Source organism: Nelumbo lutea, chromosome 1, assembly GCF_056320005.1.
Source record: "Nelumbo lutea isolate HS-2025 chromosome 1, American lotus-T2T, whole genome shotgun sequence".
In the NCBI taxonomy this organism is placed as follows: domain Eukaryota; kingdom Viridiplantae; phylum Streptophyta; class Magnoliopsida; order Proteales; family Nelumbonaceae; genus Nelumbo; species Nelumbo lutea.
The window spans coordinates 142,024,442-142,096,530 of NC_142684.1; the positions used below are offsets into that span (position 1 = coordinate 142,024,442).

General features: G+C 41.1%; 2 protein-coding genes and 1 pseudogene across 3 annotated transcripts in view; all 3 read left to right on the plus strand.

Annotated features, from left to right (window-relative positions):
- LOC148878014 (receptor-like serine/threonine-protein kinase SD1-8) overlaps positions 1 to 3,980 on the plus strand; it is a 4,940-nt gene extending 960 nt beyond the window's left edge. The window contains exons 1-7 of one of the 2 annotated variants that reach the window (XM_088947877.1): positions 1 to 496; positions 1,962 to 2,171; positions 2,273 to 2,466; positions 2,602 to 2,812; positions 2,913 to 3,150; positions 3,266 to 3,360; positions 3,500 to 3,980. The exon at positions 1 to 496 is cut by the window's left edge and continues 960 nt beyond it. In XM_088947877.1, coding sequence (XP_088804003.1) covers positions 1 to 496; positions 1,962 to 2,171; positions 2,273 to 2,466; positions 2,602 to 2,812; positions 2,913 to 3,150; positions 3,266 to 3,360; positions 3,500 to 3,633 — 1,578 coding nt within the window. In that variant the 3' untranslated portion in view covers positions 3,634 to 3,980. Of the gene's footprint in view, positions 497 to 1,961; positions 2,172 to 2,272; positions 2,467 to 2,601; positions 2,813 to 2,912; positions 3,151 to 3,265; positions 3,417 to 3,499 lie in introns of both variants that reach the window. The other variant, XM_088947869.1, reaches the window with a different exon arrangement.
- A 21,323-nt stretch (positions 3,981 to 25,303) lies between these two features.
- Positions 25,304 to 29,498, plus strand: LOC148878015 (G-type lectin S-receptor-like serine/threonine-protein kinase At4g27290). Its single transcript, XM_088964772.1, has 7 exons — positions 25,304 to 26,594; positions 27,235 to 27,369; positions 27,767 to 27,894; positions 28,007 to 28,217; positions 28,361 to 28,601; positions 28,720 to 28,870; positions 28,986 to 29,498. Exons 1-7 carry the CDS (start codon positions 25,307 to 25,309, stop codon positions 29,304 to 29,306), a joined length of 2,475 nt encoding a protein of 824 aa, XP_088820898.1. The 5' UTR covers positions 25,304 to 25,306; the 3' UTR covers positions 29,307 to 29,498.
- Positions 29,499 to 32,875: 3,377 nt separating this feature from the next.
- LOC148878016 (G-type lectin S-receptor-like serine/threonine-protein kinase At4g27290) lies at positions 32,876 to 60,534 on the plus strand (annotated as a pseudogene).
- The last annotated feature ends 11,555 nt before the right edge of the window (positions 60,535 to 72,089 follow it).

Here is a 72,089-nt window from a genome sequence, read left to right on the forward strand (position 1 = left end):
ACCGGCTTGCTTCAAAGGTATACATGGGAGCTTGGCGTTAACAGTTTCTGGATCCTTTTCTGGTACGCTCGGAAGGACCAATGTGACGGCTACAAGAATTGTGGCCCTTATGGTATTTGTGACAGCAATACATCGCCGATCTGTGAGTGTATTCAGGGATTCCGGCCCAAAAACCAGAAGACTTGGGATCTAAGAGACGGGTCTGATGGGTGCGTTCGTAAAACCAACTATGTCTGTCAGAAGGATGATGGGTTCTTAACACTGAAGGGGATGAAGCTGCCGGATAGTTCTAAGGCATTTGTAGACGAAAGCATGAGTCTTGAGGAATGCGCAACCCAGTGTCGGATTAACTGTTCTTGTACAGCTTATGCGAATACTAATATCAACGGAGAAGGAAGCGGTTGTGTGTTTTGGGTAGTTGAACTGATCGATCTTCGGGAGTACCTACAGGAAGGTGGTCAAGATCTGTACGTGAGGGTGGCAGCTTCAGAACTAGGTGCGTATAAAACTTCAAACCTTCTTAATCTGATTCACTTCTTAGATGTGGTTCTTCTCAAATTTTGGTCTTTGCCGCTTTTCTAGTTTGCTATAGCCAGTGAGTCGACTCGGCCGGCTTAAGTGACCGGGTCATATGACTCGTGAAATCCCTCTCCAGACTCTAGTCCATTCTATTCCAACTTTCCAAGAGATAGAGAACGAAAGTTGGTTTTCCTTTTCTTTTCGAATTTAATTCAATCAATTAATTCCAGTGACGTTCCTCATCGCTTTGTTCCCTGGGTATGTGTTTGAGATTTGAAAAAGAGACCCATCTGACCAATCACAACCTATCACGTGGATAAAGTTGGTGGTGGCAGGTATGATGATCAAGCAAAGAAACCCAAGAAATTTTCCATCGTACATGTGGCAAATATACACTTGTGTCTCAATCAGATATTAAATTACATGCTTCCCCCCTATTAAGATCAGAAACTGAATATTCTCCCAACAAATCGCCCAACAAGCTCTCCCTTTGCTCTTCGTTTTCCTCTTTTATAATAGGATTGCGATTTTCAACTCAGTAAAATCGACTGCTGGGACAGGTCAATTCGTCATCCAGCCAAACTTTCAAATCCCTTTTAGCCGAGCTCTAAACCATTTATTTGATAAAAAAAAGTGTTGACTCAGTCAATGATTCCATTACCTGATTAATTAAACAATTTAGCCATGGGTAAGATATTAAGGCTGTGTTTGGTTTGAAGGAAAAAGTAGGAAAAAGAAAGATAAGATAGGGAAACCTTTAAAGACCTTGTATGGATTTCCCTACCTTTTCCTTGAAACCAAACATAGCCTAATTGTTTTTGCTATTTTTTTTTCTTTTGCATTTTCATTCATTTCTGCCTTTAATAACAATTAACAATGATTTTCATTTGTCACACTTGCTTTTATAACATAGATCAAACAAAGCACCCTGCTGTTGGTTATAACAGAAGGAGTAAATAAGGGCTAAGAGGCGTTTGGAGCTCTTCAATTGATTGGGTTGTGGTTCCTTACAGAGACGGATGTTTCAAAATGATTCGCCCTTGTAAAGAGGTGGAAAGCAACAGAAAAATATTATATTGATCATCGGGTTAGGTCCCACTATTAGAATCTCTTGACGCCAAAGTCAATTCGTCTGACTTAGGCGGGCTTTCTCTCTTCTTTTCTCTCCACTTAATAAGTGGTGATCTGCGATCTGTTCTCAGCTTGGTAGGAGTTTCAGTTTAGACTAGGCACTGGCGCATGGCAATCGCCATCCATCCATGTTGGGTCTGATAAGGATGCCCTGACCTCTTTATCTACTTTCCATGGATGGGAGCCTCGTCTACTTAGCGTTTGACAGCATTTGAGTTTCTTACAAGTAAAAAATATATATATCTAGTCTCTCAATCGTAAGGTTTGTTAAGGTGTGTACAACTGATGGTAATCTGGGTCATCACTTACAGATGCAGCAGAGGGCACGAAGGCTGACAAAAGAAGACGAATAATTCTCATCACTAGCATCATCGGCGGTCTGGGATTGCTTGCATTGGCATTTAGTATTATTTATCTGATTGTATGGAGATGGAGAAAAACCAGGTCTCAATGGAAGAAAGATACGATGCACCCACTATGGAGGAAGAGGAAGACAGAGGACAGAAGTATCCGAAGAAAAAGTCTGTTGTTCTCTTAGAAACAGAGCACCATTAATGTATACATGATTTTCTTCAAAGCTTGTCCATTTTATTCTACGATATTCTTTCCATATTGAACACAGGTATCAGGGAGAAAAGCCAAGATTTGCAAGCAGTTGATGGGGCAATAGCAAGCACAAGGGAATGTTACTCAGATGAAAGCAACAATGATGACATTGAGTTGCCTGTGTTTGATTTTGATACAATAGAAACTGCCACTGACAATTTCTCAGATGCAAACAAGCTCGGGAAAGGTGGCTTCGGTTCTGTTTATAAGGTAAGTTAGATCCCATGATATCTGTTAATTTTCTTTTAATATATATAACTAGAATCTCTGTTAAATATATGACAAATGCATCCCGGAAGATAAGCTTAAGAGTTGAATTTACAATTATATATATAAATATATTAGGGTGAATTGGATGACGGACAAGAAATTGCAGTGAAGAGGCTCTCGAAGAATTCAGGGCAAGGAGCTGAAGAATTCAAAAATGAGGTTATGTTAATTGCTAGGCTTCAACACCGAAATCTTGTTAGGCTTTTGGGTTGTTGCATCGAGTGCCAAGAAAAGATATTGGTCTACGAGTTTCTGCAAAACAAGAGTCTGGATTCAATAATTTTTAGTAAGTTTTTGCTTGATAATTGACTCAGTCATGTCATAGACAGACCCAGCTCGACTGAACAATCTAATTAAACCGGCTATTTTTATGATTTTTTTCGCAGACAAGACAAAGAGCACTATATTGGATTGGCGAAAGCGGTTCAACATTATTATAGGAATTGCTCGGGGACTTCTTTATCTTCATCAAGACTCTAGATTCAGAATAGTTCATAGGGACCTCAAGGCAAGCAACATTCTACTAGATGGAGATATGAACCCCAAAATCTCAGACTTCGGAATGGCCAGGATTTTTAGAGGAGATCAAACTGAAGCAAATACAAAAAGAGTGGTGGGAACATAGTAAGTACCATAAAACATAGGGACGATCGAGTTCATATTTTAATTTAGAAACAAACTAAATCTCCATCGCCAACGTTATATAACTGTATTTCTTTGATATGGATGTGGTGTGCAGTGGTTATATGTCTCCTGAGTATGCAATGGACGGATTGTTCTCAGTGAAGTCTGATGCGTTTAGCTTCGGTGTTCTGGTGTTGGAAATAATAAGTGGTAAGAAGAACAGAGGATTTTATTATTCCAACAACCAACATAACCTCCTTGGACATGTAAGTAGCATAATGAACACAGCGAGGTCATCTTCTGCTGCTGTTTCACTAACCTGACGGTGAGGAGAAAATTAATGTTGCAGGCGTGGACGTTGTGGAAAGAAGGAAGGGCCCTGGAATTAGTGGACACATCAGTAGGCGATTCATATCACACATACGAAGTGTTGAGATGCATACAGGTGGGTCTTTTGTGTGTGCAGGAACGTGCGGAAGATAGGCCAATAATGTCAACTGTGGTTCTGATGCTCAGTAGTGAAACTGCAACAATGCCACAACCAAAAGAACCGGGTTTTTGTTTGGGAAGGAATTTCATGGAAATGATGTCAACTTCTAATAAACAAGAACAAGACTCTTGCACTATAAACGAAGTAACAGTTACAATGCTTGAAGCTCGGTAGTGGGTGTTATTACTTTATTCCCATCTCAAATACATGTATATCTTACAAATGAAAAGGAAAAGGAAAAAGAAATTGTTAATTTCATTCATTTTGTTGCAAAATTGAATGACAGTATTCACTTTCACGTTGACCGAGGTCAATTTATGTATATTAATATTTTGGATAACTAACTGTCATAAACCCAGCATATTTACGGCTGTGTTAGGAGTGCCAGTGGGATTTATCATCCACGGCAGACCAGCCAATTGCAAATTTGCGACGTACTAATTTGTGTCTCCCTTATCAGGACTTTCTGTGTAAATTTTCTCATCTTCTTTTAGAAAAAGGAGGGACTCAGGCAACAAGTTAATGTCCTGGCAAGAGCTCGGAATTTCAGGTAACTTTATGCCGATTATTCGGTATATAAATGAAAGATGGATTTTAGAGAATCACCACCTTTTTTCTTCTTTTTACCCTCTGCTTTCGACACGGCGAGCAGGTGGTGGTTCGATCGGAGCTCATGGAAAACGAGTGGCGGTGTTCCGCCACCTTCGTCTCCCTCTTTCATCAATTCCTGGTATGCTTCGTCGGCTTTGAAAGGTTTGGGTTTCAGAAATGTCAGTGTCCGTGTCAAAAGTTCATAACAGTTATGTGATGTATATTTGAATGATTTATGACCAAACGTGATGCATATTTATAGGGTTGTAAACCGGTCGAATTTGAATCGGATCAGTTAATATCCGAATTCGAATCCAATTAAAAAATTCAATATTTAATCTGATTAGAAAATCTGATATCCGAATTCGATTCTATATCCGACGGATATTAAAAATTAATATTCGAATTTAAATGTGATTAAATATTTGAATATTTGATTCGATTCGAATTCTATTAATTATTTATTTTAGATAATTAATAAATATATAAAATAAACATTTTATTGATATAAAGTATATAAATATATAAATTAATTATTATATATAAATTATATAAAATGTTTTGTATATTATATATAAGAATTAAATAATCAATCGAATTTGGATATTTATCGAATCGAATCGGGTCATATCCGAATTCGACCGATTAGATATTCAAATTATCCAAATTCGATTTGATTATGCCGAATATCGAATTTGAAATCGGATATTTGAATATCGTTGACACCTTTACGTATTTGAATGGTTTATAACGAATCAAAGAGAAGTATTAATCAATTGTCAAAAATAATAGGTAATGTTAGTCAATTTTCAAACTGTAAGAGTACACTTAATCAATTAGCTAAATCATAAGGGTAGTTTGAAAAATTTACCCTAAACTCTTTTATATTATTGTTCACGTTAGATAAAAAAGGTAAACCCTGAACTTAGGATTTTCTAATCGCCACTAATCCAGAGGAGCTCCTTTCGCACTAGGATGTTTCTTAGTATATGATTTCATGTATTTATAAGATAAAAACCTTCGAAACGTTGCAGAGTTTTCATTGAACTAGTGGGTGTTTGGTTCTGGAATTCAATTAGCTGCCAGTCAAGGTTACATATCCCAAGAGATCATTGATGAGAGTGGTTTAAAAAAGGGAAAATTCTTGATCAATATCCTGTATTTTGGCACGAGTGACAATTTGGTCTCCAAACTTTAAAATGCGAAAATTCAGTACTTAAACTTTCAAAATGTGACAACCCAGTACCTTGTCGTTAACTAGTATGTTAATCAATCATTTAGTGACATTTCTAAAGTCAGAATATCCTAGGAATGTCATCTAATTCTCTTTATCAACCATCCAAATATTAACAATAAAATGAATGGTCCCAAATTCTAGATTCTTCTAAATAGTCACCAACTTTTTTGAATAGAAGAGGCTAGGTTTTGGGACTGTTTAGTTTTTTGTCAACATTTTGATGGTTGATAAAGAGAATTAGACTCATTTGAAGGGATTTTTTGACTTTTCAAATGTCACTTAACGGCTGATTAACGAACTAGTTAACGATAGATATTAGATTGTCACATTTTGAAAATTCGGGTACTGAATTGTCGCATTTTAAAGTTCGGGGACCAAATTGTCACTCGAGCCAAAGTATAGTGTACTGATCGGGAATTTTCCCTTTAAAAAAGAATGGTGAGCTGCCTTATGATATATTCATAAAACATGCATTGGCACAACTTCTAAGTGAAAATATAATTAATAATTATTTAAATATTTATTGTTTATTTCTATAAATTATAAAAATGAATAAACATTATATAATATGATGGACGGTGATTTGGCCCGGCCTCATAGCATAGGGACACGTGTGTGTGACCTGACTCAACGAACAGCTCAGCCTGACAGCACAACCGTGACTAGACGGGAGAGACACGCCGAGTCCAACACTGGCCACTCGGTGGGTTAAGCGACTCTTCGGGGACTAATACCTGGCCAACCTTGACTCCCACCAAGTGTAGGAGATCCCGAGCTCCTCCTAAGGGGCTCCGAGCTCTCCCTTCCTAAGAAGGGAGCACCCAGGTTTTTGGCTAAGTGTCCCGAGGGAGAAGCACCTCGGGGCAGCACCGCCTCCAATGCAAGCACCTAGGCACCTTGGTGTCGAGACAAACCTGCCCCAGGTGGTCCGGTGTATAATATTTTGGTAGGCTGCAAGGATACCTGCCTGACATCCGTATCTACCGGATCTGGTGGTAGGGCTTTGATCCCTTGTCAAGCGGCGTTCTGTTTGTCGTCTCTGAAAAGTGTGACGTGTCTGTCGAGTTCGTATCTAGCAATAGCAGTCTGTAGCCGCAACCTGCACTTGCCACACCTGCCCTGGTAGTAACGGCTAGGGCAGTGGTGGTTATGCCAGGTGTGACCGAGCTCTAACATAAAAGAACCCCAATCCTCACGAAGCAAAGGTATTGAAGCTTAAGCACTTTCAACATTCTTACTCTCTGTTCTTTCTTTGAAATTTCTCCAGTTCTAACTTAGCCATTGGAGTGTTCCCACTGAGAGAACTCCCCGGGAACCCTTCACCTTCTCCTTCTTATCAGGTGCCATCTGTTCCAACCAGAAGCCAAGTCATAGCCAGATAGGAGTGCCCAGATCGTGCAGCATCATAATATATTAAAAAATAGTTATTAAAGAAGAAATTTCAATTGCTTTGTGGATGTGATAGATCATCCATAGAATTATAATATATTCAATCATTGTGATCAAATGATAAAATATAATTAATTAATTAATTAATTATTTTTTTAATTCTAAAAATAAAAAAATAAAAAAATAATTATTAAGGAATAAATTTCAATTGCTCTATAGATATGATAGATAAATCCATAGATTTAAAACATATTTAGTCTTTAAAGGCAGAGAAAAAAATTATATTTTCAAATTTTTTGTTAATTTATATTTTCCCCAAATATCTTCATGAAATTTCCATAAATCTATTGATAACACAAAAAATTGAGATTTTGAATGTAAGAAATGTAGATCAACATAAATTTAAACATTCAAGAAAAAAAAAACACAACACATTATAGAAAATTGAAAAAAAATTCCATATTTTTTCAAAATTTGAAAAATCTTTAAAAAAATTAACGATTCACACTTGTTTCTTGCAAATCTAACACTCTAGAAATGAGGTTTAGAGTTTTAGGGTCATTTGGGGTTGAAAGAATGTTTATTTCAAGGAAAAGAAGCTTGCTTTTCCCCTTTATTTTTTTTTCAGTTTTTTGTCGTATCTTTTTCATCGATACACTACCAATGCACCCTAATACACCTCCAATACGCCCTCGATATGCCTTGATACACCCCCAATATGCCCCAATACATCCCTGATATGCACACAATACACCCCCGATATGGGTCCGACACGCATAAAAAAGATGAAATGATTGATCTTTATTCATATCTTATATCAGTTTTTCAAAGATATGATACGATTGGGGCTCGGATTGGGGCTCGGTGGAGGAGAGGAGAAAATGGGTGGGAGTTCAAAAATCCCAAATGACAGAAAGAATGTGATTTTCTCCTTCCATGTCATGTTCAACCAAATTTCTTTTGCTAACGTGTGAATTCCCGTTAACGTCTGTGATTTTCTATATTGTCAATGTGCTCATTTTTTATTGGTGGTTTCACACTTCCCATGAACCCATGGGTTCACAGGATGTGAAGTCGTTGCCACATTAAAATTTTGGGATGTAAATGACAGAATACGGGCATTAAAAGGTGCTAAAAGTGCTTTGCAATCCGAGATGCATAGTTGTATGAATTCTCTAGGGTCGATCTTTTACTTGAAGAGAAGAGATTCACTAGGATATTTTAGGCTGCATTTGGCATTTCTTATTTTAAGGATTTATCTCATTTTTTTTATTAAATTCTTTGTGCTATTAAGAGCATTTTAACTGTGAAAAAGGAGAGAAATCCTTAAAATAAGAAATGCCAAATGTAGCTTTAGTTACTTTATTTTCCAACTAGATAGGATCAGGACCAGAGCACGGGAAAAATGAAAACCTTCAAGGATTACCAGAGCCTCTGCTTCAAGAGGGTTAGCCCTCCCAGTTACAAACTGACCTCTATGATTCCTTATGCTCAGTTTGAAATGATTATAAATATATATATATATAGTATAAATACATATAAAATAATACAAAATATAAAGTTTTGCACTTTACATATTTATATTTGTACTCCTTTCAAAATGAGCCTTATGATCACCCCAGTTGGACCGGACCAAGCTCCATCAACATTGATCTTTTAAGGCAAGGGTCCAAAGGCTGACTGAACTGGGACAGAGGAGGTCAAAAACTGAGAGGGGTGGGGGTACAAATAGCAAAGGTTACACCTGAGATATAACGCTTGAACTGCCATGGTAACTTGATCAGTAGGGGAGATAAGACCTTGCCTTCGAAAATGATTTCGTGTGCCAACAGTATGGTAGATATGATATACTATAAGAAAATGATTAACGTGAAAAATAATTTTTTTTTAGACGTAATGCCAACTGATAAATTTTAAAATTAGGCTCTGTTTGGTTTAAAGGAAAGAAAGGTAGGGAAACTCATATAAGGATTGTAAAGGTTTCACTACCTTTTCCTTCCTTGCCTTACTTTTTCCTCTAAACCAAACATGCCCTTCCAATGTAAGAGCTTAAAAAGAAGAAAATATTTAAAAATTAATGAAAATACACACCCAAAGCTGCAATATTTTCCCTTTCTCCTCTGTAAAATTGTAGTCCTAATGTCTTCTTTCTCAAAATCTTATTTTTGAAATCCTTATTTTTTTCCTCAAATTTCACTCTCAGGTTTTATTATCACGTTGGATTGCTCTTAGATATTCTCAAGTAAGGGAAACATGCCATTTAACCAAGGTTGTTTTGGTCTTTTTTTTTTGTTTTTCAATAATTCATATATATGGGCATTTCATAATTTTACCAACATTGGTTAACAGTATTGGACCATGGTAACTATTTCTAAGAGTTTAGGATACTCAAGTGCTGCATTTGAAAGTTCAGGGTACCTATTTGTAATTACTCCCAAAATACATGGTACCTATCTATAATTTAAACTTTTTAATGACAAAGTTATAGTATTTGAGATATGCCATTTTATATAAATTTTCTATATTTTTGTTTTTATAATTCTATATTTTTTATTTTTTGTTATTTAATTATGAGATCATTAATTTATTCGTTTTACCCAAATAATTGGACCATTAGGGTGCAAATTGTGCAGGTTAGACAGAGTTTGTGCTCGAAAGTAGAGGTGTTTTAATATATATTAAATATAGAATTTAATGAGAGGAGATAGTAGTTAATACCTTAAATATAGTACCCAATAAGAGGAAATGAAATGAATCTATGTTATATATAAAAGTGCGGATATAGAGTGAAAGTTTTTTTGGACTAAAATTACCCTTTATTTTTTTTGTTTGAGAAAGGGTATAAAAGTCATTTTATTGTAGCTTTAATGCTAGCTTTAATGGCTACTAAAATTCCCATATTTGTGTATTTAGTCCATCTCTAATGCTAAGGGTTGAAAATGTAGCTTCAATTATTACTTCCTACCTCATTTAATCCGCTTTCATTAAGTCTTATAATTATATGGATGTTTATTTGTTTCTCTCTCTCTCTCTCTCTCTCCCTCTCTCTCTCTCTGATAAGTGTAGGCAGGATTTGATCCCATGTCTCCATTACAACCAGCTGGAGACCTTACCAAGTGGCTAGTTGGCACCTCGTGATTGCATTGTGGTTGTTGTGGAGGCCCTACCATAACCATCCTATTCCTCCACATTCTAAGCTTGCTCCTTTGTAGGGGTTATACATGGATATGACCATTTTGATTTACTTGAATCCAAATCTGAATTTGATTATTCAAAATTCAATTATAGTAATTAAGTTGTGTTTGGTTCCATTGCCATTTCAAGCCTAAATGTTTAAAGAGGCAATGACATTTTATATCAAAATTCCACACAAGCATTTTGACATGAAACTTGTTTAGTTGGTATTTTTACTAATTAGCATTGAACGTGTTTTTGAGTAGTATTCTCTTAGGTATTGGCATTGATACCTAAGAGATTAAGGTGTTTAAATAAAACTAGTATGTGTACACGTGCGTGTATGTGCTTTGCATGCAACAAATTTTGTGATGATGATGATAGTATATAATATGTTTCCAAAATTTTCTACTTTTTTTTAAATTTCTATCTCTATAAAAAATGAATCTTATTTGTCAAAATTATTATGTATCATTAATATAGAGATATGCCCATATGTTTTCTACCTAAAATGTTGAATTGATCTACCACCAAACAAGAAAACAATTTCACTTTTGTGTTAGTTTTGAATTTTGAATTTTATTTATATCATTAAAAAGTTAAAAATAATTATTGTTTTTGTGTCTAATTTTTAATATGATTAATGTAAAATATTAGGGATGTGTCGAAACGTTTTCTATAGAGTTTCTATCTTTTTCATATTTTTAGTATTTTTATCTTTTTTAATTTATATTATTTAATTATGAACTCAATGGTTAGCACATATGAGCCAAAAGGTTGAACTATTGCCTGTCACCAGGAAAACAATTTTAATTTTGGGTTGGTTTTAAATTTTATATTTTATTTCCAATATCAATAAAATAATTATTGTTTACCATACTTATTTTTCTTTAATATGATTAATATAAAATATTAGATAGGTGCCTAAATGTTATTTACAAAATTTTGTATTATTTTATATGTTTTTGTGTTTTTATATTTTCTATTTTTTATTTAATTATGATATCAAGGGTTAAAACATTTAACACAAAAGGTTGAATTGTTGACCTGCCGCCACCAAAAATAATTTTTATTTTTGGATTGATTTTAAATTTATATTTCATTCCAGCATCAATAAGAATAATAGTAATTATTTATCACACTTATTTTTCTTTAATATTGATTAATATATGCCAATTTTTCTATGTTTGTTATTTATTTATACTTTATAATTATGATATCATGGATTAGCCCACTTAACCCAGATGGTTGAATTACTTACTTGCCACCATGTACTCTAAATTTAAGATTCCTTGGATTGCTGAAACAAAATCATATTCAACACAATCTAAAAAAGGCTCACAACCCCTTTTTGCAATTCCCAAAACCAGCAAATTAGATTGGAAAATCCTTTGCAAGAAAGAAAAATAACTAATTAAAATGTACATGAAGAGAATGTTAAATCAGTTTCAGCGAAAACCATGAACTTACAATTTTTGTTTTTAGGAGATCCCATCTTTTCCATTGTGCATTAAGATCTAATTGCCGATGAATGTGACCTGGTTGGATGGACCACCACTAGTGGAAATTGGTAGTTGGAGTATGGTCACAACAAGAAGCTAGGGCTTGAAGGGTGGAACTTTGTTCCAACAGGAATGAAGAAAGCCCTCGTCACCTCGATAAGGAAGCTTCGGCCTTACTTCTAGGTGCACAACATCTGTGTTTGACTGACCAGCCCCTAAAGCAGATATTACAACATCCGCGTCAGAGTGGCTAATAAAATAGAGTGTGGAACTCAGTGTGTTCAAATTCGACTATGCTCCTCTACCTGCAATAAAAGCACAAGCCTTGGCCAACTTTTTGGCCGAGTGCACATTTTCGGTTCCAAACCTAGTCAAGTCACCTCCAGCTTGGATGCTGCATGTGAATGGATCGTTCAACCAACAAGGGAATGGTGCTATTCTCAATATCCTTGGGTCGAATGATATCAATCTCGAGCATGCCCTTCCATTCGAGTTCAAAGCCTCCAACAATGAGGTAGAGTACGAAGTCCTCATAGCCAGACTCCACCTTGCTCTATAAGCTAGAGCAAAGTTGGTTGAAGTCTTTAGCGACTCCCAACTAGTGGTGGACTAGGTAATCAGGTGGTTTGAAGCATGAGAACCCTCCATGGAAAGTTACCTACAAAAGGTATAGGAGCTCATCGGAAGGTTCAAGAACTTTGCCATACAGCAAATACCGAGAGCCAAGAACCTCTTAATAGATGCCTATCAAACTCACGAACTCGTCGCGAATTGGCCTTGAAGACATAATTCGGATGAACACCCTAGCTTACCCTAGCATCTCCAAAGCAGCCTTGATAATCTTCCCGGTGCAATAGGAGCCGTCTTGGATAGACCCCATCGTGTAGTATCTCTATAATGACACCTTACCCGAAGACCGAACAGAAACCAAAAGAATCGGCCAAGGGAAGCTCGATACTGCATCATCAGGGTCAGATCTACCGTAGATTGCACAACCTACTGTGCTTGAAGCATCTCCCTCCAACCGAAGCCAATTACATCCTTAGGGAAATACACGAAGGCATCTGCAGTGACCACCCTGGTGCTAGAACCTTAGCATACAAAGCCCTCTAACAAGGCTACTTTTGGCTAACCATGAAGCAGGACACACCACAACTTGCGTAGAGGTGTGACTGTTGCCAAAGACACTCTAACTTGCTCCATCAACTAATGATCCCATTAACACCGATTCCTAGTTTGTGGCCCATCACCTGATGGAGAATGTACATCCTTGGTGCCTTCCCTACCGCCTTTGGATAGAAAAAATTCCTCATCATTAGCATAGACTACTTCATCAAGTGGGTCAAGGCCAAGCCACTAGCCCAAATCACCACTCAAAATACTTAAGGCTTCCTATAGAGGAACATCATCTATCGGTTTGAATTTCCTTGGGTGCTCATCACTAACAATAGATCGTAGTTCATAGACAAGAATTTTGAGGCATACTACGCTGAGCTTGGGATAGATCACTACACAACGGAAGTGGATTGACCACAGAGCAAAGAGATCGAAGTCACGAACAAATAGACCAAAGTCATGAACCGCACCTAACTGCATGGCTTGAAGACGAGGCTTGACAAGGTAAAGGGAAAAGAAACCCCATTCAGTCAGGCATTCGGGGCTGAGGTGATGATCCCCATAGAGATCGGATCCCCAATGCTCCAAACCGAGCTCTACAACAAAGAGATCAACAATGAAGACCTTCGGGCTGAATTGGATCTCCTAAAAGAAGCCCGAGATTGAGCATAGGTCAGGATAGATGGCCAAGTAATATGACACCAAGTTCTCCGAAGAGAGTTCAATACAATTAACCTCATCCTCCATAAGGTGATCATACTCAAAGCCAGTGAAGGCAATCTTAGACCCAAATGTAAAGGGCCATACAGAGTCACCAGAGTGTTTGAACCAAGCTCGTATAAGCTGGAAGACCTCAATGATAGGCCAATACCTAGGAATTGTAATATGAGTAATTTGAGAATGTACTATTAGTATCCGACACCGAGCCCAATGGTGGGCAAGCCCTCTGTACTTTACATTCAAAATAATAAAAATCCAGTTTCTCCTCATTGAGTTGAGTAAGCACCACACATTTCACACAACACACTAAGGCCCAACTAAATTGTAATGACTAAGGACCACACACGCATGAGGACCTGTCCGAACGATAATGGTCGAGGTCCAATGTTAGCTCAGACAAACATTTTAGTGGGAATGGTGCTCCTGCCACACATGATCAGAGGGTAGCAATTGAACTCCTCTTCCTAATGTTAACTGAAGGGATAGGATATCCATCACATGGACGCCCAAAGATTATGGAATAAGGGGGCGAATTTCAAAAATTTTTCTCTCCCTTCAACTGGGAATCGCATTCCCTATTTAAAAAATCATATTTTCAAAGATCATTCTTGAACCATAAACTGAACCAGATCTGAACCAGATCTGAACCAAAAGGAATAGGAATGGATTATACCTGATATGGAGAAACAATATCTCCCAATGGAGGTGTTCACGCCCAAGGAAGGATCCAAAATCTGCTCTCACTGAATATGGTGTAGTGCAGGATGGAGCAGAATCAACAATGTTCTTCCAAAAGAACTTGACCCTTCACAAGAATCAACAGAATGACTTGTGAATACAACTCCAATCAATCTTTTCCCAAAAAGATTGGTATCAAGATCAAATCTTGAATACTCCTATAGAGAGTAGGAGATCGAACTACTGGAGGTGGCGGCTGCAGGAAGGAGGCGGCAAGAGAGTATTCGCAGGGTGCAAAATTCTCTCTTCTTGTGATTTCAGATTTTAAGACAAGAGTATGGTGGTTGCATGTCAAAAGGCTACCGCCTCCTCCTCCCTTTATAATCTTAAAGGGATCAGCTCCTAATCCCATTAGGAGTTGGTGATCCAAATCATATTTGGATTAGAAGTCCCTTTAAGTGATAAGGGATAACCCTTATTTTATCTACAGATTAGATCAACCATCTCCTAATCTAATTAGGAGGCTTCCAAATCTAAATCTTATTTAGATCTTGGACTCTCTAAGTGGATAGGGTCTGGGCCCAATCCTATCAGCTGATCCATCTCAGAATTCGCTCCTTTAAGTGACTAATCAAATCAACCTAATTCGAAATGGGCTTAAGGCCCATTTAAGGTTATGTATTCACTTAGCCTTCCAAATTGCTACCCAGTTGGGCTTCCTTGTATAGCATGGGACCCAAACATTGATCTACACATCAGCCACATGGGTTCAGCCCAACCTTTGCTACAAGGCCTGGCCGAATATACTATTATGGACAGTGCACCCCCTGAAACTCATCTCATGGACTCTATGGGCCCAACACTTACCCTAAGTGGTCCCTGGGCCAAGCCACCTTATAACACCTAGGGACTGTGGGCAGATGCAAGATTAGCCCATTAGGTATTATTCTTAATGGTCTTACACTTAACCTCTCAATCCATAATGATCATACATTGCCCGACAAGAGAGGACCTCTCCCTCGGCTGCAAGAAACAGTGTTGCACTCTCTACTTATATGGATCTTGGTTATTAAAACCTTTTGCAAATCATTTCGAAACCATATATATATATATACTTTTATATCTCATATAAAATATATTTTGCAAAACAAATCTCAACGATTGAAATCGGCTACCGGTAGTCTTAGTTTCCATCAGTGTGAGTGCATTCCCGATCATTACCTTTGTCCGACAAAGGGCTGATCTTGTCACTATGATCACCCACTCAGATGAATTCTCAGACTGTCCCAACATACCCAGGTTTTGACCCTCGCTAAGGATCTCACTGATTGGTATATCAAAGACAGCCCAATCCGACACCTAGTGCAGTATCATAATCGAGTCTAGGGGTCAGGTGTAACTTTCCAGTTTTGCCCATCAATCTCCAAGGTTCAGGGCAATACTGAAAATCTGGTCAAGTTCAAAGATTCAATTAATCCTATACTATATGTGCCTAGGGTCTCACCCTGGCAACTGAGACAGGCCACCCCAACCGACTTGGTGGAACCACAGTGTCAGCAATGTCAGGATAGGTCTCCCCAGACCAACCCACTGGCTGTGAACATTCTAAACTAACACGAATCTCATTAAGTGTCCAGTTTAAGGATATTACTGTTAGACAGTTTTGTATGCCCTTAGCTTCAATCTAATTTGATGTACTTTTGTTATTTAGTGGAAATAAATAAAGTGCATGTTTGATTCATGTTGTTTGGTTTAATTCTGTGTGAAACCCTAAAACTGGACATTTATAGAGACTCATGTCAGTTTTTAAATGTTCACAGCCGTTGGATAAGTCTGGGGAGATTTATCCTGCCAAGGTTGATACTGGTGTGCCATCAAGTGTTGGGATGGCCTGTCTCAGCCATCAGGGTAAGACCCGAGGCACATGCAGTATGGGATTACTTGAATCCTTGAACCGGAGCAGATTTCCAGTATTGCCCTGGACCTTGGAGATAGATGGGCAAAACTGGAAAGTTACACCTGACCCCTAGAATCGATTATGACATTTCACTAGGTGTTGGATCAGGCTGCCTTTGATATGCCAATCAGTGAGATCCTTAGCGGGGATCAAAACCTGGGTATGTTGGGGCAGTTTGAGAATTCATCTGAGTGGGTGATCATAGTGACAGAATCAGCCACTTTGTCGGACAAAGGGTAATGATCGGGAATGCACTCTCTCTGATGGAAACCAAACTGCCGGCAGTTGATTTCAATCGTTGGAATTTTGTTTTGCAAAATTAATATATTTATATATATATATGTACGGTTTCGAATTGTTTGCAAATGGTTTTAATTCCCGGGATCCATGTGAGAGGAGAGTGCGGCACTGTTCCTTGCAGCCGAGGGAGAGGTCCTCTCTTTTCGGGCAGTGCTTGATCATTAAGGGCTGAGAGGTTAAGTGTAAGACCATTGAGGATAATATCTGATGGGATAATCTTGCACCTGCCCACAGTCCCTGGGTTTTTATAAGATGGCTTGGCCCAGAGACCACTTAATGTAAGTGTTGGGCCCATAGGGTCCATATGATGGACTCAAGGGGTTCATTGAGTTTTTCAGTGAATTCGGCTGGGCCTTGTATTAAAGGCTGGGCCGAACCCATGTGGCTGGTGTGTAGATCAATGCTTGGGTCCCACGCCATACAAAGAAGCCCAACTGGGCAGCAGATTGGAAAGTAATTAGACACTGAACACTTAATGGGCCAAAAGCCCATTTCGAGGTGGGCTGATATGATCACCCATCCATGGGGCGAATTTGAGATTAAAGTTAGTAAAAGGATTGGGCCTTTTAGCCTTATCCACTCTAAGAGACCAAATTCAAATTAGATTTGAATCTGGTAACCTCCTGATAAGATCAAGAGTAAGCTAACTCTATCTGCAGAAAGGATTAAGATTATCCCCTATCCAAATACTGATTTGGATTGGGATAACTCCTAAAAAGGAGGTTTCTTAATCAAGAAGAAAGGAGGAGATTTCGAACCACCTTGAAGAGGTATAGGATACCTCCTGCGAATTTAGATCTGATCTAATTCATACTCTCCAGAAAAACAGAAAAACAGTTCAGCCTTTTTGTTTTGGAAATCTCCTCCTGCCGCCGCCATCTGCCATTGCAAGATTAGATCTTTGCAGAGAAGAAAGTCAAGAAATCTGTTCTTGACATTAGTCTTGCAAGAAAGACTGAAAAGGATTCAGTGTTTAGTACTTCCAGAGGATTCTTTTGAAGGATCCAGTGTGTAGGACGCACCCTGCTGGTTCTGTTCCATTCACAGCTGTGTCATCTTCAGCAGGAACGGATCTTGGAGCATTCTTTGGGCGTGAACACCAACTTTGGGAGATACTGCTTCTCCGGATCAGGTATATTCCTCCCAATTTATCTTTTGGTACAGATATGGTTTGATTATGGTTCAAGTAGGATCCTTGAATACTGTATTCTAAATTTAGGGAATATGATTCGCAGTTGAGAGAAGGTAGGAAATTTTTGAAATTCGCCCACCCATTCCACAACCTTTATGGCGTCCATTAGATGGATCCTACCATTCTTTCAGTGGTATCAGAGCCACTGGTTCAAATCTTGAACCAAAAGAAAATCAGATCTGACCTTGCGCAGATGGATAGAAGGTGTTCTTTCAGAATTTGCGCAGATTGTTTTTTTTTATTTCAAGAAACTGTTTCTTGTTAAGGGTGATTGATCTGAAATTAATTTTATTAAATCCAAAATTTATTTAGAATTGTTCTTTATTTATTTTTTATTTAATGGACTGTTCGAACCTGGAGATCACAGTGCAGATTTGGCGCAGATAGTCTGCGCACCCTTTTACTTTCCTTTTATTTATATTCGGTTTGTAAATAATTTTTTTTTATTTTAGGCTGAATGTATAGGATTTGATCAAGAATGTAATTAATAGAAATAGGATTTCTATTATTTTTGTTGATTAAAGAAGAAGGAAGAAGAAGGCGGCGCTGGAGATTTGCAGTTGGAGAAATCGCTTTCTGCGATTTGCAGTTTGTGAAACTGCAACCCTTGTGATTAACCTCTATTTTGCAGGTGGTGCGAACAGTCTATAGTTTGATTTGTGATTGTTTGAAATCAAAATTATTAATTTCAGATCTTTCATGAATTAATTCTTGAATTGAAAATCAGTTTTGGATCCTCTCGGACTAGATTGGACCAAAATTGTTTGGACCGAATCTGGGGTTCGATAGGGACTGTTTTTCAGTATGTATTTCTCACACTTGCTGTTCCAAATCTGATGTTCAATTACAAGAATTAATTCGGCCCACCTGTAAAGCCCAGTTTTAAAGGGTTAAAACTGCAAAAGGCCCATTACTGTGAAATAAGCTGTATGGGCCAAACTGCTATCTGTGATTCAGCCTGATTCTGCAGTCAAAACATTTGACTTTGAGCAGAATCCGGATGAGCCCTGTGTTTATAGGAAGTCCAGTGGGGATAAGATCACCTTTTTGGTGTTGTACGTGGACGATATCCTACTCATTGGGAATGATGTAGGAATGTTGACTTCGGTCAAGGTATGGCTATCACAGCAGTTCTCCATGAAACATCTTGGAGAAGCTTCATACATACTGGGTCTTCGACTCTATAGAGATAGATCGAAGCAGATAATTGGATTATCCCAGGCTGCTTACATTGACAAAATTGTCAAGAGGTACAGCATGGAGAACTCCAAGAAAGGAAATGTTCCTTTCAGGCACGGAGTCACTCTCTCCAAGAAGATGTCTCCCAAGACTTCTGAGGAGATTGAGAGCATGAGAGACGTTCCCTATGCCTCAGCCGTAGGGAGCATCATGTATGCCATGCTGTGCACTCGCCCTGACATTGCTCAGGCGGTGAGTGTAGTGAGCAGATTCCAGGCAAACCCAGGGCAGGAGCATTGGACTACTGTGAAGAACATACTCAAATACCTTCAAAGGACAAAAGAGTTTTGTCTGGTATTCGATGGTAGTTCACTGCAAGTTCTAGGGTATACCGATGCCAATTTCCAGTCGGATCCAGATGATAGAAAGTCTACATCTGGGTATGTTTTCACGATAGGATCGTGTGCTGTTTGCTGTTCCAGCAAACAGGGGTCCACTGCAGACTCCACAACCGAGGCCGAGTACATTGCCACAAGTGAAGCTGCCAAGGAAGCCGTGTGGATGAAGAAGTTCATACACGAATTGGGAGCGATTCCATCCAGCACATCTCCCATCCCGTTATTGTGTGACAACAATGGAGCGATCGCCCAGGCTAAAGAGCCTCGGGCTCACTCGAAGTCAAAGCACATCGAGAGAAAGTACCATGTACTGCGGGAGATCGTTGGTAGAGGGGATGTCCTGATTCAGAAGGTAGCATCAGCGGATAATGTGGCGGACCCATTGACTAAGCCACTGACACAGAAGGTGTTTGAGAAATACTTGGAAAGTATGGGACTCCGACTTGTACCAGATTGGACCTAAGTGCAAGTGGGAGCTGTTAGACAGTTTTGTATGCCCTTAGCTTCAATATGATTTGATGTACTTTTGTTATTTAGTGTAAATAAATAAAGTGCATATTTGATTCATGTTGTTTGGTTTAATTCTGTGTGAAACCCTAAAACTAGACATTTATAGAGACTCATGTTAGTTTTTAAATGTTCACAGCCGTTGGATAAGTCTGGGGAGATTTATCCTACCAAGGCTGATACTGGTGTGCCACCAAGTGTTGGGATGGCCTATCTCAGCCATCAGGGTAAGACCCGAGGCACATGCAGTATGGGATTACTTGAATCCTTGAACCGGAGCAGATTTTCAGTATTGCCCTGGACCTTGGAGATAGATGAGCAAAACTGGAAAGTTACACCTGACCCCTAGACTCAATTATGACATTTCACTAGGTGTTGGATCAGGCTGCCTTTGATATGCCAATCAGTGAGATCCTTAGCGGGGATCAAAACCTGGGTATGTTGGGGCAGTTTGAGAATTCATCTGAGTGGGTGATCATAGTGACAGAATCAGCCACTTTGTCGGACAAAGGGTAATGATCGGGAATGCACTCTCTCTGATGGAAACCAAACTGCCGGCAGTTGATTTCAATCGTTGAAATTTTGTTTTGCAAAATTAATATATTTATATATATATATGTACGGTTTCAAATTGTTTGCAAATGGTTTTAATTCCCGGGATCCATGTGAGAGGAGAGTGCGGCACTGTTCCTTGCAGCCGAGGGAGAGGTCCTCTCTTGTCGGGCAGTGCTTAATCATTAAGGGCTGAGAGGTTAAGTGTAAGACCATTGAGGATAATATCTGATGGGATAATCTTGCACCTGCTCACAGTCCCTGGGTTTTTATAAGATGGCTTGGCCCATGGACCACTTAATGTAAGTGTTGGGCCCATAGGGTCCATATGATGGACTCAAGGGGTTCATTGAGTTTTTCAGTGAATTCGGTTGGGCCTTGTATTAAAGGCTGGGCCGAACCCATGTGGCTGGTGTGTAGATCAATGCTTGGGTCCCACGCCATACAAAGAAGCCCAACTGGGCAGCAGATTGGAAAGTAATTAGACACTGAACACTTAATGGGCCAAAAGCCCATTTCGAGGTGGGCTGATATGATCACCTATCCATGGGGCGAATTTGAGATTAAAGTTAGTAAAAGGATTGGGCCTTTTAGCCTTATCCACTCTAAGAGACCAAATTCAAATTAGATTTGAATCTGGTAACCTCCTGATAAGATCAGGAGTAAGCTAACTCTATCTGCAGAAAGGATTAAGATTATCCCCTATCCAAATACTGATTTGGATTGGGATAACTCCTAAAAAGGAGGTTTCTTAATCAAGAAGAAAGGAGGAGATTTCGAACCACCTTGAAGAGGTATAGGATACCTCCTGCGAATTTAGATCTGATCTGATTCATACTCTCTAGAAAAACAGAAAAACAGTTCAGCCTTTTTGTTTTGGAAATCTCCTCTTGCCGCCGCCATCTGCCATTGCAAGATTAGATCTTTGCAGAGAAGAAAGCCAAGAAATCTGTTCTTGACATCAGTCTTGCAAGAAAGACTGAAAAGGATTCAGTGTTTAGTACTTCCAGAGGATTCTTGTGAAGGATCCAGTGTGTAGGACGCACCCTGCTGGTTCTGTTCCATTCACAGCTGTGTCATCTTCAGCAGGAACGGATCTTGGAGCATTCTTTGGGCGTGAACACCAACTTTGGGAGATACTGCTTCTCCAGATCAGGTATATTACTCCCAATTTATCTTTTGGTACAGATCTGGTTTGATTATGGTTCAAGTAGGATCCTTGAATACTGTATTCTAAATTTAGGGAATATGATTCGCAGTTGAGAGAAGGTAGGAAATTTTTGAAATTCGCCCTCCCATTCCGCAACCTTTATGACGTCCATTAGATGGATCCTATCATTATTTCAATTACATAGAAACAGACCAAGGGAACATCAATCAAATATGCATTTTTTTTCATTTACAATAAACTCATAAAGTACATCATCTTGATTGAAGCTAAGGGCATACAAAACTATCTAATAGCAACAATGGCCCATTGAGCTGAAGATGCCTGAGCACCCATCTGACCTTATGTCAGAGCAAAGTCAATTGAGGACCATTGCCGACCTGCCACCGAGCTCCCAGTTGTGACCTCTAAGACCTTGGAAGCACCTCAACCAACACAAACTAAAGTGGTCTAACGATAAAATTTTTGGCCTAGTATGCACACACATGTTCTCGGTCTCAGCCAACCAAAGACTAAGAACATCCCTGGCCAGTTACAAACAATAAAAAAGGAGGGAAGTAATAGAATATAAGAAGGATGCACAAAGCTGAAGCAAAAAAAAAAAGTCAACTTCCATTCATTTCAACAAAAATTATTTACAAAGGAAATAACTTGGCATCCCGAGTTGTACATCAGAGAGACAAAGAAAAGGAAGCAGCTTAGTCATCACTCATCAGTAGTGGCGATGTTAATATGGGCCTGCTCCTTAGACATGGTCGTGGTGTCGGTAAGTCGGGTGGATTTCTCCCCGGTTGCCTCCAAGGTTTCCCAAGGATCGAATCCTTCCACCATAGGGCCACCTCAGGGCATAGACGTAGGACCCTTGTTTTGCACTAAGCAAACCCGGTTTGCTAAGAGTTCGTAGTGTAGTTGTCAAACTTGATTTGGAACTCCTTAGAATCCATGTACTCAGTGACCACCTCATCCTTTGCTTGAGCTAGCTTCGCCTCAGCCTCCTAGGCCACCTTCCTAGCCTTGTCCTGAGCGTCCTTCAAGTCATGCAAACAACTCTTCATCTTTTTCAAGCCATCATCCTTGTCCGCCATGACCTTCTTCAGCTCAGCCACCTCAACCTTCAGGTGGGAGTTCTCTATTTCCATGGCCTTGGCTAACTTCCAGAGGCTACGCATTTGATTAACCAAAGTCGCCATGGCACAGATAGCTTGCACCGTGCTGAAGAGTTCAATAAGCAGAACAGAAGCAAATGGAAAAGAAGGGTAGATAAGATAAGAGTTATACCATCACTATGTTGCAGATGGTCGTGCTCTATAGGACCTTGCTTTTATGGTTACAAGCTTCCCTCTAGACCTCCAATAGTAGAATACCTTGGGCCAACTACTTGGGGAAGCCCCCAGTCTCCAAAGTGTCGCTCGAGCAGACACTCCAGTTCGGCCGGTAGGTCCAAACCTCCTCCTCTTCAGCTGATGGGACTGACCTTCGAGACTTCCCCAGGTAGGCAATTGTAGTTGGACGTGCTGTGAAGGCACCTCCTCCGAGTCAACCTCCATGACTTTCCCTTCCTCTAACTTTGACTTCTTTGATTGTTGAGGAGTTGTCTCGCCAAGACGTCCTTGCTACAAGGCCGTACCCAATGATTGAGATGTCGTCCTCATTTGCATTGCAACCTACATGCGCCTCACCCACCCGCGATTAGATCTTCAAGACCAAAGGGCATGTCAATCATTTGAAGCCGAAGAGAAAAAAAGGACTTAAACTAAGAACAAACCAATCAAGGGCTTCATCAGTCGAGCTCAGACCAACATCACAAATGAGGTGTATTCCTAGATGTGCACTCTTATTATCTACCTTATTGCCATGAGCTCTGCATTTGGTTGGGTTTCACCTTGGTGTTCAAGACTGAAATTCGGTAGGGAACGACCAATGCCCTTGATGACGCACGAAGAAAAACTCTTCCTTCCAATGCTTGACTGAAGAAGGGGCTCTGACGAGCACCTCGATGTTCGATTGAGCCTAGAAATAGTAGTAGTCCTGCTAGTACTTCTTCATGTGCAAAAAGCACATGAACATGGGCAAGGTGATATCTACATCATAGATGGGACAATAGTAGAGAAGTTTGACGAGGTACCTAAAAGAGTTTGGCCTTAATTGATCAAGCTAGACGTGGTGCCATCTCAGCATGGCCATAGTGCCTATATCAAGGGGAAACATCCGCAACCTCGGCTCCCTTCTCACCTTCAAGCCCCTCAACCTTAGCCGTGTTGGCATCGGTCTCAAGGACTGTGAGTGCAACAACCTCTAGTTAAGGCTCCCGACTCAAATCACTACTACAAGAACTACTAGAATGGGAAGAAAAAGAATAGGATGAAGAGGTTTTTGGAACCGAAACTTACACTATGAAGGACGATTTTGACCTTGGCGGTCTTGGGGTCAGCTCCAAGGTCTACATGTGGAACTTGTTCTTTCTTTACCATCTCCCTTCAAAAAAAAAATGAAGCATATTCTTTTTTAAAAACTTGACTTTCAATAAATATAATATATAGTTTAAAACTTACATTATCTTTATTAATAAAATGAAATAGTAAAATGAAAACAAATGATCAAATCACTTAACTCAATGGTCAAGTGACACCATGGCCTTTGTAACCATGAGTGTTTAGATTTAAATCTTTACATCCTTAAAAGTATTTTGGGGTTTTTTTCAAGGCAAATTCGAGTGTAAGGTCGGTTCATCGGGTTGGTTTGGGTAGGCTAAACCCTTAGACCCTAGAACCAGCTTGGTGGGGGTGGGTTTTGAGAATTTGGAACCATCCCTAGCTCGTACCCCTATTCTTGGGCATGCGATACCAATGCTTAGAAAAACTTGATGACCGACCGGTTGAACTGGAAAACCGGTGAACCGGTCCTAGTTTCATAAAAATACTTAGGTCCATAAATAAGTGAAATTTTAAAATGTTATTAACAAGATTTGAACTCGTACCCCTGTTCTTGGACATGCGACACCAATGTTTAGAAAAACCTGATGACCAGCCGGTTGAACTGGAACACCGGTGAACCGGTCCCGGTTTCATGAAAATACTTAGGTCCATACATAAGTGAAATTTTAAAATGTTATTAACAAGATTTGAACTCGTACCCCTATTCTTGGACATGCGACACCAATGTTTAGAAAAACCTGATGACAAGCCGGTTGAACTGGAAAACCGGTGAACCGGTCCCGGTTTCATGAAAATACTTAGGTTTATACATAAGTGAAATTTTAAAATGTTATTAACAAGATTTAAACTCATAACCTCTTGCTTTTACAAATTACTTGATTACCACTAATCCACCTCTTTATTTATTCTAATTAATGAATATTTATTTTATATATTACATTATGGTGAAAATATAAGTTAAAAGGATTGAACCATAGTCATTTATTTTAAAAATTAAGAAGCTTACCATCCATATACCACATTTAAGCATATTAAAAATTGTAAAATATATTATATATATTATTTATATGACCCACAGTATATATTATTTTTAAAAATTCTGATTCGACCCAATCGAATCTCTGATCCCTGAACCCCTGCATATCCAAACACTACAAACGTGCATTGGAAATATTTTCCTTATCATTCATGAAATCATGAGATAGGAGATCGGAGCTCCGAATCAAAGCCTTGATGTATTATTGTGATCCACATTGAATTAGATGAAATGTCGTCGTGGTGGGGCCAGACCACCGGAGCATTACATAAAAAGTCATGGTTTACGGCTTTAGCCATATGCGTCAAAAGTGAATTCATCATACTTAGGTTACGAATTACTACTTGTTTTATAGTCAACTAATACTTGCTAATTTAGCATTCTAATCTAAGACACCATCTCTCTCTTCTTTGACTGTGTTGCATCCAAACGGGTCAATTCCTCTGTGGATTTCTATGTATTAAGTTGTATATTTCTATCTTAAAAGATGGATTATCTCTCTGAGCAAGTTGGATCCAGAAACAGAAATTAACCAATGGAGGTTTCGTGGCTCTTCGTTGTCTGTTGCACTGTGATCTTATTATTATTCTCATGGATCTCCATTGCAACTGATACTATAAGTTTAACGCAATCCATCGGTGATGGCGAGACCTTAGTTTCCTCTGGTCAAAGATTCGAATTAGGCTTTTTCAGTCCTGGGAGTTCCAAGAACAGGTACCTGGGCATTTGGTACAAGAACATATCGCTTCCGCTTACAGTCGTATGGGTCGCCAACCGAAACAGCCCAATTCCCGATACATCCGGAGTTTTGAAGATCGATGAAAATGGGAATCTCGTTCTTGTTAACAAAACATCAAGCCTCATCTGGTCTTCAAATTCGTCAATAGTAGCAAAGAAGTCATCAGTTGCGCAGCTTCTAGATTCTGGAAATCTTGTTCTAAGAGAGGGTGACTCAGAAAGCTATCTGTGGCAGAGCTTCGATTTCCCGTCTGACACGCTGTTACCGGGCATGAAGGTGGGTTGGACTTTTAAGACCAATTTGAATCGTTATCTGACGTCGTGGAAGAGGACGGATGATCCTGCGATAGGGGACTTCTCTTACAGAATAGATAATATTGGATTACCACAATTAGTTCTTCGGGAGGGATCAATCAAGATGTTCCGAACTGGGACATGGAATGGGCTTCGGTTCAGTGGCGTTTTCAGGAACTCGAGTGCAATCTTCAGACCTATTTTCGTCTCTAATGCTGACGAGCTATATTACACGTACGAAAGCAACGATGACTCCAATTCCATTATTACAAGGTTCGTGCTGAACCAATCAGGGGCTCTACAACGCTATGTATGGAATAGACAGAGGCAAAAATGGGTTCTGATGTTTGATCTTCTGAAGGATATGTGCAACGCTTATAACCAGTGTGGCGCTAATGGGATATGTAGACCTGATCATTTTCCCATCTGCAAGTGTTTGAATGGATTTACGCCCAAATCACCGAAAGACTGGGTCATGCTGGATTGGTCCGGTGGATGTACGCGGCCGAGGCCGTCGGACTGTAAAAAAGGAGGGGATTTTGTGAAGATCCAAGGGGTGAAACTGCCAGACTTAATGAAATTTGAGGTGAACAACAGCATGAGCCTGGAGGAATGCAAGCAACAGTGTTTGCACAACTGTTCTTGCGTGGCTTATGCTAACCCATTTGTTAATAGGAGCGGTAGTGGGTGCATCATCTGGTTTGGGGATTTGATCGACGTCAGAGAGTTCAAGGATGGCAACGTTGAGCAAGACCTTTACATACGGACAGCAATGGTATCGCCAGAAATAGGTACTTACAGCATCACTTAATTTTTTTCTTTGGAAGCCCGGCCTATGGCAAAATTCATTCAATATTCACAGGTTAATTATCTATCTCATAGAGCACCAAAGTCAAGGCTTTTGTAGGCAAAGTGCTTAATTTATTCAAATTAAGTTACAGAGATATGTATACCAATTCCAATTTTTTCTTGACTTTGACAAAGGGAAATTATATAAAATCTCCTTTCGAAATTCATCAAAAATCGCCCGGGAGGGGGGATTTGATTGGTTAAAGCTTCTTCTGAAATTATACTTTCCTGCTGGCATCATAGAAATTGACCATACCATTCTTTAACTGGCAACTGTGATCAATTTTTGAGAAAAACAGACTGGGCCTAGCTAATTCCTAACTGGATCAGTTTGTTGAGAAAGGAAAACGGATTCTTGTTCTGGTCGAGTAGAAGTTCACTCAACAAAATTAATCATCCAATAATAGAGAGTGCTGAAAAAATGAGTGTTACATCAGTCTAGGCAGGCGATTTTGTGCATGGGAATAGTTTTTATGCAACAGCTGGATAGGATTGGATCCACGGTCATATCGGATTTCTGGAATGAAGTGGTTATCGAAGAAAAATATTACCTTCTGATCTCTAATATTTGGTGTTTGTCAGATCAAACTGGTGCTGCTTCAAATGAGACAAATCGACGGGTTTTGGTAATCGTAGTGATATCCATTACTTCATCCATTCTACTACTTGGTTGGATCAGCTGGTTTATGATTCGGAACAAGAGGAGAAGCACAAAAGGTAAATGTAAATATGTAATCCAACCTTGGAAATCCTCCTGTACCAGCTGGACAATTAATTATTCTCCTACTCACCATGTTATTTAAGAATGTTTCGGACCTGCCAAATTTATTGGCTACTAATTATCTTAATTAAATTAGTGTAAAAGCACATGACATGTGTAATTAGCAAGTAATTTGAATTTAACTTTTATCATATATATATGCATAAAATCGAAGCAAGCATGCATCTTATATAGAATAAATGTTGCAATATAGGACATAGCTAGGAAGAATGTGTTCTCTTTGCATTATAATTTAAAGGAATAAATTTGTCCAAGGGGCTGCGTCTTTTGGAAGCTCTTCAATCTTCGTCTAATTCATTTCCTAATAACCTTTTTCAGTTTTTTATTCAACAGATCAACAAATAAGCAAGAAGGAAGAGCTAGATTTACCATTGTTTGATTGGGTTACTGTAGTATCAACTGCCAATAACTTTTCATATGCAAATAAGATTGGACAAGGTGGTTTTGGTCCTGTGTACAAGGTAATGCCTCTTCTTTAATTTTAGCATTATATATAAAGAAATATGTAAATGATGTACAATTAACGTTCGTTTTCAAAATTCTATTCTATTCTATATATACAACCATGCATAGGGTGTATTGCCAACTGGACAAGAAGTAGCAATGAAGAGACTCTCAACGAATTCTGGGCAAGGCCTTGAGGAGTTCAAAAATGAGGTTGCTTTGATTGCCAAACTTCAGCACCGGAATCTTGTTAAGCTTTTAGGCTGTTGCATTCAAGGGGACGAAAGGATATTACTGTACGAGTATATGGCCAACAAAAGTCTGGACTATTTTATTTTTGGTATACATGGTCCCTTAGCTTAATTTCCATGCATATATTTTAATTTGTTTTTGATATTGGAATTCCTTAAAAAATTTTTAGTTTAATTTGGTTGAAGATATTAAGGCATAATCTATTTATATATATATAAATTGATTGAGCAGACCATGATAGGAGAGCTCCACTGATGATTTGGCAAAAGCGCTTCAACATTATCATAGGGATTGCACGAGGACTTCTTTATCTTCATCAAGACTCCAGATTGAGAATCATACATAGGGACCTCAAAGCAAGCAATATTCTGCTAGACAATGAGATGAATGCTAAAATTTCAGACTTTGGCATTGCAAGAATCATCAAAGGAGATCAAATTGAGGCAAAAACAAAGAGAGTGATTGGAACATAGTAAGTATTACTAGCAAGAAAAGTTGTATATTCATCATTACCAATAGAATAGAATCAAATATTTCCCCCACTTACAACTTACCTATATATGCATATGCATCTTTCTTGTGGCTTGCAGTGGTTATATGTCTCCAGAGTATGCAATAGATGGTCATTTTTCTTTTAAATCCGATGTATTTAGCTTTGGGGTTCTGTTGTTAGAGATAGTGACCGGAAAGAAGAATAGAGGGTTTCATCATCCCTATCACCACCATAACCTTTTAGGACATGTAAGTAAGAGATTTTTTTTTTCTGTACTAATTAATATTGATCTGTTTACCCAGTCTTTGTATTGTGATTTATTAATGAAAGCTCAAAAAAATAAACTTGGGCTATTTCTTTTAGGCGTGGATAGCATGGAAGGAAGGCAAGGGTTTAGAACTAGTGGATGCAAATATAATGGAGTCGTGTGTGGTGTCTGAAGTATCAAGATGTATTCAAGTGGGTTTATTATGCGTGCAACAAATTCCAGAAGATAGACCAGACATGGCTTCTGTGCTTTTCATGCTGATCAATAATGGGAGTGCATGTGCAGCATTACCCCAACCCAAACAGCCTGGGTTCTTCATAGAAAGGAGTTCCATTGGTTGCGGTTTTTTATTTGTAAACAAGGAGGACTGCCAAACTGAGAATGTAGTAACTATTACATCATTGGAAGCTAGATAATGAATATTTGCATTTTACGCTTGTGGGCTAAATTTTGTGTATTGGGGATGGAGAAACCACATGTGGGCTAGAGCCCATAAATTATCACATGTTCAATGTTTCGAGCCTCTGTACTTATCACTGGATCGATGGTCTACTCATAGAATGTAGTGTGATCATAACCTTCTTAGTTTTCTTAATTTAATTGCAATGTGGAGAAAGACTTCTCTTAATCTATCTACTATATAAAAAAGTGAGTTTCACTTCCCCTCATTTTGTCAATATTGTAATTTTTGGATTCCAATAATACCCCTACCTTTTGTTTTATACTATATATGCCAATTGACCCACTTAACCGACATTTGGGTCCTCCTATGTTTGGCCAAAACACGTGTGTATGGTTCTGTTGCCTCCATCTGATCTGACTATTCCAATAATGGGTGTTGAAGCAATCTAAATCCAGAAAAACAAACTTAGGCAATGTTTGGTTTGAAGGAAAATGTACGAAAACCTATACAAAGTTTGTAAATGTTTCATTGCCTTTCCCTTTTGTGATGTGCAATCCGGTCAGTCCTAGCTGTCGGTCATCTTGCCTTTGACAGAGCTGAAGATGCTTGAAACAAGGAAGAAATTGGAGACTATCAGGGAGGAACCCGGTTGGAACACTCTAAAGCTCAAGTTAGTGCTCCTGAGAAGGCAAGGGAAATGAGGGACTTCAAGATCAGAAAGCACAAGAATCACATACCTCCTTCTTTGGGAGATGGGGGCCTTTTATAATCACCCTATACACTCACTCCCATACCTCTGCCAGATCGGGCATCATCACCTCCGCCAGATCAGGTGTCATCATCTCTGCCAGACGCCAGTTCGGGTATCATAACCTCTATTAGTTGCCAATTTGAGTGACATAACCTCTGCCAGTTGCCAGTTCGGGTGTCATAACCTATGCCAATTGCCAGTTCGAGTGTCATAATCGCCACTGTCCTTGTCAGGGTCGTCTCTGCCACGTCTGAGATGGCGGTGGTAGGTGGCCATTGGAGGGCGGCTGTCATGTGTCGGACCCCTAATTAGTCAGGTGCGCCGCCTCCGTGTATGGGCTTCCTAGGTGTCAGGTATGGTTGTTCAGTTAGGCGACTTGGAGCCGAAGTGGTGTGCGAGGTGAAGTCTTGAGTTCGGATAGAAGTGTGGCCCGAACTGTCCCGGGGTGGGTTAGCTTGGGTTTATGCCCCTTGCACTCCTTGTAAGGCTCAGGACCTCCAAGGGAAAGCTTGGGTTCTTCCTTGGGGAGCTCGGGTCGTGGGTTCCTTCTTTAGGGGAGCTCGGGACTCCTTTCCTTGGAACTTGGGTTGTGGGCCCGCTGTCGTGCCGAACTGGTGCTTCTGCCAGGTCACTCTTGGTTGCTTCCACATGTCGCATGGCCAAGGGGTCAGGCCAAATCTCCCTCCATCAATTGCCCCCACTCCCTGTGCTCGAGGTCCTGACCCGGCATGGGGAGTTCACGGGATGACGGGTGGATTTGCCTCGTGACGCTTTGGCCTTAGTTTGAAGCTTCTTTGGTTTTACCTGCTTGTGTTTTTGGCCCGATCAGGGCCGGCTTGGTTCGACCAGGGGTCAATCTCGAGTTGTGTGCAGCTCACGTGCGGACGCAAACGATTTTAAATTTTCAAACATCGAAAATGCGTACTAAACTAACTTCTCCTCGGGGGGCGCATAGCCGGTTTTGCGGGGAGCCGTTGGATGGTTTTGATCTTGGCCGTTGGTGTGCGAGTACAGTGGCTATAAATAGTGGGGGGCCCCTAGTCACTTTCCTTCGCCATTCTTTAGCATTCATTTCTTGAGCTCGCGTCCAAGGCTGTTAGCTCGCATCATTTTTCGTAGTCCGGTAGCTTTTCCCGGTGAGTCCTCGGCCCTCTTTTTGATTCAATGTCTAGCTTGGGTAGCATAGATAGTCTTCTTGGGGGTCAGATGTTGGTTCTACAAACCGAGCTGCTGCCCCAGACAGCCTTAGTGAGTCCAAGGCGGGGCCCGAAGTAGAGCTCGAGTCCGAGTCCGTAGGTCGAGTCACCTCGGGTAGCTTGGCATCCACCTCCCGTCGAGGTTGGGTGCCAGATAAGTTCGGGCGTTCCACTATGACGCTCGAGAGGCTTTGGTCCCTTGTCGCTCAGTACAACCTGCCCGGGGAGTATACTTACATTTTACCCTAGGGCGACTTCCCTTGAGAGCACGGTCCGAACGAGATCATGATATTCCGGGAGCAACTTGTTGCTGGGCTGCACCTGCCTTTCCACCCTCTCATCGTCGTGGTCATGAATCACTTCGGCGTTACTGTTGGTCAGCTCCACCCGAACTCCATTCATAACCTTGTTGGGACCATCTCCCTTTGTTGCAAACACTGCCTTTCCTTGGACCTGAAAATCTTTTCCTCCATCCTTATGCTCAAGAAACAAGCGGGTCCCCTACCCAGGTGTAGGGGGGCCTACTATTTGTCACCTCGTCCGAGGTTCAAGCTCCTGCATGATCTTCCAAATAAGGTCCTGGCATGGAGGCGGGACTATTTTGTGGTTCGAAGTGCCATGGGATGGCCATTTCCTACCGAGTGGGGATTGGCTGTTCCTAACCCCGATGCCACGTTAGATGAAGAAACGGTGAAGGGCATCCAGGACCGGGCCCGGCTTGGACTCAAATGCAAAGTCTACCTGACGGAGGCCAAGCTTATTTAGGCGATCTGATTTCGGGTAGGTTTCTTGCTCAGAGGCTTGCTTTTTCTTTGTTTTTATTCCCATCTTTCGATGCCGAGCTCCTTTTTGCAAGTGTTATGGAGGCAGAGAAGACTCGAGGTGCGAACTTGTTTGATGGTATGAGGAGGAGGAAGCGAGCTGCTAAGCGGGTCCGTGCCAATCCTTCCCGGGTTGTGGAGCCCGAGGCACCTAGAATGGAGCCTCTTGGGGAGCCCGAGGTGGCCTCTCCATTTCAGGAAGTGGCAGGGGTCCCCTATGACAAAACAGCTTATACCCGAGCTGTGCCTTCAGGCTTGGGAAGTCAGGATGAGGTTGGGAGCGTGAGAACGCCGAGCTACGCTCTCCGAAAAAGTAAGAAAGCTACTTGCCCTGAGGAGGTCACGGCGTGGGCCGATCTTCCTACGAATCTCATAGGCGCTCGTGCTGCATCTCACGCCATGGTGGTAAGTTGGAGTAGTGTTTTTTTTCTTTTACCGAGCTTATTTGTTCTTGTTCTGGCAGGTGAACTCCTCTATCCACGCTTTGGCAATCCAGGCGGAAAGGGGCTTGAAGCGAGCACAAGCTGCCGAAGTAGCTTCCCGTGTTGTGCGAGTCGAGCTGACGAGGTCTCAGAGGGACAAAGAGGCCTTAGGAATGGTGGTGAGACACATGGCAAACCTGAAGTTGGACCTGAAGCATCAGGTTGAGTTCCTTTAGGATGATATCAGGGAGAAGACTGAGATCTTCTCTCAGGCCGTCGAGGAGGCAAAGGTGAAAGCCATCAAGGATTACATCGCTTCGCCGCGTTTTGATGACATGATGGTGGGCTCGTACAGAAGGGGTTTCAAGTTGAGCTGATGGATGATAAGGAACATGTACCCTGAGCTCGACATTAGTGCCATAATCACTTCGCACATCACTCTGGAAATGGCTGCTGCAGCTGATGATTACACGGATTCCGAAGACGAAGTGGGACCTTTGGGCATTGTTGAAGTCCCTTCTAAAGGCGAGGAAGATGTACCTTCGGGCTGAGCTCGTTTGTGTTTTTTTTTTTGGATGAAATGTAAACAAGATTATTTTGCAATGAATAGTTCCCCTTTTTTGGCAAAGTGTTGGGCAATTATTTTCTTTTCTTTTTTGCCAAGCTGACTATGTTGCCGAACTGCTAGACTTAGGCACCGAGGTGAGTTAACATAGTGGACTCTGGGCTATGCACCTCGGGATCCATACTCGTGTAGCTTGCTTCGTTGATGAGGGGCCGAGGTCATCTTTAGCTCAACATTCTGGCTCTTGCGCTGCCGAGGTCTTTGTTAGCTTGACATTCTGGCCCTTACAGTGCCAAGGTCCTTGTTAGCTCGGCATTCTGGCCCTTAGGCTCTAATAGTGGCTCATGGCCTGCTTAGTTTGATAATTTATAGGTAAAATCATCTTAAGTTGACGATGTTCCATGCCTGGGGTATCTGTTTACCCTCTAGGGTCTCGAGCTAGTATGCTCCCCCGAGTACTCTCTTTACTCGGTAGGGTCCTTCCTAGTTCGGCCCGAGTTTGTCAACACCGGGCTCAGGTACCATGACCTTGCGGAGAACCAGGTTGCCAACGTTATAGTACCGAGCTACCCTTTGCTGGTACGCCGCAGTCCTGATGTATGTGAGGTCCCTCACCTCGTTAAGTAGGTCGAGGTTGGTACGTAGCTCGTCGTTATTAGTATTGTCATTGTATGCTTCCAACCAAAGTGAGGGGATTTCGATTTCGGCTGGGATGACTGCCTTCGTGCCATAGGTGAGGTTGAAGGGAGTTTCTACGGTGGCGGTCTTTTCTGTAGTTTGGTATGCCCATAGGGCACTAGGCAGCTCGTCTGCCCATAACCCCTTAGCTCGGTCTAGCCTGGCTTTCAGTCTGTGGAGGATAGCTCTATTCGTGACTTCTACCTGCCCGTTTGCTTGTGGGTGCGCAACCGACGTGAAGTTTTGCCAGATCCCCATGTCTTGGCACCACTCTTGGAATTTGATGTCCTCAAACTGCTTGCCATTGTCGGAGATCAGCACCCGATGTAGCCTAAAGCAACACACAATGTTCTTCTAGAAAAAGTTCTGGACGTTTCGAGATGTGATGGTTACGAGAGTTTCAACTTCAACCCACTTGGTGAAGTAGTCTACTGCCACTACTAGGAACTTCCTTCCTCCTGTTGCTGGCAGGAATGATCCGAGTAGGTAGATACCCCATTGTGCAAAGGGCTACGGGCTGGTGAGGTACTTGTGGTCGGCAACGGGCTGGTGGTGAATATTGGCGTGCTTTTGACACTTCTCGCACTTCCTGACTAGCCCGACAGCGTCTTCTTTCATTGTTGGCCAATAGTACCCCTGTCATAGTGCTTTCTGGGCGACGGCCCTGCCCTCCAGGTGTTTGCCACATAGGCCTTCATGAATGTCGTGGAGTACGAGCTCGGCTTTGGGAGGTCGCAAGCAACACAGGTAGGGGAGCATATAGGATCTTCGGTACAGCCGTCCGTCTATCATGACGTACTTAGCTGCCTGGCACTCTACCCTCTTGGTGGCATTGCGGTCTGCGGGGAGGGTTCCATGTAGCAGGAAGCTCGCGAGTGGATCAATCTAGCTCGGTTCTGCTTGGGCGATAGGAGCGACCTCCTCTGCCCCCCGGAGAATGCTAGGCCGAGGTAAGTCCTTTATGTACACAGTTCTCATGGTGTTGTCACTAGTGCTGGCTAGGCAGGACAGGGTGTCGGCCTCAGCGTTCTTTGACCATGAGATTTGCTTGATGAAGTGTGACTGGAAGCTAAGCAGAGCCTCTTCCCCTGTAACTTGGTTTACCACGAGCTGGGAATCGCTGTAGATAACTATGTGTTTTGCCTTTACCTCTTGCGCCAGGGCTAGCCTGGCTATTAATGTCTCGTATTCTGCCTCATTGTTGGATGCCACGAACTTGAAGTGTAGCGCGTACTCTAGTTTCGTGCCACTCGGACCGTGGAGAACTACACTGGCTCCGCTGCCCTATTGATTTGAGGAGCCATCTACGTGAAGGATCCAAGGCTCTTCATCCTAGTTCACGCTCGGCCTAACCAGGAGAGATGCCGAACTGGGTGCGACCTTACGGGGCTCAGACTCAACTGGCCTGGGAGCACCGAGCTCACCCGAACTGGGAGCCTCATGCTCAACCGGGCTGAGGACCTCGGAGCTGAACATGCATTCTGCAACAAAATCTGCCAAGTCTTGAGCTTTGATAGCGGTTTGTGGCTTGTACTGGAGGTCGTACTCACTGAGTTCGATGGCCCACTTCGTCAATCGACTACAGACCTCGGGCCTAAGTAATACTTGCATCAAGGGTTTGTCAGTGAGGACGATGATGGTATGGGCTTGGAAATACGGACGGAGTTTGCAGGCCGCAATGACCAGCGCATAGGCTAGCTTTTCTATCTCTGGATATCTTGTTTCTGCTCCCTGCAATATTTTACTAACATAGTAGATAGGTCGTTGGACCTAATCTGCTTCCTTTATCAGTACCGAACTGACCACTTCGTTGCTTGCCGAGAGGTACAGTTCTAAAACATCGCCCTCTTCGGGCCAGGTCAACACTGGGATACTGGCGAGGTATTTCTTGAGCTCGTCAAATGTGAGCTGGCATTTTGGGTTCCACTCGAACCCTTTGCCTTTTATTGCCTTGAAGAAGGGCAGGCAACGGTTTGCCGACTTAGACATGAAACGACTCAGAGCGGCTATTCTACCATTTAACCTCTGAATCTCTTTCACTTTTCAAGGTGGTCTCATACGTAGGATGGCTTTTATCTTGCCCGGGTTGGCCTCAATACCGTGTCGGTTGATGATATACCCTATGAACTTACCTGAGGTGACACCAAAGATACACTTATTTGGGTTTAGTTTCATGTTAAATTGACGCAGAATTTGAAAGACAGAACGCAAATCTTATATCAATTTATGCGAAAACTGTGTCTTGACGACCATGTCGTCTACATAACATTCTATCTTGGTGCCAATTAAGGGTTGAAACAGCTTATTCACAAGCCTTTGAAAGGTTGCCCCAGCGTTTTTCAGTCCGAAGGGCATAACCTTGAGCATTACAGGCCGAACTCAGTTACGAAGGCGGTTTTTTCCTCGTCGACTGGGTCCATCCTGATTTGGTTGTAGCCTGAGTAGGCATCCAGGAAGCTTAGCAACTCGTATCTCGAGGTCGCATCTACTAGGCGGTCAATCCTGGGGAGGGGGAAGCAATCTTTCGGGCAAGCTCGGTTTAGGTCGGTGTAGTCGAATCATATGCACCACTTGCTGTTTGCCTTTTTTACCAGAACGGGGTTGGCTACCCAGATTGGGTAATGAACTTCCCTTATGAAGTTTGCTGCGAAGAGCTTCTCGACCTCCTCATCGACCACCCTCCAACGTTCTAGGACTAAGTTGCATTTCTTCTATCTAATGGGTCTAATTACAGGGTTAGTATTGAGCTTATGAGTTATGAGCTTAGGGTCTATGCCAGGCATTTCTGCCAAGGACCAAGCAAAAACATCTAAGTTACTGAGTAAGAAGCGTACTAGTTTGGATCTTAAGGGCTCCTCTAGGGAAGCACCGACCTGAAGCGATCTGACTGGATGCTCTGCCGAGACAGGGATGGGAACAGTTTCCTCCGTGGGTGCAGCTCACTCCTCGTTCTGTTCCACTGGTCGCTCCAGTTCGGGGTCGCTGGTTACCTTGGCCTTTCCCTTGAGGGCGGCGACGTAGCACTTGCGGGACCCGAGCTGGTCACCCCGCACTACCCCAATGCCGAAGTCCATGGGGAATTTCATAGCTAAATAGTAAGTGGACACCACGGCCTTTAAAGCATGGGTGATCGGCCGACCTACTATGGCATTGTAGGGGGAGGGGGTTGCAACCACTAAGAAGTCGCGCCTGAGTCTTACCGTGCTAGGCCACATGCCGGCTTCCACAGGTACAGTGACCTTTCCCAGGGGTTTGACCTCCTCTCCACTGAAGCCAACAAACGGGGTGTTCGCGGGCTTCAAATCACTCTCTCGGAACTGGAGTTTGTCGAAGGCCGCTTTAAAAAGGATGTCTGCCGAACTGCCAAAGTCAACGAGTACACACCAAACTTCAAAGTCATTGATCTTCACCTTTATGACAAGTGTGTCGTCGTGGGGTAGTGGACCCTGTGCGCATCTTCTTCGGTGAAGAATATGGGGTCTTCCATCCTAGGCTGCTTTGGGGGATTTTGTTCTTCTCTAGCGGCTTCCCGGGTTGATGCCCGAGCTGCTGCCGAGGTGCATCCCGCTACAATCAATCCTCCAACAATCACGTGGATTGTTCCCCGAACTGGTCTTTCCTCCGAGGGCTGTTTCTGCGGTTCGGCTGGCCGGCTACTGGACTCAGGAGCATCTTTGCTATGATCTCCCTGCCGACCTGTCTTATTACTATTATTGTTATTATTATTATGCTATACAAAATTTCTTATGTACCCACGACAGATAAGTTCATCTATCTCGTCGCGGAGATTATTACAATGTTCGGTGCTATGACCGTGCTCTCTATGGAAACTGCAGTACAAGTTTTTATTCCTCTCGTTCGGGTTTCCCTTCAGACGAGGTGGCCATTTCACATACGGGGCGTCTTTGCTTGTCATTAAGATCTCGGCCCGCTTCGCGTTTAAGGGCGTGTAGTCCGTCCGACTTGCTATGGGAGCTCAAAACGGCAGGTTTGGCTTCGTCCCCTGAGTTGGGTCTTTCTTCCTCCTGTCATCTGGGTTGGAAGGTTCGCCTTCCCTCTTCCTTTTTTCGATCCCGCTTTCAGTCCGTTGGTTGATCTCCTCCTCTGTTCTTATGATTTTTCCTGTGAGCTTGAGGAATTCAGCTATAGTTGCGGGCTGGTTAACTACCATGTGCCACCTGAGCTCCTTGTGTGTCACACCCCTCTTGACTGCCGTGAACTATACCATGGGGTCTAGGCACGGTATCTGCAAGCACACGTCATTGAACCATGATATAGCCCCGGATGGAATCTCCTTCCCTCTGGACTACTCCGAGGAGGCTCTCTTCGGTTCGGGGGCACCGCTTGCTAATAGCGAAGTGCGCAGTGAAGACTTGCATGAAATGGGTCCAGCTTCTTATTGACCTGGGGGCCAGGTTTCTGTACTAGGTGTGGGCCACTCCCCTGAAGGTGGTAGTGAAGGCCACACACATGCAGGACTCGCTAACCCTCGCCAGGTGCATTTGGGACTGGAAAGCATCGACGTGGTCATTGGGGTCAAATGACCCATCATACTTGTCTAAGGGAGGGAGTTTGAAATCTTTGGGCATGGGAACCGCAAGGAGTTCTGATGATAGGGGGGAAGGAACTGAAAGAATAGGGGCAACTTTTACGTCGTTCGAGCTTGTTTCTTCTTTACCTCGGAGCTCGAGCAGGATGCAGGTGGTAGTTCGGCGACTTCGTCGGCGTCTTCGCTGCTCCTTAGAAGGCCTAGTATTGGCGCTACTTGTCTTGGTGTTGCCGAGTTCAATCGGTCCAGATTGTTGATAGTCTGCGGTCAGGACGCCGAATTGGTTCTCTGTGAGTGGGAGCTCAAACTTAGAGTGCCGAGGTGCTAACTTGATCGGTAGGGAGGTTCCTGATCCACGGCAAGCTGCGAGGTGGGGGTAGTTAGTCTTCCCCTCCTGCCTAGGGATTAGGCCTGGCTCCTGGAGGGATTCTAAAGTTAGGAGGCTTCCCCTCAGTGAAGGCACTCACCTTGTGGGGAGGGCTTGACCGGCTTTAGAGTGGGGTGCCGAGGTGGGAGCTATGGTTGGTTCAGAGGCAGTTGGGGGAACTGCTGTTGGTAGCGATGCTGGGAAATGTGGTGTAGTACTTGCTGCTGATGGAGCTGATGTTGCTAGAACTGCTGCATTTGGGCTTGCGTTGCCCGCATGCACTGTAGAAAGTCATCAAGTTGGTTCTGGCTGGTCGCTAGAGGGGCAACAGTTGGTTTGGCGAAAGTTGTCTCAATGGGGGGGAAGGGGAACATTCACAGGTGCCACCACACTCGGTGCATTAAGGCTAGGGATTCCGTCCGTCGAGAGGGGGACGATGAACTGTCCGATACATACAGTGGCGGGCTGAGGGTGTTCCCCTACAACATTCAAGTTGGCGTTGTGCCTGTTGCTGCTGGAGGAAGCCATGGAAGCTAAGGTTTCTTTGAGAGAGAGAGAGATAGTTAAATGTTAGGGGAGGCTTTTTGAAGTATTCCCACAGACAGTGCCAAATGATGATACGCAATCCGGTCGGTCCTAGCTGCCGGTCACCTTGCCTTTGACAGAGCTGAAGATGCCTGAAACAAGGAAGAAATTGGAGACTTTCGGGGAGAAACCCGATTGGAACACTCCGAAGCTCAAGTTAGTGCTCTTGAGAAGGCAAGGGAAATGAGGGACTTCAAGACCAGAAAGCATAAAAATCACATACCTCATTCTTTGGGAGATGGGTGCCTTTTATAATCACCCTGTACACTCACTCCCATACCTCTGCCAGATCGGGCATCATCACCTCCGCCAGATTGGGTATCATCATCCCTGCTAGACGCTAGTTCGGGTATCATAACCTCTGTCAGTTGCCAGTTCGGGTGACATAACCTTTGCCAGTTGCCAATTTAGGTGTCATAACCTCTGCTAGTTGCCAGTTCGGGTGACATAACCTTTGCCAGTTGCCAGTTTAGGTGTCATAACCTCTGCTAGTTGCCAGTTCGGGTGTCATAATCGCCACTGTCCTTGTCAGGGTCGTCACTACCACGTCTGAGATGGCGGTGGCAGGTGGCCGTTGGAGGGCGGCTGTCATGTGTTGGACGCCTAATTAGTCAAGCGCGCCGCCTCCGTGTACGGGCTTCCTGGGCGTCAGGTACGGTTGTTCAGTCAGGCGACTTGGAGTCGAAGTGGTGTGCGAGGTGAAGTCTTGAGTTCGGATAGAAGTGCGGCCCGAACTGCCCCGGGGTGGGTCAGCTCGGGTTTTTGCCCCTTTCGCTCCTTATAAGGCTCAGGACCTCTAAGGGAGAGCTCGGGTTCTTCCTTGGGGAGCTTGGGTCGTGGGTTCCTTCTTTGGGGGAGCTCGGGACCCCTTTCCTCGGAGCACAGGTTGTAGGCCCGCTGCCGTGCCGAGCTGACGCTTCTGTCAGGTCACTCTCGATTGCTTCCACATATCGCATGGCCAAGGGGTCGGGCCAAATCTCTCTCCATCACCTTCCTTTCCCTACCTTTTCCTTCAAACCAAACATAGCCTTATCGAAAGTACCAACATACAAACCAGTCAGATATAATGCAAAAGGCACCCAAATAAATTTGGATATCACAAAATATTTTCAACTAAGATATGCACGTGCAAATGCAAGTGCTCCTCTACTAGTAAACGTAAAAAAATAAAAGAAAATTTATTAAATAATGAACAATGCCATTTCTATGGACCTTAAGTAAATGGGCCAGATAGCACCCGTGGTAGTATACCTTTCAGGTTTTCAACCTTGTTTCATCCAAATGAGGCACTAAAATTCCCAAAATGAGGATTTTTCCTTGCCACTTTAGTCCTTTAACTTTAAGACATGACAATTCAATATAGGATACTAATAAAAAATTTTCCCTTATTCTTATTGTATGAAAAAAGTTTTTGAGTTCTATTCACTACTTCTCTGATTAAATGAGGTGTTGTATTGTCTGTCTAGGATCAATGCTTTGATCAATGCTTTTATTGAGAACTACCAAGGAGGCGATTGATCATTCAGCTTAATCTTTAATATAGGAAACCTAATCGTATTGGGAAGTGAATTAGGTAACTGGGTCATATCGATATAGAAAGAAAACTAAAACTGGCATGTGTAATCCAAGAGAGCTCTGCCCTTCCATTTCAACAGTCATTGTGCAAGTTGAGAAAATAAAAATATAAAAGAAAAGAAGAAAATTGAGATGGTTCTTATAGTTGATTTTTATTTTTATTTGTATGTCTTATGGTATTAGACATTGTTCATACATTTTATTTTATTTTATTTTTTATGCTTTACGGTATTAGACACGGTTCCTACAGTTGATTTTGCACATGGATTCTGTTTTATAATTGGCTTACAAGCTTCCAAGGCAATGGGACTTTCTGGCTTAACATCAAACTTACCCATCTTGTAATTTAAAAGACGGACGAAGTTGACAAGTGAGCTATGAACTCAGAGACAAGATAAGCAACAAATTCAACTATCGAATATACCATTCTATTGAAAATTGAGAGGAATTGCAGGAAGCAATAGGAGCACCTCTACAAGCACCCTTCTAAAAGACCAGTATTACTACCACTTGCATCATTTATTATTGGAGACACCTGGACGTGTCGGACTTGGTCATGGGTTTGTTGGTCTAGATTTCTGTTATCCTTAGTTACTTTTATCTCTTGTTTTCCTTATGACATTGCATCATTTCGAATGGACCCAACCACCGAACAGTTTTGTTATTCTCTTTACTGCCATCCCATTTGTTTGACTTTTATAAACATTGACTGTGGGTATAGAAGACATCGTCATACAATGTAGTTGAAGACTTCTGGCCTTTTGGGGCAGAATTATCTCTCATTTTTTATAAATATGGTGTTTGGAAGTGTGGGCGTTTTTTGGACTGATTTTTAAGAAAAAATGTCGATGTTTCCAAAACCCATTTTTTACAAAAAAATGCTTCTGTCATATAAGCAGTGAACAACACTATGCTGTTTGGTAAGGTGATTTTCATCACCGTTTTTTATGTATGTGCTGACAGGTAAACATCACATAGGATACACATCAGTCAACCATTGGGGAAACAGTTCACCGATGCATGAAACGCCAAATTTGGTATTTCATGCATCAATGGGGTCCTGGTTTTCAAGGCATACCCAATTTTTTAATAATCGGTTGAACCAAACAATGAGATACATGGGAATTTATTGAAACACCTATGTGGATCCGACGTTGTACCATTTTTTTGAAAAACGACCATGGTTCCAAACATCCCCTAGTATGTGATCAAATTTACGTACCAAATTGAAAAAAGAATGTAATTTTGTCAAAAAAAAAAGCCTTGTCGTTCACACTGACCATAGCTTCTTTTTGCTTCATGGATGATGGTGCTACACAACCGGGGTAGTTATTCCTCCTCCCTAAACCCATCCAAACCCTGGTAGCACAGGATTCGATCCAGGTCTCTATTCTATCAAGTCAAATATCCTACCAACTGAGTCACCATATATCAGTCGAAAATTCTCTTTAAATTCCAACAATATCAAAATTTCAACTTGACTGACTTGAGAGCTGCGAGGGGTAGGAGATGGAGAAGGCTCAAAAAAGACCAGTGGATAGATTTTACTCATTGATTTTCTACTTCATAATTTCAGTATTTATTGATGTCTCCATTGCAGCTGATGCCATTACTCAAACTCAATCTATCTGTGAGGGCAGACGCAAGTTTCCTCTAGACAAATCTTTGAACTAGTATTCTTCAGTCCTGATAAATCTAAGGGCAGATATGTGGGGATATGGTACAAGAATATCTCAGTGCGAACATATGTTTGGGTTGCAAACAGAGAGAATCCTCTTACAGATTCATCCAGAGTTCTAATGATCACCGACAATGAGAATCTTATCCTCATCAATCAAACAAGGAGCATTTTCTGGTCTTCGAATTCTTCCACACGAGCCAAGAATCTAGTTACAAAGCTATTGGATTCTGGAAATCTCGTTATCAGGGATGGAACTTGGAAGCGATTTTAGTCCACATGGCTACCTATGGCAGAACTTTGATCATTTATCTGATACTTTGTTACCGGGAATGAAGTTGTGATGGAACATGAAAACCGGTCTCTATCGGTGTTTGACATATTGGAAGAATGATGATGACCCTTCTCTAGGAAATTTCATTTACACCATAGAGCCTCGAGGACTTCCTCAAGGGGTACTTCTGAAAGGATTGGTTAAACAATACCGAATTGGGGCATGGTTTGGGGATAAATTTAGTGTCAGCATGGCCCTCAAGGATAGTGTAGCTTACAAACCCAGATTTATATCAAATTCAGATGAAGTGTCCTTTACATATGAAAGTATGTTGTAAAAATAGTAAATAGAGAGGTAGAATGTAATTTATTGGTAATCGCTTTCCAAACCAAAGTTGTAGTGGTGTGAAGTTGTTGTAGGAACTTGAAACTAGGAATTGCAAGAAGATGAAAGGCTGAGTCATGCCACTTGGTCACTCTCCTTAAAACCGTATTTCCCCTCTAAGGTGCAACCAGGTGATCGAAAACTGGTCTCCAAGATAAAACAGCTCACAGGCCATTGGTAGGCATGCACTCTTTTACCAGACCTCCACGAACCACTGAATATTGATGCTCAGATTTCTCAGAAAAAAGCTTGTTGAAAAATGGTGTGTGTGCGTAAAGATTGGGTCGGCCAACACTCTTTTTATAGAGTGCTTTCAAACCCGAATGGACACAGATGTGTCCTTTCAGACAGGAGCCTCTTTAGAATAGTGCATTTGTTCAAAGAGGCACAAAGATGAAGAAGAGACACGAAAAAGAAAACAATTTTTTTTTGAAAATTAAATTTGAATTTGAAGAGACACATTTTAAAATTAAAAATGTGTAATTTGGATAAAACAAAATGATTCACTACATCCCGTGTTGACGTACACATACCCGTGCCCACGACTCGGTCCGGCTTGGCGCGCACTTGTGAAAAGCACCCCCAACCCCCCCCCCCCTCACATGCATGGAATATCTATAGTCCTCTCCTCCTATGGGTTCCTACCCATAAAGGGAGCAAAACTACAAATATACTCCACTCCCATTCCTTTCCCAAGCAATATGGGACAAGGAGTCATTCAAGGGAGGAAAGAACAAAAACAAGAGAGGGAGGAGAGAGATTCTTATAAATTTAAATCTCCCTCCAACAATCTCCCACAAGATTCAAAATTACAAGAAGGTCGAACAATCTGAGCATCATAGTGAGAAAATTATTCATGGTAATGTCTTTTGAACTTCAATCTACACTTAGGTATAACAGGCTATGTTATAAAGTACGGGTGAAGTCAGACTCCTTCAACCTTTCCTCTTTATCGTAACTAGCTAACCGGCCAACCAACTCAACTCACTAGTTCTTTAGTGGTTCTTTTGTTTTAGAACATTTCGGCCTTGTTCCCCTCTTGGAATCATGAGTGTTTTCGAGAGTCAGCCCTAGATCTCTCTTAGAAGCGGTCACACTTCACACTCACTTAGGTCAGTTATTAGTGTGCATTGTTCACATGATTCCTAACTGATTAAGAGACTTATGCTCAACCTCCTCAATTTGCAGTGAGCACTATCTTACCTCGGCATCTAAAAAGGGACACAAATGATAGTGCTTTCCCAAGTCATCTAACGACTCGTTTTTACCCATTCAACCTAATTCTAGTGATCTCCTTTTACATAGATTGGGTGTCCATCACTAATGACTTTGTAATGGGCTTCAACCCCATTCCTACTGATGCCTCATAAACCACCTTAGAAGTTGGTGGTTTGGTTAACGAATTTGCAAAGTTCTTTTTAGACCTTACAAAATCTAGAGCCATTGTACCTTCACTGAGGTATTGTCTTACCAAATTATGCTGTAAGTGGATGTGCCTTCTTTTATCGTTGTACGTCTAGTTCTTGGCTCTAGCTATTGCTACTTGTCTATCACAATGGAGAGATATGCACGGAACCAGCCGCGGCCAAAGTGGTATATCTGCCAGCAAGTTCCTTATCTACTCTACCTTAGACCCCACCAATCCTTAGCCACTCTGCCTCAATGAATCCTTCTAAAACAAGAGGAAAACCTGAGTAATATAAACCAAAGTTTATAGTTCCTTTTTAATATTTTAATAATCTTAATAAAGCTTACCAATGTTCATTTTTGGGATTATGAGTATGCTGACTTAATTTTCCCATAACTATAGCTATGCTTGGTCTTATACAATTCATTAAATAAGATACAACTCCAATTATACTTGTATACTCTTTTTGTGAAACAAGTTCTCCTACATGTTTTTTAAGTGAATACTACATTCAATAGGTGTTTTAACCGATTTACAATCATAATGTCCAAATTTCCTAAGAATACTCTCTACATAATGTGATTGGAAGAGAATAAAGTTCCCTTGTTCTTTATGAATTTTAATCCCCAAGATTACATCAGTCTCACCCAAGTTCTCGGTATCAAATTTGGACATTAGAAATCGTTTTGTTTCTTTTACTAACTCTAGACTAGTTCCCATTATTAGCATATCATCAACATATAGACAAATCATGACCCCTGTATTATTTTCAAATTAGTTATAGACACATCTATCAGAATCATTTCTGCTATATCCATTAGTTACTAACACATTATCAAATTTTTCATGCCATTGTTTGGGAACTTGTTTTAAGTCATACAAAGACTTAATTAGTTTACATACTTTATTTTCTTATCCTTGCATTATGAAGCCGGCAGGTTGCTTAATGTAAATTTCTTCCTCTACTTTCCCATTTAAGAAAGTCGTTTTCATATCCATTTGGTGAACTACCAGTTTGTAAATGGGTGTTATAGCAAACAAAACCCTAATTGTTGTTAATCTTGAAGGAGTAGGTGTCAAAGAAGTCTACATCTTTCTTTTGTTTAAACCCCTTAGCTACTAACCCAACCTTTAATTTATCTATTGTGCCATCTAGTATTAGTTTTTTTCTTAAAAATCTACTTACAATCTAGTGCCTTAGTTTTATGTGGGAGATCTACAAGTTTCCAAGTGTGATTAGTGACTAAGGAGTCTATTTCACTTTTTAGGGCTTCTTTCCAAACTACTACATCGGGTGAAGTTATAGCTTCCTAATAGATTATTGGGTCCTTGTCCACCAAAAATGTGAACATTCCGTCACCCAAGTTTGTTTCTCTTCTTTGTCTTTTACTTCTCCTTAAGTCTGGGTCTTGCCTAAGTGAAGTACTAGTTTCTTGAGCATTCACTAGTTCTTGGTGTTTAACTTGGTTTTGGGAAGGTTTCCTATTTGATGTTTCTTTTTTCCAAGGGAAGATGTGATCAAAGAACTTCGCATCTCGGTACTCGATTATTGTGTTATTTTTTACAACATTTTCGATTGTTTTAATTACAAGGAACTAATAAACTGCACTATTATGTGCATAGCCAATGAACATATAATCACAGGTTTTCGGTCCTAATTTTTTTCTTTTAGGTTTAGGTATTCCAACATTTGCTAGGCAGCCCCAAACTTTTAGAAAGTTCAAACTAGGTTTTCTATTATACTAAAGTTCAAAGGGAATCCACCCTTTCTTCTTAGGTGGTATTCTATTATATAAGTGACAAGCCATTAGGATTGCTTCTCCCCACAAATTCAGAGGTTCACCTGAACTCATTATCATTGCATTCATCATTTCCTTTAATGTTTTTTTAAGTCTTTCTGCAACTCCATTAGATTCAGGTTGATAAGGAGCTATTGTTTCATGTACAATTCCATTTTCTTCAAAGAATTTTCTAATGGTTTGTCTATCATACTCAGTTTGTAGTTTATGAAAACTTGATCAGTCTCATTTTTTTATGTAAGTAGAACTACCTTTGCTATATCTAGAGAAGTCATCTGTAAAGGTTATATAGTATCTTTTTCCTCCTCTAGCTTCATGACATTTAAGTCTCCTAGATCACTGTGTATAAGTTGTAACAATTTAGTTTCTCTTTATACACTTTTATGAGGTTTTTAGTAAATTTTGCTCCTATACATACTTGGCATTTTTCATTTGTAAAGTTAATAGGAACATTCAAAACTCCTAATTTACATAAACATTAAGGAGCACTACGATGTCCAGTCTAGCATGCCAAATATCAAAAGATTCAATAATATAAGCAGAAGAAGAAGCAATTTTATTCATAATAATATCAGGGGTATTTATTACAAATAATCCACCAACATTGTACCATTTTCCAATAAATACATTATTTTTAGTCAACACAGCCTTGTCTACTTCAAATGTGAGTTTCAGTCTTACTTTGTTGAGGAGTGCTCCCGATACCAAGTTCCGTTGGATCTCTGGCACATGCAGTACATCATTCAACTTAAGGATTTTTTCTGAAGTCAAATTCAGGAGCACCTTTCCTTTGTCGATGACTTTCGAAGTTTGTGAGTTTCCCATGAAGACTTGCTCTCCTTTAGACAAAGTTGTATACTCATAGAAGGAATTGCGGTCTCCACAGATGTGCTTGGTATTACCAATGTCGAATGCCCACTCCTTCATCTTATCAACTAAGTTTACCTCAGTTACCACTACTGCGATAACATCCTTAGTCAAATTGACTTTTGGTTTCTCAGAGTCCTTTTGGTACTGGCAATCCTTCTTGCAATGTTTGGGTTTCCCACATACATATTAGTTTCCTTTTGTTGTTTTTTGAATTTCTGATCATTTTTCACATTCAAGTTCTTTTTGAATTTTGTAGTTTTTTCCTCCACCAGATTGGTTTTAGAAAGTTGGTCCTCATTTTTCTTTCTGTTCTTTTCTTCTATCTTAGCTCGGATCACTACTTGGTCCAAAGTAGTGCCCTTTTGTGTTTCATATTGGTCTTGAAATCATTTCATTTATGTGGCAGTTTCTCTATGAGAGAACTGACAATGAATTCGTCTGGCAGTACCATGCTTTCCTTTGCTAGTTCCCCCACAAGAACCTGGAACTCATCTATTTGAGTAGATACATCTATGTCTTCTTTCATAGTGAAGTGCAAGAAGTTGGCAATTACATATTTCTTATTTCCGGCATTTTTAGAGCATACTTAGTGTCTAATGCATTCCAAATTTCATAGGCATAATTATAGGAAGAATAAACATTGTATAGTTCATTGGACAAGCAGTTTAAAATATGGTTGGTGTAAAGGTGATCGGCTATAGTCCAATGTTTTGCAACAACAGAACAGGTTGGTTCCTCTATATTTAATGGGTTCGGTTCAATCAAAGCGAAAGTTACCCCTAACTGTTCTAAGGCAAACAATAAGCGTTGTCTCCAATGCTTGTAATTGGTTCTATTGAAGGGTTCAAGCTTAGAGAAATCATGAACTATTGACAGTATCCGGTTCCTCATGAAGGGGTTAGCAGAGATAGGTTCCATACATACGGTTTTAAGAATATTGTAAAAATAGTAAATAGAGAGGCAGAATAGAACTTATTGGTAATCGCTTTCCAAACCGAAGTTGTGGTGGTGTGAAGTTGTTGCAGGAACTCAAAACTGGGAATTGCAGGAAGATGAAGTGTTGAGTCATGCCACTTGGTCACTCTCATTAAATATTTGCCCCTTACGGTGTAGACGAGTGATTGCAAACCGGTCGCCAAGATAAAACAGCCCACAAGCCACTGAAGATTGATGCTCAGATTTCTCAGAGAAAAGCCTGTCGAAAAATGGTGTATGTGTAAAGATTGGGTCGGCCAACACTCTTCTTATAGAGTGCTCTCAGACCCGAGTGGATACAGATGTGTCCTTTCAGACAGGAGCCTCTTCAGAACAATGCAAAAAGAGGAAGAAGAGACGAAAAAGAAAACGATTTTTTTTTTTAAAATTAAATTTGAATTTGAAGAGACACGTTTTAAAATTGAAAGGTGTAATTCGAATAAAACAAAATGATTCAGTGCATCGCACATACACATACACACACCCACACCCTGACCCAACCCGGCTTGGCTTGGCTCGGTTTGATAGATATGATATAAGGAAAAGGAGATGGTGAGCAAGAACTCTATGTGCGAGTGGCAGCTTCTCTGATGTAGGTATGTATGAATATCTTGTGCTTTATTACTATACATCTACTGTTTTAACTCCTCGTCCGGCCTTGTTCTGCTTACCATTCTCTCCCTATAGTCCCTACATAGAATGAGTCTGCGGCTGCTCCATTACTTGGGGTATGTTATGGTCCTTCAATGGTTTGGATCACTTAGCCACTGGATGAACTCTTCACTGCAACACTTGATAGCTACTAGCTTCTTATATTGGGTATAGCTGTAAACTTTCTCCGAGAAGGAATACAAATCATTTAGGATGTGTTCTGTTCGAAAGAAAAGGTAGGGAAAAAGAAGGGAAATTCCTACATTTCTTTCAAACCAAAAACAGCCTTAGTCAATCACATTCTCTTGGATGAACAGAAAAAGGAAAAAGAAAAAAGAAATTATTGCCTGACATGTTCTTTTTGTTATATATAGAATTGACTAATTCAATGTTATGGATGTGAAGAGCCAACTAAGAAGAAAAACAGAGTTCTTGTGATTTCCATAGTATCTGTGGTTTCTGGGATGCTTCTCTTGGCTTCTATCAGCTGCATTATTATAATGAAGAGGAGAAAAAGAGAAGGTAAAATCAACGATTCGTTCGTTCCGCGACCACTATTGACATTATCCCGTGCTACTTTGCTAATTCCTTCTGTCCTGCTCAACGGCAACGGGGCCGAAACGTGGAATTCATATCTGCACCCTACACAGCGCGCCCCACAGGTGCCCCACATGCACATCTGGATGTGTTGTGTGGCGAACTCTGTGGGACGACAATGTAATCTCTGAAAGACTGAAACAGGATAGGATATGAGTTCATAACCGGCCAAATCCTATTCTCTGCATTTTTAGGGTAATGTCAGGCCCCGTTGCCCCATCATCGTTGTGAACACTCACATCCCCGGCTCATAGCCCGAACCCAATACAGTGCAAAGCCAGGCCCAAAACCTGGCCCGTGAATAAGTCTACAGACCATAACAATCTGCCATGCCAGCCTGTTGGTTGGTTCTACAATTAGAACCGGCTTCTTTTCTTGGGAGGCCTAATTATTGAATTTCGATATCATATCTTTTCCATATCATAATCGAACCTTATTGACAAAGGATAGATGGGTCAAAGAATATAACCTTTATTTACCTGTTTGTATAATGCTTTGTTTGTCAGGCCAAGCAAACAAAAGAGAAAGACCTGGAATTACCTTTGTTTGATTTGGTTACCATTGTATCAGCTACCAACAACATTTCTTTTGCAAATAAGATTGGAGAGGGTGGGTTTCGTCCAGTTTACAAGGTAAAATTGGTTTAACAAACTCTCAACTTTAATTATCAACATAAGAAAAGAAACGACTCATAACGTTACTGAGAATGTACGTATTATTTTACATGTTATACGTTCACTAGGGCCAGCTATCATCAGGACAAGAAATAGCAGTAAAGAGGCTTTCGAAGAATTCAGGGTGCTCAAAAATGAGGTTATTTTGATTTCCAAGCTTCAGCACAGGAATCTTGTTAGGCTTTTGGTTGCTGCATTCATGATGATGAAAGAATGTTGGTCCATGAGTACATGTCCAACAAAAGCTTGGATAGATTTATTTTTGGTATGATGTTAATGAGATGAATCCCAAAATTTCTGACTTTGGCGTAGCAAGGACTTTCATGGGAGATCAAACTCAGGAAAAAACAAAGAGAGTAGTGGGAACTACCAAATAACAGAGGGTTTTACCATCTAGATCATTGCCATAGCCTTCTAGGCCATGTAAGTACATCATTTGGGTTTGATTGAAATTTGTTTTTGGTACCAATATATTGTTGTTGTTTCTGTCTCAAACATCAATTTGTTGTCTTTACAATTAAGCACTCCACACATACGAGATTTATAATTCAATTATAAACAGCCTCAAATAATTTGAGTTGTATGCCAATTAATTGTATTGATATCAGCCAAAAGGTTTGAGGTAGAAACAAAAATGGTACCAAATACAACTGATGAATTAATGATAAACCAAATGAATTGGGCATTATTGTCCCATGCATGGATACTCTGGAAAGAGGGCAAGGTGTTAGAAATAATGGATCCATGTTTGAAGGATTTGTGTGTTGAATCTCAAGTGTCAAGATGTATTCAAGTGGGTCTCTTATGTGTACAGCACCATGTTTGTGTTAGACAGTTTTGTATGTCCTTAGCTTCAATCCGATTTGATGTACTTTTGTTATTTAGTGTAAATAAATAAAGTGCATGTTTGATTCATGTTGTTTGGTATAATTCTGTGTAAGACCCTAAAACTGGACACTTATAGAGACTCGTGTTATTTTTAAATGTTTACAGCCAATTGGTGTGCCACCAAGTGTTGGGATGGCCTGTCTCAGCCACTAGGGTAAGACCCAAGGCACATTCAGTATGGGATTACTCGAATCCTTGAACTGGACCAGATTTTCAGTATTGCCCTGGACCTTAGAGACAGATGGGAAAAATTTGAAAGTTACACCTGACCCTTAGACTCGATTATGACACTTCACTAGGTGTCGGATCGGACTGTCTTTGATATGCCAATCAGTGAGGTCCTTAGTGGGGATCAAAACTTGGGTATGTTGGGACAGTCTAAGAATTTATCTGAGTAGGTGATCATAGTGACAGGATCAACCCCTTTGTTGGACAAAGGTAATGATCGGGAATGCACTCTCTCTGATGGAAACCAAACAGCCGGCAGTTGATTTCAATCGTTGGAATTTTGTTTTGCAAAATTAATATATACATATACATAAATATATATATATATATATATATATATATATATATATATATATATATGTTGTATGGTTTCAAAATGTTTGCAAATGGTTTTAATTCCCAGGATCCATGTGAGTGGAGAGTGCGGCATTGTTCCTTGCAGCCGAGGGAGAGGTCCTCTCTTGTCGGGCAATGCTTGATCATTAAGGGCTGAGAGGTTAAGTGTAAGACCATTTAGGATAGTACCTGATGGGTTAATCTTGCACCTGCCCACAGTCCCTAGGTTTTTATAAGATGGCTTGGCCCAGGCTTGGCCTAGGGACCACTTAATGTAAGTGTTGGGCCTATAGGGTCCATGTGATGGGCCCAGGGGTTCACTGAGCTTTTCAGTGAATTCGGTTGGGCCTTGTAATAAAGGCTGCACCGAACCCATGTGGCTGGTGTGTAGATCAATGCTTGGGTCCCACACCATACAAAGAATCCCAACTGAGCAGTAGATTGGAAACTAGTTAAGCACTGAACACTTAATGGGCCAAAAGCCCATTTCGAGCTGGGCTGATATGATCACCCATCTATGTGGCAGATCTGAGATTAATGTTAGCAAAAGGATTGGGCCTTTAACCTTATCCACTTTGGGAGACCAAATTCAAATCATATTTGAATCTGGTAAATTCCTGATAAGATTAGGAGTAAGCTAACTTAATCTGCAGATAGGATTAAGATCATCCCCTATCCAAATACTGATTTGGATTGAGATAACTCCTAATTAGGAGGTTTCTTAATCAAGAAGAAAAAGAGGAGAAACCCTAAGAGAAAGAAATCAAATTTCGAACCTAGGGTGAAAAAGAAAAAAAAAAATCCTTTGAGTTAGGATTTGGATCTCATTCACACTCCAGAGAGAAGAGAAGCAATTCAGCCATCTTCATCCCAGGAGTTCTCCTCCAACCGCCGCCATTCTTCCTTACAAGATTCGATCTTTGAAGAAGAAAGAGATCAAGAAATTGTTTCTTGACATCAGTCTTGAAAAAGGACTGTAAAAGATTTGGCGCTCAGAGTTTCCAGAGGGTTCTTGAAAAGGATCCAGTGTGTGGGACGCACTCTACTGGTTTCGTTCCACCTACAACTGTGTCATCTTCAGCAGGAGTGGATCTTGGTGTCTTCTTTGGGCGTGAACACCAACTTTGGGAGATACTACTTCTCCGGATCAGGTATAATCCTCCATTTTCCTTTTGGTTCAGATCTGGTTCAATTATGGTTCAAGTAGGATCATTGAATATTGTATTCTGAATTTAGGGAATACGATTCCCAGTTGGGAAAAGGTAGGAAAATTTTTGAAATTCGCCCACCCATTCCGCAACCTTTATGGCGTCCATTAGATGGATCCTACCATTCTTTAAGTTTGAAGGATTTGTGGGGACGCGCTGTTAAATAGTTTTGTATGCCCTTAGCTTCAATCAAGATGATGTACTTTATGAGTTTATTGTAAATGAATAAAAGTGCATATTTGATTCATGTTCCCTTGGTATGTTTCTATATAATACCCTTAAACTGGATACTTAATGAGACTCGTGTTCGTTTTGAATGTTCACAGCCAGTGGGTCGTTCTAGGGAGACCTATCCTGACAAGGCTGACACTGTGGTGCCACCAAGTCGGTTGGAGTGGCCTGTCTCAGCTGCCGGGGTGATACCTTAGGCACTTACAGTGTTGGATTAATTGAATCTTTGAACTGGACCAAATTTCCAGTACTGCCCTGGACCTTGGAGATTGATGGGCAAAACTATAAAGTTACACTCGACCCCTAGACTCGATTATGATACTGCACTAGGTGTCGGATTAGGCTTCTTTGATATACCAATCAGTGAGATCCTTAGCGGGAGTCAAAACCTGAGTATGTTTGGACAGTCTGAGAATTCATCTGAGTGGGTGATCATAATGACAGGATCAGCCCCTTTGTCGGACAAAGGTAATGATCGGGGATGCACTCTCACTAATGGAAACCAAGACTGTCGGTAGCCGATTTCAATCGTTGAGATTTAGTTTGCAAAATATATTTTATATGAGATATAAAAGTATATATATTTTAAATGATTTGAAAAAAGGTTTTAATTCCCGGGATCCATAGAAGAGAGAGTGCAACACTGTTCCTTGCAGCCGAGGGAGAGGTCCTCCCTTGTCGGGCAATGTACGATCATTATGGGCTGAGAGGTTAAGTGTAAGACAATTGAGGATAATACCTGATGGGCTAATCTTGAATCTGCCCACAGTCCCTGGGTGTTACAAAGTGGCTTGGTCCAGGGACCACTTAGGGTAAGTGTTGGGCCCATAGAGACCATGAGATGGTTTTTAGGGGGTGCACTGTTCATAACAGTGTATTCGACCAGGCCTTGTAACAAAGGTTGCGCCGAACCCATGTGGCTGATGTGTAGATCAATGTTTGGGTCCCACGCCATACAAGGAAGCCCAATTGGGCAGCAGTTTAGAAGGCTAAGTGAATACATAACCTTAAATGGGCCTTAAGCCCATTTCGAACTGGGTTAATTTGATTAGTTACTTAAAGGGGCGAATTCTGAGATGGATTAGTTGATAGGATTGGGCCCAGATCCTATCCACTTAGAGAGTCCAAGATATAAATAAAATTTAGATCTGGAAGCCTCCTAATTAGATTAGGAGATGGTTGATCTAATCTGCAGATAAGATAAGGGTTATCCCTTATCACTTAAAGGGACTTCTAATCCAAATATGATTTGGGTTAGCAACTCGTAATGGGATTAGGAGTTGATCCCTTTGAGATTATAAAAGGAGGAGGGGGGGCGGCAACCTTTAGACATGCAAGCTGCACACTCTTGTCTTCAGAGCTAAGATTACAACAAGAGAGAATTCTGCCCCCTACAAATACTCTCTTGCCGCGTCCTTCCTGTAGCCGCCGCCTCCAGTAGTTCGATCTCCAGTTCTTGGGAGAAATCAATATTTGATCTTGGTACCAATCTTTTGGAGAAAAAGATTGGTTGGAGTTGTATTCACAAGCCATCCAGTTGATTCTTGCGAAGGGTCAAGTTCTTTTGGAAAAACACTGTTGATTCTGCTCCACCCTGCACTACGCCATCTTCAGTGGGATCATATTTTGGATCCTTCCTTGGGCGTGAACACCTCCATTGGGAGATATTACTTCTTCGTATCAGGTATAATCCTCCCTACTCCTTTTGGTTCAGATCTGGTTCAGTTTATGGTTCAAGAATGATCCTTGAAAATATGATTTTCTAAATAGGAAATTTGATTCCTAATTGAAGGGAAAGAAACATTTTTGAAATTCGCCCCCTTATTTCACAATCTTTGGGCGTCCATGTGATGGATATCCTATCCCTTCACGCGCTACCCCCATCTTGTGTAGCCTCTCTCGGTATCTAAACAAGAGAGTAGCGATTCCAAAGGTGAAAATACAATAGACTATTGTATTTGGTAGGATATTAATTAGAAGGGAGCTCTCCTTAGAATCATGAAGTTGGGCTGGAGATGTCCTACCAAAGGTGCAACTTTGATTCCATGTTCCATTCAAATGAGTAGACACTTGAATGCCTTTATTTCGGTATCCATTCCATATATCAAATGTGTTGGGTTTGGAGTTTGGATCCATGCTGATGCTACCAAGCATCCACAACTGATGCCGAAAATGTAAATTTTGAGGATTAACACTACAAGTCTACAACATCAAAACTCTCACCTTACCGAGCCTAGGAAACCACAGAAATTGTGGTAATGTTTTGAATACATTGAACCAGACCACGTCATGGCTATTCAATCTGCAAGAGCAGGACTACATCACATGCATGTTTTTGCGTTGGAAAGCCACAGACCTAGAACACAAGCAGTTCCGGGACCATCCTCCTCCAACATCCCAATCCCCGTCAAAGCGTCAGTCCACTCACCACCCGAGACCTGACTACTCTGTTACAAAGTAACTGTGTATGGAGCCACCTCCTCAGTCCTCAACCCATCCAGGGTTTTACTTTTACATACTCTGGCCATTGACCAAGCATACTTGATGCTAAAGAAGGGGAATTACTTTACTCCATTTCATATATTAAGGAGAGATTGATGTTTAATTGAACAGACTATTTGAGGTGCTTAGTTAGAATGAATTCCTTTTCTGTTTTAACTTAGCTTTTTTTAAAAAAAACTTTGCTTACTTTTCCTTTATTAGAGGAGTTTAACAGCCCAAAGTCTTAAGATGAAAACTTAGTAACTATCTGCGCTTATACCTACATGAATGTTAATAACAGCAATTAGAGACTCCTTTACCACCCAACTACAGTGGAATAATGAACTGCGTTCAAATCAGAAAGGAAATAGAAACAATAAATGAGAAACTAACTAGTGGAGAAAACTCTATTAAAAGTTAATAGTTTCTGCTTATTCTACCACAAAATTCACAACCATCTAGTTTGTAAGCTTTGATCCATTTTTGTTTTTCATCTAATAAAGTAATAAACATTAGGATAATTGCATAAATCCATTTAAAAACTAATCATGTTCAGTGTCAGAACGTGTGAAAAATAGCAAGCAAATGTTCATTCTCCCTAGTGCCATATCATACATAATAGTGAAGCCATTTTATGCATCCAACAAATTAACGAGGACCAGATATAAAAGCTAAAACAAAAATACCACAATAAATAATAAGAAAAATATGGGAAAGCTGAAAAGATAGCAGTCTCTGTGGAAAAAATCTAATTACCTTTTTCTTTTTGAGGAAAGGTAACAGATTTTTTAGTAAAAGTGAAAGTACATTAGATACAAAGGGGAAATTACAGGGACTTACAATCAAACCATTTCTATATAAGACATCCAAATAGGCACCCATTTTAGCTAAACCATCTGCAACAAAGTTTAAACCCCTTGGAATCTCAAGTCATATTTGCATTTAGCAGTAATTTCAATGAGCTTCTAGCTCTTTGTCAAAAAATGACTCAATCTCCACCGACCACCCACTTTGTCTCTTAGCCATTTCATGGTATTTGTGGAATCCCCTGCAATGGCTAAATTTTGCAGCCCAAGGTTCTAACTATTCTGGTACCCATGAGAGCCACCAACACTTCCGCTTTGGTGGAGTCTGCGACAACTATTGGACCACTAAAAGTCCAAATAGAAATACACCTTCTGTCCCTTACTATACCTCCTATACCAGCTGCTCCTGGATTGCTAACACACTCCCATTAAAATTTAGAGTTATCCCTCCTTTCCTTCTTATTACTTTCATTCAATTTAAGGATCACACTACCATTTTGGCTAAAAGTAGGGGTATACTCATCCTCTTCATGCACCACCCTAAGAATGATTTTCATTCAGTACTTCAAGGGTTATGTTACTGATTTGGCTAAACATCGGTAAGTCCACTCACTCCCCATGTACCTGTGTCTATCTTTACCAAAGTCAGGGTAACTACTTCCCCCCCACCCCACCCCACCATTGTTTACAATTCAGAAAGCACACAAGACAAAAGTCACCCAATCCATAACATGCACAATACAAATTCAAGAAAACTGCATGAGTTGAACAAGGAAGCCATGATTTAATTTTTATCATAAGGAAGATATGACCTTTTGTAATTCAATAAGAAAGATAAGAAAAAGCCCCACACTGTGGAATGAAAGACAATTTGCCAGGCTGCATTGGCATTCTTATAGTAGTCAAATTATAAGAGTTCAAAACAGCCATAGGGACCCCCTTATCAATGACTCAAAGACTTCTGAAAAAGTTCATATTGAATAAGAGGACACATGATTCTTTTTTGATAATAAACAAAATAAATTTGATTGAAAGCAGAAAAGATGTATTACACATAGCACATAGAGACAGAGACAACAGGAATTTTGCCAAAATTTAGTTTGGGATGGGCTTAGATTGTCTAGCATTGCCTCAGGCATGAGCTGGGCAATGGTGGGGTTACTAACATTGAGTTAGCCTTAAACTTGGACCGGTCCACCCAATTTGCACCATATCTGTTTATAACTACAAAATTAAACTCCCTACCAAGCTAAAAGATGAGAAAGAAATTCTCTTACAGAGACCCAACAATCCATCTTTCCCAAACCTGACCCAACCCCTTTTTATATGTCATCTACTGAAAAACTCTAGTTTATCTTCTGGAACTTAGGAGGCTCAAAGGTCAAAGGATTTTATATGTTAAATTCCCTGTACAGAGACACCAAAAAATCTCCAGGAAAAACTACAAAGAAAAACAAATAGGGATTCTATTTCAGGGCATCGTAGAGAACAAATGGTCTCCCCCCCGCCCCCCTCCTCAAGAGAATTAAAACTATGTTGCAATTCTGTAGACATGGATTGTAGGTTCTCTTTATAATAACAGCAATAGAAAAATAGGGAACAACTTAGGCTGCAAAAGTAAGAACTTATTTTATCAGTACCTGCTGAGTTCCTCTCCCTAAGAATAACAACAATAAACTACAATTACCAAGAAAAATTTTTCAATATTCCCAGGCAAAGGACTAATGAATAACAACATGGACATGCTCTACATGGAAAGAAATCACGCAAATAGTGCTGTCTTCACGAAGATCTGAGAATCCATTCTATCGGTCCATAAAAGACATAGGATATCAATATGAAAATACTCTAAATGATACACACTACAATGACTGTAATCTTACCACAACTATTTTTGTTTGTTTCTCAAGAAAGAGAAACCGTGTAGAATTGTTGACAAGTATATTCTTTCTCCAGGTACAGGGTTCTTGTGCAAGTAAAAGATAGAGAGAGAAGTGGCATAGAATGAAACCACGAGATAGAGAGAGATGTGGGGTTTTTTGATAGATTGAAGATGGGAAATGATAATGAGCGATCTGGATGCTCCAAGCTATAAGATGATCTGGTCCTTATTTGTGTGGCGAGTTGGACCTAATTGCAAGATAAAGGATCAGAAAACCTAGGGTGGCTAACCCGGCGAGATCGCTCTGATGCTTAAGTCAATACTGTATTATGGATGTGAGCTGAATACTAGAGTACTAGAGTGCCAGTGAGCAAATAATTGTGCGTACCTTCTGCTAGGGGGTGAGTGCTCTTATATAGTCAAGTTGTCGTAGGCCTCACGGAGCCTTTCTAAGATCTTCGGGCTGGATAAGTGGGAGTTTGTTCCGCTCCGATAGGGGGATAACGTGCCAACTAATAGCACTTATCGTGTCCATCCTATTTGGATAGGATGTAGATAAGGCCTATAGCTCCGTGTCATGATCCCGAAAAGCTCGGAGACAATTAGCAACTTTCTAGAACTTGCTGCATATTGCATTTAACAGTTTCAACCATCCGATGTCCCCGGAGCTCAATGCTTTCCGAGGTGGCTGGGACTTTGAAGTGATTTTCCTTACTGAGGTGGGCATATCGTTGAGTCATCGTCCAGTTGGTAGTCTACACCCACGTGTCCTCTATTTATCAGGTCGAGCCAAATCACCCTTCATCAATTGCCCCCCACTCCTCATGTGTGGGTCACAACTCGGTGTGAGGAGTTTACGTCGGGCTGAGGTGGATTTGGCTTCAGCCGGTCCAGCAGTTTGTTCTCATCATCCACTCTGATTCGACCAAGAAACCAGATCATAGATCATGTATCAAGGACATATGGGCGTCACGTGGATTTATCAACCCCGCGCAAAACACGTACTCAACTGATTTTTGCCTCGATAGGAGTGCGACCGATTTTCATGGGAGCCATCAGATTACATTGATCTTGTTTGTCAAAAACCGACTACAGTGACTATAAATAGGGGCCATGGGGTCCCCATTTTCTTTGTCGTGATCTGTGCGTTCGTGTTTTGAGCTCGTGTGTCTGCTTCTAGGTCGGTGTCATGTATTCTCATTCTTTGAAGCCATCTGCTCCTTTCTTCGATTTAGGTAAGCCTCCTTCATTTCAACTTGTTTCCCTTTTATTGCGATGTCAAGTGTTAGCATTGGTACCTGTTGGATGCCAGTGGTGAGTCGAGTGAAACTGAGGTGGACTCCTCGGGCCAAGTAGTAGAATCTAGTCCTGCCGAAGTGGGCACCTTGGCACGAGGTTTTGAGCCCAGCGAGGTGGATTCCCAAGCCGAGGTGCGAGGAGACTCTGGAAAAGAAGCCTCAAGTTCCCGTAGATCTTGGAGGTCGAGGCCGGACTACTTCAGTCCTTCCGTGATGACTGTGGAGAGATTGCAAACACTAGCCAAATACTACAAGTTCCCCGATGACCATGGCTAGTGTATATCTTTGGAGGGATACCCTTGGGACCACGATCCTGACGAGGTCGTGGTGTTTGAGGAGCAGTTGATAGCTGGGCTGCTCTTCCCGCTCCACCCATTTTTTGAGGAAATCCTTCTGTTCTTCAACATAACCATAGGTCAGCTTCACCCGAACTCAGTTCATTCCATAGTAGGTACCATTTCCTTATTCCATCACTACAATAAACCCTTGACCATGAACACCTTTAGCTCAATCTATTCTATTAAGAAAAACTCTGCCAGCCTTCCTTCTTCCGAACACCATAGCTACTACCTCAGCCCCCGATCTGGGTACAAGATCCCGCATGGCCTCCCCAATAAAGTCTCAGCCTGGAAGAGACATTACTTTATTGTCACTATGGCTGGGGGTGGCCATTTCCGACACACTGGAGGACAGCCATTAGTGACCCCAACGTCAAGTTAGACAAGGACATGAGGGAACAGGTCCGTGCCTAGGCGAAGCTCAGGTTGGAAATGGACGACTTGCTAGCTAAGGATAGGTTGGTTAATGCAGGGGTGAGTCCGAGTAGGTCTCTACTTGGACTTTTTCTTTCCCATTGATTTCATTGCTAAGTCTATGTCTATGCTATAGGTACTATGGCGGATATTCCTGTTTCCAAGCTTTTTACTGACATGAAGAAGAGGAAAAAGAGAAAGGCATCTCTTAGTGATCCCCAAGCCGTTGAGCCCATTGCTAGTCCCATCGCACCTATAGCCCCGAGGAGGAAAGAGGACGCACCCATCATCGACCTAGTTGAAGATGACTAGGGAACCAGGTCGACAGCCCACAAGCCCGAGGTGGCCCAGGAGTTCGAAACCCAGCCTATCCAACCCAAGGTCATTGCTTCTGGCACAGCCCCCGAGGAGGGCCAAAGCATTTTCAATGCCCAGGTTGCCACTCTCAAGTGTAAGGAAACCGTCTTGCCTGTCGAGGTGTCAAAGTACTCCGAGATGCCACACTCCAAGTTCGCTGCCACTGCATGGGGTCATCTGATGGTGGTATGTCTCTAACTTTGCTTCTTTGTCCTCGATACTTTTCCTGCCTTACTAATCGGTGTAGCTCTTATGCAGACGAACTCGATGATTCACTCGCTAGTTGAGCAATCCGACTGTCAGATGGAGTTATTACAAATCTTAGAGTCAAAAGTGAAAGTCTTGGAGGCTAAGGTTTTGGCTGCCTAGTCGAAAGCGATGGAGTGCCATTCCAAGACGATAAGGGTTGTCGAGCTGGCGATGAAGCGCAAAGCGGAGTCGAAGCAAAAGGATGAGAGGAGCGTATCCGTGAGCTAAAAAAGGAGATTGAGGATGAGGAGGCTCTCCTTGCAGAGCGTGAGGAGTTGAAACGAAAGGAGGAACATATTTGCGAGCTAAAAAAGGAGATTGAGGATGAGGACGCTCTCCTTGCCGAGTGCGAGGCTATCTTCTCACATTGCCTACAATGGGAAGGCACTATAGGGTATATGCTTGATCTGTTTGTCCACAAGCTACCTTTTCATTTGACAATGCCGAAGAGGTGACCGGGAATTATCTTCCCATACCGAAGAGGCGACTGGAACTTATATTGTGCTAAGGTCTTTGTTAGCGCAGCACCATAGTCCTTAAGCTTTGGGAGTGACTCATAGTCCTCTCTCTAGCTCGATGTCCTTTAAACCAACCCGGTGGCCTTGTGGACTTAGTAAATTTTTTGTTATATTGGAGTCACGAGCTCATAGGTAATACCTCCTTAGATTGTCGACATTCCAGGCCTGAGGTGCTTGTCTCCCTTCCATAGTCTCGAGCTCGTAAGTACCCTCTCCAAGCACTCATCTCACTCGGTACGGACCCTCCTAGTTCTGTCCGAGCTTACCTATGCTGGGCTCAAGTACCATTACTTTGCAGAGCACTAGGTCACCAACTCAAAACTATCATTTCCTGACCCGGGCATTGTAATACCGAGCAACCTACTGCTGGTAGGCCAGAGTCCGAATATAGGCCAACTCACATACTTCTTCAATCAGGTCTAAGATGGTCCAGAGCTCGTCGTTGTTGACCCTCTCATCGTATGCATCAAGTCGCAAGGTCGGTACCTTGATTTCGGCAGGGATCACGACTTCTGTTCCATATGTCAGGTTGAAGGGTGTTTCACCAGTTGCGGTCTTGACAGTTGTCCTATAAGCCTAGAGGACACTGGGCAGCTTGTCCACCCACAAACCCTTAGCTCGCACCAGACGATCTTTCAATTGGTGGAGGATGACCCTTAACTCGTCCACCCACAAACCCTTGCTACCGAAGAGAAGTTTACACCAGTTCTAGAACTTAATATCCTCAAACCGCTTCCCATTATCCGATATTAGTACTTTAGGTAGTCCAAACTGGCATGCTACATTCCTCCAAAAGAAATTCTGCACGTTCTGGGCCGTAATTGTCACTAGGGGCCCAACCTCCACCCACTTCGTGAAGTAGTCCACTGACACTACTAAGAATCTTCTTTGCCCGGTTGTAGGCAAAAATGGTCCGAGTATATATATCCCCCACTGTACAACTGTCCATCTATAAGAACATACTAGACTAATTAATGCTCTACCCTCTGAGATGCATTGCATTTGGATGGTAGGGTCCTATTGAGCAGGTAATCAACGAGCGGGTCGATCTAGCTCAGCTCTGTTGGCAACACGGGAGCGACCTCTTCTGCCCCCCTGAGAATGCTAGGTTGAGGTAGGTCTTCTATGTACACAGTCCACATTATGTTGTCGCTTATGCTCGCCAATCGTAATAGGGCATCGGCCTCAGCATTCTCGGACCTCGGTATCTGCTTGACAAACCATGAATGGAAACTTGGTATGATTCTCTTACTTTGGCCAGATAGGCCGCCATGGTTGAGTCGCGAGCTTCGTAGTCACCATTCACTTGGTTAACTACCAACTGAGAGTCGCTGCACATGACGAGGTGTTTTACACCCATTTCCTTCGCTAAGTTTATCCCGACAATTAGCGCCTCATACTCTGCCTCATTGTTCGATGCCTCGAATCCGAACCGAAGAGCATACTCCAGCTTCACCTTGCTCAAGCTGTACAATATCACTCTGGCACCACTTCCTCGCTGGTTAGACGAATCGTCAACGTGGAGGATCCAAGGCTCCTCATCCCAGGTTGGTTGACCAGGACCAGTGCCATGCTGGTTGACGCCTCTAACATGTTAGTGGGCTCAGTCGGTTCAGGGGCCAGCATGCTGAACGTGCATTCTACCATGAACTCCGCCAAGACTTGGGCTTTGATCGCTAAGCGTGGTTCGAACCGGATGTTGTACTAGCTTAGCTCGATGGACCACTTCGTCAATCTTTCTGACACCTCGATCTTAAGTAAAATGTGCCTCAGATGTCTATCAATAAGGACAACAATGGTATGGGCTTAGAAGTATGGGCATAGTTTCTGAGTTGCTACTACTAATCCGTACGCCAGCTTTTTGATGTCAGGATATCTAGTTTCTACGTCCTGCAAAACTTTACTTACATAGTAGATGGGTCATTGGACCCGGTCTACTCCTTTGATTTGTATCAAGCTGACCACCTTGTTACTCGAGGAGAGGTATAGCTTTAGTTCATCTCCTTCCTCAAATCAGGTTAAAACTGAGGCGGTACTTAGGTACCTTTTTAGCTCATCAAACGCGAGCTGGCACTTTTTATTCCATATAAAGTCTTCATTCTTTTTTATCGCCTTAAAGAAGGGTAGGCATCGAACCCCCAATTTGGACATGAACTGGCTGAGAGCGACTACCTGGCCCGTGAATCTTTGAACCTCCTTTATTTTCTGGGGCGGTCTCATATCTAAACAAGCCCTTATTTTATCTGGGTTGGCATCAATGCCACGTCACTTTACTATATGACTGAGGAACTTGCTCAACGTGACCCCGAAGACACAGCTGTTAGGGTTAAGTTTTATACTAAACTTCCTTAGAATTTGAAAAACTACATTTAAATCATCGATTAAAGAACTGGAATTCAAACTTCCTTAGTATTTTCTAATTTCTAAAAGGTTTCGACAATATTCAAACAAGACCAATTTTTTACTCCTATCACTTGCTATCAATTTCTATAGAATTCAATATTCTTTTATCAGTTTTCTTAACTTTTTCTGTTTGGGAATCTCTTTTATTGGAAAATTAAAAAAAAAATCAATGAAATTTTAATTCTACATATTTATAGGCTTAGCTTCACAATTTTTAAAATTTTTCTCTCTCTTTCCTCACCCCCCAAATTAAATGCCATTGTCCCTAATGGCATGACTAGAATGACGCAAAGAAGATTTGGGCCAAAAGGAACAACAAGTAGGGTTTTCCTGAGGAGTTCAAGGTATGCCACCTGGTCTTGAATTAAGAAAAGAAACAACAATTCTAATAGACAAAAATCAACTAAAAACTACGTTGGGTTGCCTCCCAACCAGTGCTAAGTTTAACGTCTTCATCCGAACACATTTAAGCACTTTGTCTATCTACACTCTCTGACTCACTTTCTTCTTCCGGTAGACAGGAATTAAACTGGGCTAACAAGTCATTTAAAAAGTTATCCACTATATTTACCTTGAACTCATCTTCCCCTATGTTTGGATACTTAGGGGCACTACAAACATTTAACTAGACTTTTTGCTTTTCCTAAGGAAGTGTTCATTTCTCCCAATTTATGGTTAATGTTTGTATTGGCCATTGCTAGAAACAGACATCTTAAGATTATTGGGATATGGTTCAACTCCTTGACTGGAGTCATATCTAGGATAACACTTCGAGGATTGTTGATTGACCAATTAGCAAGTTGCAGAATTATCGGGTTGGTTTTGGAGAATTGCACTAACATCTGCCGAGAGCGTCATTTTTTGTTGGGCAGATCGTGGATCCATCATTTGAGTACAAAGCTCTTTTAAGAACTTGGCATAAGTCGAGATATGTTGGATCACGTCAAGGAGAGGGAAGTTAATATGGACTTCCTTGCTCTCCTCATTGTGGGTCTCTTTCTTCTTTTGCACCGGCCCAATTGTGAGTGTAGTTGGAAAGGTGACTACAAGTTGGTTCACTATGGGCTCTTCTTCTAATGTTTCCTTTCCTTCTTCTTCTCCCCCCAACTTAGGGTCTTCTTGCTCCTTTTCACTAACTCTCTTTTTCTCACACAGGTTCTCTAAAATCCTCCCACTCCTTAGGGTTGTAATAGCCTTGGTATTTTCAGGTTGAGGGTTCTTAGGAAGTGGTTGAATTTGTTGTGGAAGAAAACCCAGTGGCTGATTTATAGGACTCACAACCGGTTGAGAGTCCTATAGCCTTACTCATCTCCTCTTCTTGGCTTCGGGTAGCTGTCCTATTCGACTCTCTAATCTATCGATGGATTGCTGTTGATTTATAATCAATTGCTGAAGTTGCATGAATTGATCATCTACTGTACGAGTCTAAAGAGGTTGAGGGTAAGCCTGATACGGTTGAACCGGTTGGTCCCTAGGGTACACCTATTGAAATGAACTTTGTATTTGTGTCCTCTGAAAATTTTGGGCCATTGAATTAGATGGGTAGTATTGCTATTGGGATTGTGAATAGGTTTAACATGGTTGAGCTATTTGAGTCCCAGGGTAATCATTGTACTCCCAATGAGTCTGGGCTTCAGACCATTGAGAGTGCATATCTGGCAAGGGGTTTTCTTGGACTTGGGCCCTATAATTGAAATTGGGCTGATTTTCCCACCTAGGTTTATATGGACTAGAGAATGGGTTAGCATTGGGTTGGAAAAATCGGTGGGCCGCATGTACTTGTTTGACATGATGTGTTGGGCTTGCATAGATGGAACATGATGCATAGGATGATAAGGTTGGGTATGGGCCACTTTGTTGACAACGTGCAAGGACTTCATCAAGTTTTTAGGTCATACCATTAATCTTGTCTAGTTGTCGAGACACATGGTTCCAATCAATTTGTGGCTCAGGTTGGAAGTAGTTTCTCATTCCACAAACTTCGACCATTGGATTCATTTTATTTTAACCCCCTTTTTCTTCTTTTTTTTTTTAATTTGAAATTTAAATTTTGAATTTTAATTTCAAATTTAGATCTTGAAATTTAAATTATGAAAAACTCAAATTTAAATTTTATTTTTTTTAATTCAAAGAAATTTAAATTTAAATTTGAAGTTTTTAAATTTTATTATTTTTATTTTTATTTTTTGAAATTTGAAATTTAAAGTTTTGAAATTTAAATTCAAATTCAGATTTTGAAGTTTAAATTCCTAAAATCTAAATTCAAGTTGGAATTTAAAAAAAATCTTTCTTTTTTTTTAAAGGCAAACAAATCAATCACACGACCTAGAGACTGACCTAGGGTTTTTTAACCCGCCTAGGCGTAGCCATTTAACCTCTTTCCTTAGACACCAACCGCCGGTTATGGAAAATAATTTCAAGCTCTCCTAAAATTCAACACGCCTTTGAACCAAATGTGAGGCTTCCCTAAAGGATCTTTCTATCCAAATTTTAAATCAGGGTTAGGGTGAACCACACGTGAATGGTGGTGATTTTTGGGCCAAGGAAGGGTGATGAAATCCCCAACTTATCTAATTTTAAGTTGGATGCCCTTAAATGTATTAACGAAACAAAAACAATCAAACAAAATGAATGCAACTAAGTACAATGTATGAACAACTATTTCTAAGATGCAATTTAGCAATTAAACATAAAAGAATAAAGCAAACAACTAAGAAAAAGGAACAATTAAAATACTAGAAAGAACACCTAACACATTCACAACTAAATAAACCTATATGATGCATGCTCCAAAATATCAAACCCTAAATAATGGAATGAAAATGCATGAGAAATATTCAAATTTTTTAAATTTTTAATTTTTCAAATTCAGATTTTGAAATTTAAATTCCTCAAATTTAAATTTGAATTTTCAAATTTTTAATTTTTCTATTTTTTATTTTTTTATTCAAAAATTTATGATTTAAATTTCAAAATTTGAAATTCAAATTCAAATTCAAATTCAGATTTAGAATTTAAACTCAAATTCTAAAATTTCAATTCTATTTAGCAATTAATTATTCAATTAAACAACTAAAAGAAAACAAATAATACAAATCTAAAAAAAATTAAACCAAAAATTAAATAAATAAAAGAGAAAATACACTTAATTTATTTATTTATTATTTATTTATTTTTTTCGTTTTTTATTAATAAAAGAAAAACTCAAATATGAAAGTTAATACGAAAACAAAAATATGCTGCAAAAAATAAGTAAAATAAAATAAACAATTTTTTTGTTTCTTTTTTTTTTGTTTTTATTGTTTTTTATCTGAAATAAAAGAAAAAATGAATCTAAAATTTAAACCAAAAATAAAATAAAATAAAATAAACAAAAGAAAATTATGCTGCAAGAAATAAAACAAAATAAAATAAACGAAAAAAAAATTGTTTATTTTATTATGAAATAAAAGAAAAACACAAGCCTAATAAAGGAAAAAAAACCAAACAAGAAATAAAAATAAAGAAAAAAAAAGATCTAGAAAGAAAATGGAGGAAAGATAATACTAAAAAAAATAAATTAGATCTAAAAAAATTAATAAAAAATTTTGAAAATCACTATCCTACCAAAAAAAGGAGTTTAAAAATAAAATAAGATAATTAAAAATAAAATGGAACGACTACACCTGAAACGCAATCCAATTTCTCTTCTCTTCTTTTCCTTCCCGTAGTCCCGCAATGCTCCGGTACCCCACCTTTCACTATTCCATCCTACAGAATCAAAGGTAAACAAGAACTAAAATGAGATAACGGATCAAGTAATCAAACAAAAAAGAAAAAAATAATGAAACAGATCCGAAAAAAGTAAATAAAAAATTTTCTCCGTGCTTCCCCAGCAACGGCACCAAAAACTTGGTGTCTCTGGAAGCGCATCATTAAACACCCCAGAACACTAGTTTAAACATTTATAATTTTTATTGTTTCTCTAACAACTACTAATGTAGTAAATGTGTGATAACAGGTTGTATCCACAAGGAAGCAAATGAAAAATTAATATATACTTAGATTTGGACAAGAGAATACAATTGAGAATTGCAGAAAATAAGAAAATAGAGTTTATTATTGCTGAAATTAAATGTTTTGAATTTAAACAAGATAATAAATAAAAATCAGAATTTAATAAAGTATGAGAATCAACAAAGGAAATAAAAGAAATAAATAAAAAAAAATGATCTAGAATTTGGATACAATGGCGGTAGCTGTAGATCGGCCAGACAGCTTGCAAAAACCCCTCCTGACAAGAACCGGGCGTTTGTCCTTTCTACAACCCTCGAATCCCTTGAGACACCTTAGCCTTCAACTGAATGTATTTAGATCTGCAAAAGAGATAAATGAACAAGAATTAAATCTAAAAGATTGCAAAAATAAAAATAACAGAAAATAAAAGAATGGTTGATCAGATCTAATGGCGGTAGTTGTAGAATGGTTGATCAGATCTGGGCGTTCTCCCCTTCTACAACCCTTGAACTCCTCAAGAAACCTTAGCCTTGTTAACTGGGTGAATTGACCAACCCCTTCTATAGGGCCCTTGGAACCCTTTTTATAAAGAAGAGTGAACACAACTAGAAATAGGGAGAAAGATAGGGGATAGTAGCTGGGATTTAGCAAAGTTAGGGATGCCTTAGGATTTCTATTGGATGGCTAAGTTGGTTTTGGGGTGATCCTATGGCTGAAAATAAAAAGAGAGGGCGCCCAATATTATGTAGGGCTGAGATTTGGGCGCCCAGAAATGGAGGGTGTAGATTAGAACATCTAGGATTAAAGGGTTATGATTAAAAGAATAGGTGGTGCCCTAGATTGAATGGTTGGGATATAAGATGGGGGGAGTGGCTGAGATTTGGAGGTGAGGGGCTGAATGGTGAGGATTAGCAGAATAGGTGGTGTCCTAGGGTTTAAAAGCTATAAAGGAGAGCCCTAAAATGAGTAGTTGAGATTAAAAGAGGTGGAGGGTGGAGATTAAACACCTAGGGGCGGTTTGCTAAGAGTGAAAAGATTAGGTTAAAAAGGCTCCCTAGGGTTTGCTAAGGAGAGGGCAGCATGGTAATACAATAGGATGGGCACCAACTAGGTTTAGCAGATAGGAGGCACCCTCCTATTCTTAGTTATTTACAAAAATACTCCCTCTCTCAACTGGTCTTCACACCAGCTTTTCAAAAACTAAACTTTAGCCTAGAAAACTTCCTAGTTTTCTACATAATTTGCATAAAGAGCCTCAGAGGACACATAATTGATTTTAACTCGAAAAAGGGTACACTTTGACCAATCTAAGGCCAAAAATACCCCTGAATTGATGCCCTTAAGGCATCAAAATGTAGGGTTATTAGTCGTTAACATAACATTTTATTTTATTGCCAACCAGAGGTTCAAAAATCTTATTTACAAGTCGCTGGAAAGTTGCTCTAGTGTTTTTCAAAACCAAAGGGCATGATTTTATAATAGTACAACCCTAACTCAGTTACAAAGGCAATCTTATCCTGGTCGGCTATGTCCATCATGATTTGGTTGTAGACGGAGCTGTCCATGAAGCTTAGCAACTCGTGCCCCAAGGTCGCATCTTCCAAGTGGTCTATTCTAGGAAGGGGGAAGCAGTCCTTCAGGCATGCTTTATTCAGGTCGGTGTAGTCGATGCACATGCGCCACTTTCTGTTGGCCTTCTTCACTAGCACAAGTTTGGCCACCTAGCTCGGGTAATGGACCTCCCTAATGAAGTTTGCAACAAGGACCTTCCCGACCTCATCAACTACCCTCCACCGTTCCGAGGCGAGGTTGTGTTTTCTTTGTCAAACTAGCCTGATAGCTATGTTTGGAGCTGTTCGCTCTTCACTGCTCCGATCTAGAGAGCCTTCATCAGTTCAGACTCAGAAATGGGTATGTGGATCATTTCCTCCATCGGGGTAGCTCACTTTTTGGTATAGTTCGCTAGTTGCTCTAGCTCGACATCTTCTGCCAATTTCGCCTTTCCTTTAAGTGCAGCGATGTAGCACTTCTGGGACTCGACCTAATCACCTCGTACAACCCCTACTCCGTAATCCATCAGAAACTTCATCGTTAGATAGTATGTCAATACTATTGCACGTAAAGTGTGCTGGATGGGTTAACCTATGATCACGTTATAGGGGACAGAGTCGCAACCACTAAGAAAGTATGCTTGGATCACACAATATTTGGCCACATTCCTACCTCTACTAGTATCGTGACCCAACCAAGGGGCCTGACTTCCTCACTGCTAAACCCCATCAAGGGAGTGTTTGTTTGCTTCAAGTCGCTTTGCTTGAGCTACAGCTTGTCGAAAGTTCCCTTGAACAAGATGTCTACCAAGTTGTCAAGCTGTCGAAAGTATATAGTCTCCTCGATGAAGTATATAGTCACTTTGCTTGAGCTGCTTCATCATCCTCGATGAAGTATATAGTCTCCTCCACCCAAGGTCGCTTTGGTGGGTTTTCTACTTCGTGCTCGAGCTCTTTGGCCGATGTCTTCCCCGTTGATGTAGTGCACCCTGAGGTTTTTGCAGTTCTCTGTACTATGACCATGGTCCTAGTGAAAGTGACAATAAACGATCAGGTTCCTCATCGCTAGATCTCCCCGAAGCCTGGGTGGCCACTTGACGAAGGAGGAGTCCTTAATTGCCATCCAGATCTCACCTCACTTCGCGTTGAGGGGGTGTAATTGGTTCTTTCTACGGGAGGGGTCCTGGATCGCCAACCCAACCTATAGCTTCGGGAGGGGACTTACTCCTCGAGCGAGGTGACTTGCTTCTTCTCTTCGATGACTTGCTCTTCTTCCTTTTCTGCTTGCTACTGCTCGTGCCTTCTTTTTCTCTCTTTCTCTTCCCTCCTTGCTGGTTCTCCGATTTCTGACTGAGCTCTTCTTCGGTGCTAATGAATCTTTCGACCAATGTGAGAAACTTTGTAATCTTCTTCGACCAATTCACTCTGACATACCACCTAAACTCCTTGTGCGTGACTCCTTTCCGAGCTGCTGTGAGGCATACCGCTAGGTTGAGCTCTGATATCTGTAAGCATGTCTCATTGAAACGTTTGGTGTAGCTCCGGATCGACTCGCCCTCCCTCTACACCACATTAAGAAGGCTCTCATGTGAGTTTGGGCACTTCTTACTTGTGATGAAGTGGGTTGTGAACATGTCCATGAACTGCGTCCAGCTTCTGATGGAGCCTGGTGCGAGATTCCTGTACTAAGCCTAGGCTATTCTTCTGAAAGTGGTAGAGAAAGCCACACACATTTATGCTTTGTCTAGATGAGGTACTTTGAAGTCTTTCGGCATCGGGACTACCAGTATCTCGGGTGATAGGGGAGGATCGGCTCAACAGTGTCGGAGCCACTAGGGTAGTCACCGAGCTCACCTCCGCCCTTCCATTGCTTTGATGGCTTTGTTCGGTCGAGGAATGGCAAGTCTTGCGACGTTGCCGCTAGTGCTTCTTCGCTGGCTTTGCATTTGTGGAGCCGGTGTTGGCTGGGGCAAGGTGGATCAAGGGTCCTTCTTCCTCCTTCTTCTTCATCGCGAGACCAATGTTGGCTATCGCGGGGCTCTAAGAGGTCTCGTCTTGAGCTCGCACCTCGGGCCCCAAGCTGATGATCATTGTTCTCCTACCTATTGTTCCTCTCAGGTTTGTTGATCTCAGGCCTGTCCTTCGAGATCCCTCTTTGAGAAACTGGGGGAGAGGGTAGTTCATCTAGTCTACCCCAAGGTGGGGTCTGACCCCTAGGAGGGACTAGTACATGCGAGGTTCTCTCACCCTAAGGGGGAGATTGATGGACTTTCTAATGAGTCTGGTGTTGATTCTGGTTCTGGGTCTACCCTTGATACCGACCTGTTGGCTGGTTCGGTTGTAATGGTGGGAACTGCTGCTGGTATTACTGGTAGAAGTAATATTGTTGGAATTACTGAAACTGATGCACCTGCTTCATCTAGAGTTGCATTGCTCTGACACTCTGAACGAGGTCGTCGAACTAAGAGCGTTTGACCCTAGGAGGGATCACTGAAGGCTCCGAAAAGGTGGTGCTCGCCTGGGGCAACGTGATATTGATCTACTGAGTCATCTGAGGCACTGAAAGAGTGGAGATCGTTAAAGTAGTCAAGGGAATAGTAAACTACCCAATAGTCACTAAGGGGCCTTGAGGGAGTGATGTTGAGTGATCTTTCCCCTAATGACATTCATCTCAATACTCTTACCGGTGTTACTGGAAGATGCCATTGAAAAGTGTGGAATGGATGAAGATAGAGAAACTAGACTTTTCATCGGTTTCCTACAAACGGCGCCAATTGATAGTGCACGATCTGGA

Coding starts and splice junctions, on each gene's coding strand:
- LOC148878015 (XM_088964772.1), top strand. CDS start 25,307: ATGGAGGTTTCGTGGCTCTTCGTTGTCTGTTGCACTGTGATCTTATTA. Junction 27,370..27,766: donor CAAGAGGAGAAGCACAAAAG/GTAAATGTAAAT, acceptor TTTATTCAACAG/ATCAACAAATAAGCAAGAAG. Junction 28,218..28,360: donor TCTGGACTATTTTATTTTTG/GTATACATGGTC, acceptor TTGATTGAGCAG/ACCATGATAGGAGAGCTCCA.